The following is a 72,089-nucleotide window of genomic DNA, read 5'->3' as shown; positions in this document are numbered from 1 at the left end:
GTTTGAATACACATTAGTAAATTAGACAAAATGGATCCCTGGTCTCAAGGATTTTATTGAGACTCAGTGCAGATAGAGCACAATAAAAAGGTAAACAAACAAATGAACCATTAAATACAAATCACATATTTGGATAAGATAATGAGATAAATGACTTGGTCCTAATAATAAAGAATAGTGGGGGAGATCAGCTGAGATAAGATTCTTAGAAAAGAGTTTTCTGAAAAGGTGACACTTCATGGAATTTTTGAAGGATTAGGAGAGATCTAGCAAAGAGCAGAGGGAATGTGAATCTAGGCAGAGAAAATAACCATACGTGAAAGCCCAGAGTTAATTAAGGGAGTTTTCTGATTTGCTTTATCGCCAGACACAGCATTACAGATGAGCGAGGCAACATGCAACCACAACACTCTTCTGGTTTGTCTCTGCAACAGAGGCAGCACATGCTGAATATGTGATTTCTCAGCCTGCTGGTGCTGCTGTAGTCAACATAGAAGAAATACCTAAGTTTTCCCTTCCCACATCTATTTACTCTTTCTAAGAACAGAGAAAGAATATTAGCAGCTATTGCAACTCCTGTGATGACGAGAATTAAAAAAGGCAAATCAAAGCGATGTTAAGCTTGATGTCTTCAAATCACTGAACAATTATCAACAGTCACCTAATTATCTCTGTATTTCATTTTCCCCCAGATTTACCAATATATAATTGACCTAGCATTGTGTAAGTTTAAGGTGTACAATGTGTTGATTTGTTACATTTATAGATTGCAAAATGTCTGCTAAGTCACTTCACTCGTATCTGACTTTTTGCGACCCTATGGACTGTAGGCTGCCAGGCTTCTCTGTCCATGGGCTTCTCTAGGCAAGAATACTGGAGTGGGTTGCCCTGTACTTCTCCAGGGAATCTTCCTGACCCAGGGACTGAACCCACATCTCTTTGGTCTCCTGTATTGGCAGCAAGTTCTTTACCACTAGTACCACCTGGGAAGATTGCAAAATGATCACTACCAAAATGTTACCTTGCAATTCCAGCATGTCACACAATTATCATATTTTTTTTTTGTGATGAGTACCTTCTGTTTATTAGACCCCCAGAATTTATTTGTCTTATATTTGGAAGTCTGTACACTTTAACCAACATCATCTGATCACCCTTACTTCCACCCCTGCCCCTAATAACCACCACACTACTCTGTCTCTGTGACTTTGGCTCTTCATTCGATTCTAAGTGTAAAGTCATGTTGTACAATATTTGTATTTATCTACCTGACTTATTTAACTCAGTATATGCCCTCTGGTTTCATCCAGGCTGTTGCAAATAGCAGAATTCCCTTCTTTATCATGATTGTATAGCCCACTTTTTGGAAGATGGCTTCCCACATGGCACTAGTGGTGAATAATCCACCTGCTAATGTAGGAGATGCAAGAGTTGGGTTTGATTTCTGGGTCAGGAAGATCCCTTAGAGAAGGAAATGGCAATACACTCTAATGTCTTCGCCTGGAAAATTCCATAGACAAAGGAGCCTGGAGGGCTGAAGTCCATGGGATCGCAAAAAAATCAGACACAACTAAGTGACTGAGCATGCACACGTGCACACACACACACACACACACACACATACACACATATGTTTGTTTACTAATAGATAAAGAATGTGTGGTATATTTAATTATTAAAGTCAGCTTATTTTTAAGTCAGTGTTGCCATTTGATTAAAAAATCATGCTAATAATGGTAACGTATTCTAGGGGTTTAAAAAGGGGCAGATAATTAGGACAGAATGAGGCTATAGCCCAGCACTTACAGGCAATGATAGATTAGCACATTGTATTAAAGAGTAAATGGTTGTGCTAGTGATAAAGAACCCACCTGCCAATGGAGGACACATAAAATATGTGGGTTCGATCCCTGGGTTGGGAATATCCCCTGCAGGAGGGCATGGCAACTTATTCCAGTATTCTTGCCTGGAGAATCCCATGGACAGAGGGGCCTGGTGTTGCACAGTCCTTATGGTCACAAAGAGTCAGACATAACTGAAGTGACTTAACACACACACACACAAACAAAGAGGGAATTCCCTGGTTGTCCAGTGATTAAGAATTTGCCTTCCAATGCAGGAGACATGTATCAGAAAACTAAGATCCCACATGCCACAGGGCAACTAAGCACCATGTTGCACAACTAAAGAAGCCTGCATATCACAACTAGAGAAGCCTGCACACAATAGGGAAGAGCTTTCATGCCACAGTGAAGATCCAATACAGTCAAAATAAATAAATAAATAAAAACAGAGAGGGAGAATAAATAGAAATTACAAAGGATTTGGGACTGATTTGAAATTATATTTTTAAAATACTACTCTAGCTATTGTATTCAGAATAACTTGGGAGGAGTTAGAATCAAAATTGGGACTACATTAAGAGATGAGGATGATGTATAAAAAGATAGAGTGTGTTTCTTTTTTCGACATAGGGTTGCAGATACCTTTTTGAGAGTATAGTGATCTAGTGAGATAAAGAAGAGGTGAGGAGAACAGGTTTCGGGAAAAAATCGTAAGAGGATTCTAGGACATATCTTAAGAAAACTTGTAGACAGTTAATAAAGATGTGTAACTTAAGAGAATGAATCACAGCCCTGCGTTGAAGCAGTATATTTATTCAGATAGAAAGTGTAAAGAGTGTGTCCATGATTGTACTCTGGAAAACTGAAACATTTCCATGTCTAGAAGGAAGATCTGGTGAAGTGATTCCAAGGAGTAATTAGGTGAGAGACAGAAAAAAAAAAAAAAAAAAACACAAGAGAATGTTTGATCATATAAATTAAAATAATGGCCTTCTGAGCTGGAGGAATTGGCCAGTGATGTCAAATGCTGTTGAGATATCAAAAGCACTTGAGTGTGTGTGTGTTCATGTGTGTCTGTGTGTGGAGGAAGGGTGTTATACATCAGTAGGAACAATGATTATTAGAGCTAAGGTAATGAGGATTAAGTTCAGAGGCATATAGTGCAGTAAGCATTAGCTCAGGTGAGAGGTGATGTTGACCCTACCAAGGGAATGAATGGTGAAGATTAATGGGAAATAAAAGTCAATATTTGGAGATAAAGTTGATTTGAATCAATGACTGATTAAACATAAGGACAGGAAAGAGTAAGGAGTATGATCAAGATTCTGTTTGAGTAATGCCTACTATTGGGTTTGGGGGCAAAGAAAAAGTAGGTTTATGTGGAAACATGCTGAATTCACCTTTAGACATGTTGAGTTTGATGTAAATGTGAGGCATCTATGCAGGGACATCCACTTGACTGAGATGAAATTTCTAAGAGAGGAAATGAAGATGTAGGTTAAGATTTCATGAACCCACGAATGGGAGGGAGTGATACTACTTGGGGAGAACACATGTACTTGGAAAGTTTGTCTGTGCTTTGCCCAAGCAGTCAGCATAGGACATCCACCATTCAGGTCACTCAGACATGAGCACTAGACATCCTCAGGCTTCTGTACTATTCAAGTTCCTAGAAGGATAGGAGTTTGGGAACCTTGAAGAACGACGGGGGAGAAGTGCAGGATGGATCATTGCAGATAACAAATATCAACTGTATAAGAAGAGATGGAACTCTCAAAGACTAAAAATAAACAGTGGACAGAGATCAGGGATAAAGCAAAACCTAGAGATGCCAAGGGAGTATGGAGAAAAGAGAACCCTTCTACACTGTCTGTAGCAATGTAAATTGGTACAGCCACTGTGGAAAACAGTATGTAGGTTTTCAGAAAGCTAGAAATATCATTACTATATGACCCAGCAATCGCACACCTGGGCACATATCCAGACAAAGTTATAATTTAAAGTGATACATGCACTTCCATGTTCATAACAGCAATATTTACAATAGCCAAGACATGGAAACAACCTAAATGTCCATTGGCAGATGAATGGATAAAGAAGATGAAACCCCTGAAATTATATATATAACTCAACCAAAAAAAAAAAAAAAAAAGAATGAAATAAAGCCATCTGCAGCAACATGGACGCAACTACAGATTTTCATAGTAAGTGAAGTAAATCAGGAGACACATGTATGATATCACCACATATATGTAGAATGTAAAATATGACACATATGAACCTATATATGAAACAGAATGATGGACATATAGAAATAGAATGTAGTTGCCAATGGTGAGGGGTTTGGAGTAGGGTCAGCATGAGAATTCAGGGTTAGCAGATGTAAGCTTATATATATATAAGAAGATCCTGGAATTTCCTGGATAAGAATCCACCTCCCAGTACAAGGCAGAGGGGTTTGATTTATGGTCTAGGAAGATTCCATATGCCTCAGAGCAAACAAGCCCCTGAATCAAAACTACTGAGCTCACATTCTAGAGCCCGTGAGCCTCAACATCTGATCCCATGTGCTGCAACAACTGAAGCCTATGTACCTAGAACCTGTGCTCCACAACAAAAGAAGCCACCACAATGAGAAGCCTGTGCACCACGATAGGGAGTAGCCCCTGCTCACTGCAATTAGAGAAAGCCCACACAAAAAGCACCAAAGACCCAGCACAGCCAAAACAAACAAACAAACAAAGCACAGAGAAATATATTCAATATCCTATGATAAACCATAATGGGAAAGAATATTAAAAAAAATAATGTACACACACACATATATATATATAACTGAATCACTTTGCTGTATAGCAGAAATCAACTGTTGTAAATCAACTATTTTTCAATATTAAAAATTGAATTAAAAAAAGGAATTGAGTATGTCAGGATCAACGGCTCAAACATATTCCTCTGCTGTTGAAAAGAAACCAATGTTGATGGCGTGGTGAGATGACACCTTAAACAAAATCAGTTATCCCTTCTCTGCAGGGACAAGACAGAGTGGCAAACATGACTGATAAGTTGTATGCTTGCTTATGTATGTGACAGGAAGTTGGTGGTGCTCTACTTTCTCAAAGGAGTGGAAAGGGAAGTAAAAACTTAAGATGGAGAGGGAACTGAAAAGAGAGAAAGATAGTCCTGGACATGCCCTACAGAATGGAGAAGATTAAGATCTTTCCAGGAGCAGCTGTTCATGGTTGATTCCAGCTGCTGCCACTGCTGCTAAGTCACTTCAGTCGTGTCCGACTCTGTGCGACCCCATAGATGGCAGCCCACCAGGCTCTGCCGTCCCTGGGATCCTCCAGGCAAGAACACTGGAGTGGGTTGCCATTTCCTTCTCCAGCAGATATCAGCAAATTCAATGTATCAATATGAAACAAGAATAATAGTCCAATACCAAGTTTCTAGTTTATTCCAGGAATGCAAAGTTGCTTCAGTATTCGAAAATTGAATGTCTTGATTTATCATATTAAGTCTTAGAATAAAAATCACATTTTTGTATCAGTTCATGGAGAAACAGTATTTGACAAAATTCAACTCACATTCATGATAAAAATTTCTTAGCAAACGGTGTAGGAAAAAAATCCACATGTACACACGCATGTTGATGTATGGCAAATCCAATACAATAATGTAAAGTAAAAATAAAAAAATCCAGCTGATAAAGATCATAAAAAAAACAAACAAAAAGTCAGGCTATAGTTGCTATTACATATTATTTAATGGTGGAAGACTGAACACTGCCCTTGAAGACTGGGAACAGTAGGCTCTCTAACCACTCCTTTTCATCCTGGTAGTAAAAGTCCTGACCAGTTCAATAAAGCAAACAAAAGGAAAGGCAACAAAGGCCTACATATATAGGACATTCACACGCATACATCCTGGTTTGAGTGCTGGTAGCTCGACTTCCTAAGAAGCCCCTATGTGGAATGTGATATATCTGAGGTTTGACATGAGTGAGAAAGTGAAAATGAAAGTGACTCAGTTGTGTCCAACTCTTTGTGACCCCATGGATTATACAGTCCATGGAATTCTCCAGGCCAGAGTACTGAAGTGGATAGCTGTTTCCTTCTCCAGGAGATCTTCCCAACCCAGGGATAGAACCCAGGTCTCCCGCATTGCAGGTGGATTCTTTACCAGCTGAGCCAAAAGGGATGCCCAAGAATACAAGAGTGGGTAGCCTATTCTTTCTCCAGCAGATCTTCTCGACCCAGATATTGAACCGGGGTCTCCTATAGAAAAACTGGTGAAAAGAATGCAGAGTCACTTGGTGGCCATAAAATAGAGGCTACATGCATTTTAGTGTCAAATAGATACAGCATGTATTATCTGCTTTTCATTATTCCTGTCACTGTTTTTGTTGTTGTTTTGTTTTTCCCTGATCAGTTATACTGGTGACTATGATTTACAGTCCACAGTAATGGACCATCTATTATTGCAACACTTGAAGTGTTGTGATTTAAATGTACTTCATGCTGGAAGCAAGCTGGAATCATGAGTTTTAGTTCATATTTTACTTTGCCTGTGGATTAATGGTTTTACTTCGTATCCATTTAGTGCTTGTACAATGTTTACCTTTATGAATAGTGTGACCATATTTTCTAGGAATTCACATATCAAAAATGAGAACAATTGCAATACTCAAGCTAGCATGTCCCAGCACCTTCACTGGAAAGGCTAAATGACTGTGTTGTTTTATACACCAATGAGTTATAAAGATAAATGAACATAACAACAGATTTCACAGTATACAGAAAATAATTTGGGATTGGGTATAATAGAGAAGGTGAGATGATCTACACTAATTTCCTGGGGCTAGTGTAACAATATATTATAGAGTTAGTGGTGTAAACAACAGAAATCTATTTTCTCATAGCTCTGGAGCTTGGAAATCTGAGATCAAGGAGTCAGCAGGGTGGGTTCCTTCTGAGCACTGGAAAATGAAAACATTTCCCAGTCTTTGTAGATGGCTATCTTTCCTGTGTCTTCACATTGCCTTCCCTTTGTGTGGAAACTGAATTCACAATTTTGGGCTACCCATTAAAGGAGTGAAGGCTTCTCCATTTCTTTATAAATGTATTTTTAATAGGAGGATAGGTGCTTTAAAATGTACTGTTGGTTTCAACCAAACAACAACGTCAATTAGCCATAGGTATACATATATCCCCTCTCTCTTGAACCTCACTCCCACCCCCTCCCAAATCATATCCCTGTAGGTCTTCAAACACCACTAGGCTGAACTTCTTGTGTTATACAGCAACTTCCCATTTACTCTCTATTTTTCATATGGTAGTGTATATATGCCCATACTACTCTCTCAACTTTTTCCATCCTCTACGTCCCCCATGGTGTCCACAAGTTTATTCTCCACATCTGCCTCTCTATCCCTGCCTTGAAATAGGTTCATCATACCATTTTTTCTAGATTCTGTATATATGGGTTAATATACTATATTTGCTTATCTCTTTATGACTTACTTTACTCTGTATAACAGGCTCTAGGTTCATCCACATCACTTCAATTGACTCAACATCATTATGTTTTATGGATGAGCAATGTTCCATTATTTATATGTACCACAACTTCTTTATCCATTCATCTGTCACTGGGCATCTATGCTGGAAAATTTCTCTCCATTTTTGTTCTCCTAACAATACTTAAGTGCTCAGCTGAAAATAGCAGCCATTGAATTGGTATGGATATACTGCACAAATACATGTCATCATTTCATTTCCTTTCCATCATTTTCATTACTCTTTGAAACTAAGGAAAGTTTGTGACTTGCAATTAAAATGTCCTTTGGGCAAACAAAAGAGGATATTCTGATTAGGAATATAACAGCCACTTACCTTGTAGAGCTGATTCCACCAGGTCTAACCACTATCATACTTTCTACAGTATATCAAGTTATGTGTCAAATCAAAGCAACAACAAAAATGTACCCTCAGATTTTAAGCATTTTGATTTGAAAATGAAGTTTGAAAATATCTACAGAAAACATAAAACAGAAGATTATTGATATCTCGTCCAAACCCAAACTAGACTTTGGTCATATCAGAGCATCCATTGCTAACATAAATTTGGGAAACTTCATTCATCTATGAACTCCTTGCCAAAGAAAATGAAATGAAAAAATCTTACTTGCTAAATGTCCCATGTATCTTTTACATAGCACTGTTAAAATAGGGCATGATATGCTTACCTGTGATTTTGAGTCTTTCACGATGTTTTTGGTCACTTTTCAGTTTTTGGAAAACCTGCAGAAACACTAATGATAGTGGTAACTGTATAGTAACAGGAGATAGCCTCCATGGGCACCTGCCTACAAGATGGCTCTCATTGTTTCAAGCCATAAAAAGGATTATCAAAATGTTGGCTTGCCTTTAAATTATATTTTCAATATGTGGGAGAAGAAGTCCTTGTCTAATTTGGAAATACATTGAGGATAAGAAAAGAGAACACTAAAACAGAAATGTATATGCTTTTTCCCCCACATAAACTGTTTATGGGCCACAAATAATCTAGTAAAAGACAAACTGACTGCACCTGAGTTTCCTGATACTATGTTTGATTGCAACTAAAACTGACACAGAAAAGAAAAAAAAACAATTTGTGGGGGCGGGGTCTAATAAATAACTCAGACCTCATAAATATCAAAATGCACTGTTCTTTGAAAGATACTCCGAACAGAATGAAAACAAGAAGCCACAGACTGGAGAAGATTATTTATGAAACACATACTCCAAAAGGGATTTATGTCTAGAAAATACAGAGAACCCTTTAAACTCAGCATTATGAAAACAAACAAGCTGGATAGAAAATGGTCAGAGATAGAAACAAACACTTAACCAAATGGGATATCTGGATGGCAAATTAGCACCAGAGGAGATGATCAATACCATTAGCTACTAGAACAATGCAAATTAAAGCCACAAATAGATACCACTTCATGCAAATCAGTATACAAGGGAGGCTGTGCCAAAACTCAACCTCTCACGCAGCTGATGGAGATATGAATTTCTACAGTGATTCTGTAATTACAGAAAACTAACCAAATTAATCACTTAGGTCACAGCCTTGTCTAACTCAATGAAACTATGAGCCATGCTGTGTAGAGCCACTGAAGACAGATGGGTCATGGTGGAGAGTTCTGACAAACAGTGCTCCACTGGAGAAGAAAATGAGAAACCACTTCAGCATTCTTGCTTTGAGAACCCCATGAACAGTTCAGTTCAGTCACTCTGTCATGTCCAACTCTGCAACCCCATGAATTGCAGCATGCCAGGCCTCCCTGTCCATCACCAACTCACGGAGTTCACTCAGACTCACATCCATCGAGTCAGTGATGCCATCCAGCCATCTCATCCTCTGTCTTCCCCTTCTCCTCCTGCCCTCAATCTTTCCCAACATCAGGATCTTTTCAAATGAGTCAGCACTTTGCATCAGGTGGCCAAAGTATTGGAGTTTCAGCTTCAACATCAGTGCTTCCAATGAACACCCAGGACTGATCTCCTTTAGGATGGACTGGTTGGATATCCTTGAAGTCTAAGGGACTCTCAAGAGTTCTCCAACACCACAGTTCAAAATCAGCAATACTTCAGCACTCAGCTTTCTTCACAGTCCAACTCTTACACCCGTACATGACCACTGGAAAAACCATAGCCTTGACTAGATGGACCTTTTTTGGCAAAGTAATGTATCTGCTTTTGAATATGCTGTCTAGGTTGGTCATAACTTTCCTTCCAAGGAGTAAGCGTCTTTTAATTTCATGGCTGCAGTCACCATCTGCAGTGATTTTGGAGCCCCAAAAATAGAGTCAGCCACTGTTTCCACTGTTTCTCCATCGATTTGCCATGAAGTGATGGGACCAGATGCCATGATCTTAGTTTCCTGAATGTTGAACTTTAAGCCGACTTTTTCACTCTCCTCTTTCACTTTCATCAAGAGGCTCTTTAGTTCTTCACTTTCTGCCATAAGGGTGGTGTCATCTGCATAGCTGAGGTTATTGATATTTCTCCCGGCAATCTTGATTCCAGCTTGTGTTTCTTCCAGTCCAGCATTTCTCATGATGTACTCTGCATATAAGTTAAATAAGCAGGGTGACAATATACAGCCTTGATGAACTCCTTTTCCTATTTGGAGCCAGTCTTTTGTTCCATGTCCAGTTCTAACTGTTGCTTCCTGGCCTGCATACAAGTTTCTCAAGAGGTAGGTCAGGTGGTCTGGTATTTCCATCTCCAAGATACAAAAATATATGACACTGAAAGATGAACTCTCCAGGTTGGTAGATGTCTAATATGCAACTGGAGAAGAGTGGAGAAATAGATACAGAATGAATGAAGAGGCTGAGCCAAAGCAAAAATAATGGCTAGTTGTGAATGTGACTGGGCATGGAAGTAAAGTCTGATGCTATAAAGAATCCATGAATCAAAGTAAATCAGAAGGGGTCAAATAGGAGATGGCAAGAGTAAACATTAGCATTTTAGGAATCAGTGAACTAAAATGGACCAGAATGGGCAAATTGAATTCAGACAACCATTATATCTACTACTGTGGACAAGAATCCCTTAGAAGAAATGGAGTAGCCATGATGGTCAACAAAAGAGGCCAAAATGCAGTACTTGGGTGTAATCTAAAAAACAACAGAAGGATTTCTGTTTGTCTCCAAGGCAAACCATTCAATATCACAGTAATCTAAGTCTATGCCCCAATCACTAATGCCACAGAAGCTGAAGTTGAAAGGTTCTATGAAGACCTAAAGGACCTTATAGAAGATGGCAATTTTAATCATAAAAGATGTCCCCCGCCCTTTTTTTTTCATCAAGAACAGATGTCCTTTTCATAATAAGGGACTGGAATGCAAAAGTAGGAAGTCAAGTGATAGCTGGAGTGACAGGCAAGTTTGGCCTTGGAGTACAAAATGAAGCAGGGCAAAGGATGACAGAGTTTTGCCAAGAGAATGCACTGGTCATAGCAAACACCCACTTCCAACAACACAAGAGACGACTCTACCCATGGCTATAACCAAATGCTGCTGCTGCTGCTTCTGCTAAGTCGATTCATTCATTTCTGATTCTGCACGACCCTATAGACAGCAGCCCACCAGGCTCCTCCATCCCTGGGATTCTCCAGGCAAGAATACTGGAGTGGCTTTCCATTTCCTTCTCCAAGGCATGCATGCATGCTAAGTTGCTTCAGTTGTGTATGACTCTGTGCGACCCTGTGGACAGCAGCCCACCAGGCTCCTCTGTCCACAGGATTCTCTAGACAAGAATACTGGAGTGGATTTTCATGTCCTTCTCCACATAACCAGATGGTCAGTACCTAAATCACATGAAAAATGCTGGACTGGATGAAGCACAAGCTGGACTCAAGATTGCAGGCAGAAATATCTATCAGATCAGATCAGATCAGTTGCTCAGTCATGTCCGACTCTTTGTGACCCTGTGAATTGCAGCACCCCAGGCCTCCCTGTCTATCATCAACTCCCAGAGTTCACTGAGACTCACGTCCACAGAGTCAGTGATGCCATCCAGCCATCTCATCCTCTGTCATCCCCTTCTCCTCCTGCCCCCAATACCTCCCAGCATCAGAGTCTTTTCCAATGAGTCAACTCTTCACATGAGGTGGCCAAAGTACTGAAGTTTCAGCTTTAGCATCATTCCTTCCAAAGAAATCCCAGGGCTGATCTCCTTCAGAATGGACTGGTTGGATCTCCTTGCAGTCCAAGGGAATCTCAAGAGTCTTCTCCAACACCACAGTTCAAAACCATCAATTCTTCGGCACTCAGCCTTCTTCACAGTCCAACTCTCACATCCATACATGACCACAGGAAAAACCATAGCCTTGACTAGACGAACCTTTGTTGGCAAAGTAATGTCTCTGAATTTGAATATGCTATCTAGGTTGGTCATAACTTTCCTTCCAAGGAGTAAGCGTCTTTTATTTTCATGGCTGCAGTCACCATCTGCAGTGATTTTGGAGCCCAGAAAAATAAAGTCTGGCACTGTTTCCACTGTTTCCCCATCTATTTCCCATGAAGTGGTGGGACCGGATACTATGATCTTCATTTTCTGAATGTTGAGCTTTAAGCCAACTTTTTCACTCTCCACTTTCACTTTCATCAAGAGGCTTTTGAGTTCCTCTTCACTTTCTGCCATAAGGGTGGTGTCATCTGCATATCTGAGGTTATTGATATTTCTCCCAGCAATCTTGATTCCAGCTTGTGTTTCTTCCAGTCCAGCATTTCTCATGATGTACTCTGCATATAAGTTAAATAAACAGGGTGACAATATACAGCCTTGACGAACTCCTTTTCCTATTTGGAACCAGTCTCTTGTTCCATGTCCAGTTCTAACGGTTGCTTCCTGACCTTCATACAAATTTCTCAAGAGACAGATCAGGTGTTCTGGTATTCCCATCTCTTTCAGAATTTTCCACAGTTTATTGTGGTCCACACAGTCAAAGGCTTTGGCAGAGTCAATAAAGCAGAAATAGATGTTTTTCTGGAACTCTTGCTTTTTCCATGATCCAGTGGATGTTGGCAATTTGATCTCTGGTTCCTCTGCCTTTTCTAAAACCAGCTTGAACATCAGGAAGTTCATGGTTCATGTATTGCTGAAGCCTGGCTTGGAGAATTTTGAGCATTACTTTACTAGCATGTGAGATGAGTGCAATTGTGCGGTAGTTTGAGCATTCTAGATGACACAACTCTTATGGTGGAAAATGAGGAGGAACTAAAGAGCCTCTTGATGAAAGTGAAAGAGGAAGAGTGGAAAAGCTCACTTAAATGTCAACATTCAAAAAACAAAGATCATGGGATCTGTTCCCATCACTTCATGGCAATTAGATGGGGAAACAATGGCAACAGTGACAGACTTTATTTTCTTGAGCTCCAAAATCTCTGCATATGCTGACGGCAGCCATGAAATTAAAAAAAAAAAAACAACACAAAAAAAGCAAAAAACTTGCTCCTTGGAAGAGAAGCTATGACAACCAAGAAAGAATATTAAAAAACAGAGGCATTACTTTGCTGACAAAGTGTGTATAGTCAAACATAGGTTTTTCCAATAGTTATGTATGGCTGTGAGAGTTGGACCATAAAGAAAGCTGAGTAATGAAGAAATGATGCTTTTTAAGTGTGGTGTCGGAGAAGACTCTTGAGAGTTACTTGGACTTCAGGGAGATCAAGCCAGCCAATCCTAAAGAAATAAGTCCTGAATATTTATTGGAAGGACTAATGCTGAAGCTCTAATTTTTTGACCATCTGATGAGAAGAACTGACTCACTGGAAAAGACCCTGATGCTGGGAAAGATTGAAGGCAAGAGGAGAAGGGAATGGCAGAGGACGAGATGGTTAGATGGCATCACCAACTTGACGGAAATGAGAACTGAGCAACTTCAGGCATTGGTGATGGACAGGGAGGCCTGGTGAGCTGCATTGTATGGGGTTACAAAGAGTCGGACATGATTGAGCAACTGAACTGACTGACAGCCATTCTGCCAGATGGTTTGGCAGTTTCTTATGAAATTAAACACACACTTATGATAAGACCTAATCTTTCCTCTCCTGAGTAATTACAGAAATGAGTGCTAGATGCATTAAAACATGGATTCACTAATTCTTACACCAGCTTGATTTTCAATAGCCCACAACTGGAAACAATCCACATGTTCTTTAAAAGTGAATGTATAAATCATGGTGAAAGTGAAAAGAAAGTGAAGTCACTCAGTCGTGTCCAACTCTTTGCAACCCCATAGACTGTAGCCTACCAGGCTCCTCCATCCATGGGATTTCCAGGCAAGAGTACTGGAGTGGGTTGCTATTTCTTTCTCCAATAAATCATGGCATATTTATACAAATAAATCATGGTATATTAATACAAATAAATATCACACAACAATAAAAGGAAACTGAATGTTGTTACATACACCAACTTGGATGGACTATAAGGGGGTTATAGTCATACTTATGCAAAAAACCTAAGTGCAAAAAGCCAGCCTCAGAGCATTATATACTGTATGATTCCAAATTTATAACATGAAAAAACAACAAAATTATAGATGAATATTAGATAAGTAGTCACCAGGGTTAGTGGGATGGTGTGATTATAAAGGGGTAACAAGTGAGAATTTATTTGTGGTGATGAAACAATTCTGTATCTGATTGTATTGATGGCTACACAAACCTTTGTAATACAATTTCACAGAACTATACACATTTTCAAAAAAATGAATGCATTTCAGGGTTAATGAAACCCAAATAAAGTTTGTAGCTTATTTCTACCAATGTTAATTTCACAATTTTGATCATTCTACTTTGGTTGTATAAATTGATATCATTGGGAGAAGATGGATGAAGGGGATACTGAAATTTTCTGTATTCTTTTTATAACTTCTATGTAAGCTTAAAATTATTTCAAAATGAATAGTTAAATATGTGAATGCTAATAATAGTACAGAGACAGGAAATTTTTATACTTAAGAAAAATATGGCAGGGATTTCCCTGGTGGTACAGTGGTTAAGACTCCATAGTCCCAGTGCAGAGAGCCTGGGTTCAATCCCTGGTCAGGGAATTAGATCCTTCATGCTGCAACTAAGATCCCATGCAGCCAAATAAACAAATTAATAGGTAGATTAAACAAACAAAGAAAGTATGGCATGTATTCTTTAGACTACCCAGTGTGCCTCATAATGTGAGTAAACTAAAAATGCAACATTTTAACAAAAATCAGATTAGAAGGATAAAAGAATTTCTATAAAGGCTGTGTAGTTATTAGTGCTAACATGATATAACATAGGAATGATGATATTAGCATAATGGCTAATGTTTACAAAGCTCTTGATATGAAATTTTTTGAACAAATTGAGAGTATGTGTCTACCATCATTTTGCAGATGAGGAAACTTAGATGCATGGACATTAATTCATATACCCTTGACTTCATGACCTCAGTGGGACTTTCACTCAAGGTGGTCTGCACCTAGAATCTGCAGAGAGTAGATTAAAATGTACATTATATTCTGAAATTCTGAAAGGTAAAAAGAACATAATCACAATATATGAAAATACTGTCAACATTTTGATGTAGTTTATTTTTGATATGTGTCCTTTAATTTATTCATTTATTGATTTTTCAGTAATTGAAATATTAACTGAACATGTAAGATGTGTCAGTTTTTGTACTGGTGACATGGACTATGGTGAATACAGCATATTCTTGTTACATGGACCACTTAGTCTAATGGGAGATAGACAATACACATGAAAAACATAAGAAAATTTCAGGTGATAAGTCCTAACTTAGAATAAGAGATTCAGATAACAGGAGGTTGGCAGTAAAAGCCTCTCTGAGATTACTGGAGCAAAGATCTGAAGGAAGTGAGGGAGTGAGCCATGGGAATTTCTTGGAGAAGCAGTAGAACATCCTGAGAAGAGGGCACTTGCAAACTCTCAGGTGCTGGAATTGAATCCAAGGTCTCCAGGGAGGTCCTGTGGATGGAATTGGACTAATGAAATGGAATAAGGAAGAGATGTGACCAGGATCATGTCCTGCTCCCCAGATTGCACAGCTCATTCAAAAGCCTCTTTAAACAACCACTGCCTAACATTTTTATTTTCTTTAATTGTTGTTCATTGTCTGTTTTAAAATATGTAGTATTTTTCAATCCAGACAGAAGATGATGTAGAGGTGATATGCTCTGCCTACTCCTTTCCCATTTTTTCATGGGAAACTCCTTTAGGAGTGTGAAGAATATGTATCCTCAAGGGCACTTCCAATGGGCTTCCTCTTAACCTGGCCTTGAGGGATACAGTGGAGGTAGAGTCAATCCTGAGGTCCCCTTCTCAGAAGTCCCAGCAGATCAAATAGAACTTCAACCCCCAAACTCTCCCACCAGTTCAAGAGAAATAGGCCTCTTAAGATGCTTTCTAAAGGGTGTGGCTGAACTCTTCTGCCACCTTGTGACTGATTCCATTTATCCTTTCCCATTAGATGAATGCATCTCTAGAAACTCCTCAAGTGGAACTTTAATTTTCAGGAAAGGCTCTTGACAAATCTAAGGACACAGGGACCAGAATCTACAAAGGATTTTTTCAACACAGAGCTAGGCCTAAATCAAAGGTTATACTTGCTAATGAAATGGACAATGGACTAGAAAGAAAAGGCCTTGGAGATCATGTATTTTATGGGCACCTGAGAAGTAGAGAAAGCAAAGATGCAAACTTAGGTGTGGGAAAGAAGAATGAAGGGACTGAATGGCAGGTATCTCCTTGGAACTCCATTTAATTGTCTACCTCTTCTTTATGACAGATACTCAGGTTCCAATGAATCAAATATCTCCTTTCTCTACATGCCCACCTGAAATTGAATCCTCTGTTGTTAGGAGAGGTATCTACCTGTCCATAGGCAAATGTCTCTCCCTTTCCCAATAAAGAGACCCTACCAACTAGCCTCACTCTCCTCAAGCCCACTCTGTCCTCTTATGGTGAGGAAATCTAGGCTGTCATTCAAGAACTCAATTAATAATTGGACTTTGTTCTGTTTAAGATGGATGCCTAGGTCCAGCCTCTCTGTTCTTTGTTTGTTTTTTTGTTTTGTTTTGTTTTGTTTAGTAAATATTACATTCCACCTACAACATCATATCTCTCATTGTTGTTCAGTTGCTCAGACATGTCTGACTATGCAACACCAAGGATGGCAGGATACCAGGCTTCCCTGTCTTTCACCATTCCCTGGAGCTTGCTCAAACTCATGTTCATTGAGTTGTGATGCCACCCAACTATCTCAACCTCTGTCATTCCCTTCTCCTATGACTTCTATATTTCCCAGCATCAGGGTCTTTTCCAATGAGCTGGCATTTAATATCAGGTAGCCAAAGTATTGGAGTTTCAGCTTCAGCATCAGTCTTTCCAGTGGATATTCAGGGTTGATGTCCTTTAGGATTGATTGGCTTGATCACCTTGCAGTCCAAAGGACTCTCAAGAGTCTTCTCCAACACCACAGTTCAAAAGCATGAATTCTTTAGTGCTCAGCCTTCATTAAGGTCCAACTCTCACATCCATACATGAAAACTGGAAAAACCATACCTTTGACTATACAGACCTTTGTTTGCAAAGTAATATTTCTGATTTTTAATACACTCTCTAGGTTATCATAGCTTTTCTTCTAAGGAGCAAGGTTTTTTTTTCTTTCTTTCTTTCTTTTTTTTTTTTTTAATTTCATGGCTGTAGTCACCATCTGCAGTGATTTTAGAGCCCAAGAAAATAAAGTCTGTCACTGTTGCCATCGTTTCCCCATCTATTTGCCAAGAAATGATGAGACCAGATGCCATGATCTTATTTTTATGAATGTTGAGCTTTAGCCAACTTTTTCACTCCCCTCTTTCACTTTCATCAAGAGGCTCTTTAGTTCTTCTTCCCTTTCTGCCATAAGGGTGGTGTCATCTGCATATCTGAGGTTATTGATATTTCTCCCAGCAGTCTTGATTCCAGCTTTTGCTTCATCCAGCTCAGCATTTCTCATGATGTACTCTGCATATAAGTTAAATAAGCAGGGTGACAGAATACAGCCTTGACGTACTCCTTTCCCGATTTGGAAACAGTCTGTTGTTCTGTGTCCAATTCTAACTGTTGCTTCTTGACCTGCATACAGATTTCTCAGGAGGCAGGTAAGGTGCTCTGGTATTCCTATCTCTTAATTATTTTCCACAGTTTGTTGTAACCAACACTGTCAAAGACTTTAGTGTAGTCAACGAAGCAGAAGTAGATCCGTCTCTTCAGTTCAGTTCAGTTCGGTCACTCAGTCGTGTCCAACTCTTTGAGACCCCATGAATCGCAGCACGCCAGGCCTCCCTGTCCATCACCAACTCCCGGAGTTCACTCAAACTCACGTCCATCGAGTCGGTGATGTCATCCAGCCATCTCATCCTCTGTCGTCCCCTTCTTCTCCTGCCCCCAATCCCTCCCAGCATCAGAGTCTTTTCCAATGAGTCAACTCTTCACATGAGGTGGCCAAAGTACTGGAGTTTCAGCTTTAGCATCATTCCTTCCAAAGAACACCCGGGACTGATCTCCTTTAGAATGGGCTGGTTAGATATCCTTGCAGTCCATGGGATGCTCAAGAGTCTTCTCCGACACCACAGTTCAAAAGCATCAATTCTTCGGCGCTCACCTTTCTTCACAGTCCAACTCTCACATCCATACATGACTACTGGAAAAACCATAGCCTTGAATAGACGGACCTTTGTTGGCAAAGTAATGTCTCTGCTTTTCAATATGCTATCTATGTTGGTCATAACTTTCCTTCCAAGGAGTAAGTGTCTTTTAATTTCAATTTAATTGGCTGCAATCACCATCTGCTGTGATTTTGAGGCCCCCAAAATAAAGTCTGACACTCTTTCCACTCTTCCCCATCTATTTCCCATTAAGTGATGGGACCAGATGCCATGATCTTCGTTTTCTGAATGTTGAGCTTTAAGCCAACTTTTTCACTCTCCTCTTTCACTTTCATCAAGAGGCTTTTGAGTTCCTCTTCACTTTCTGCCATAAGGGTGGTGTCATCTGCATATCTGAGGTTATTTATATTTCTCCTGGCAATCTTTATTCCAACTTGTGCTTCTTCCAGCCAAGGCTTTCTCATGATGTACTCTGCATATAAGTTAAATAAGCAGGGTGACAATATATAACCTTGACATACTCCTTTTCCTATTTGGAACCTGTCTGTTGTTCCATGTCCAGTTCTAATGGTTGCTTCCTGACCTGCATATAGATTTCTCAAGAAGCAGGTCAGGTGTTCTGGTATTCCCATCTCTTTCAGAATTGTCCACAGTTTATTGTGATCCACACAGTCAAAGGCTTTGGCAGAGTCAATAAAGCAGAAATAGATGTTTTTCTGGAAGTCTCTTGCTTTTTCCATGATCCAACGGATGTTGGCAATTTAATCTCTGGTTCCTCTGCCTTTTCTAAAACCAGTTGAACATCAGGAAGTTCATGGTTCATGTATTGCTGAAGCCTGGCTTGGAGAATTTTGAGCATTACTTTACTAGCATGTGAGATGAGTGCAATTGTGCGGTAGTTTGAGTATTCTTTGGCATTGCCTTTCTTTGGGATTGGAATGAAAACTGTCCTTTTCCAGTCCTGTGGCAACTGCTGAGTTTTCCAAATTTGCTGGCATATTGAGTACAGCACTTCCACAGCATCATCTTTCAGGATTTGAAATAGCTCAACTGGAATTCCATCACCTCCACTAGCCTTGTTCATAGTGATGCTTTCTAAGGCCCACTTGACCTCACATTCCAGGATGTCTTGCTCTAGGTGAGTGATCACACCATCATGATTATCTTGGTCATGAAGATCCTTTTTGTACAGTTCTTCTGTGATCCATCTCTTATGAGACACCAATTCTCCTTCAGTTTACCTTGGTGTATTTTCAACCTCTACCCTCTACTTCATAGATGCATGCCCTGAACATCCTTTGTATGGCCCTGTGTTGGCAGTAAAGGCAGTGCTATTATCATACACTACTCAGTCTGTGCTGTGCTAAGTACTGCCCAACTTAAGGCACAGAAATTAATTTCTGGGCCCTTGCAAATCACAGTAGTTATTCAAAGTAACTCAAAGTAACAAAATTCAGTCATTTTAGACTGAATAAAGCAAGGAAACTTAATGACTCTTGGTCAAGTCATTGGCACTGTTATTCTTTGATCCTGTTCTACTATGAAGGTTAATGCACACTTTGGGTGAATTTTTTAATATAAATCATGATATTTCAAATAAATTTCAGGGTCAAGGAAGGCTGTTATAGTAGTATTTTCAGTTCTATCACACAGTGATGAATCAAATATTTTATAGGTATTCTTTGGCTAAAAGTTTTGGAAAGGATTTCATCTTCTGGGTTGGAAACTAAAAGTTCCACCCTAATCATGAGAGCAACATGGATAAATTACAAAACACAACAGCACACTGAAGACACAGAGAAACCTGAATGAATTAAATCTTAGAAATAACAAGGGGCCCTTTGGTACTTTCATCTCTGTGGGTAATGCAGAGCTACAGAAAAAAGTCCCCAAGGATGGGTGAAAAGAAAAACCAAACTATTAACAAATTTTTATTGACTACATATTTATGATGTGACAGATTCAAATTCTGAGGAGTCTAAAATAACTCCAAATCTGACTGTCAAATCTCCTTCAAGGCTTTCACTGGTTGCCTCTGAGTATCACACCAATGACTGAGAGCAGAGCAAGGTAGATGAGACAGAACCATGAATTCTTCCTTAAGTGTAAGATAGTGACCAAGAGGAGGATGCTAATGTGGAACAAGGAACTAAGACCCTCCAAGGTACAGATCTTTCCTGAGTATAAAGCAGTGGCATGCAAGATACTGTGGGCAGAGAAAGCGAACTGACAGCCCATACTCCCAAGGTGTACAAAGTCATTGAGTACACAGTGGCCTAATAAAGACTGAGGCAGGGAATTAAGAATAAGAAAGACTTTCTGAAGCTTGAAAATGCAGGATCAGAGCTAGATAGTAAAGAAAATTCCCTATTGAACCCCAAAACTGTCATCCAGGTTTAAAGGAAGAGAATCAGAAGAGGGAAACTTGGGTGTGGGCAAGGGGAGGGAGAGATGCAGGGCAGGCAGAAAGTAAAATAGCAATTTCTTTCCTATAGTCTTACAACAAGCAACTGGACCTAATAGATACATATTTGAATTCGCATTGATATTAGATTCAAATCTCTGCTGAAAAGAATGTCTTACTCTAACCCTCAAAATATGTAAAGCCATTGTCTCCAGAAACTGAGTCTCAGTATAGTTGAAAATTCTCTATCCAGCAGGAAAAAAAAAAAAAAAACTTTCAAGAATAAGTTGATAGAGAATATACAATGAAGAAAGGATAATCTTTTCAGTGAAAGCTTTTGGGAATATTGGACAGCTCATGCAAAACAATGAAACTGGACAGCCATACATAAAAACCAACTCAAAACAAAGATTAAAGATTTGAATGTAAAAGACCTGAAACCATAAAAATAGAAGTAAACAAAGCAATAAAGCCCCTTGACATTGATCTTAGCAATGTTTTTTTTTTTTTTTTTTGGCAGTGGTGGGGAGATTTGATTCCAAAAGCAAAGACAAAATAAACAAGTGGAACTACATGAAAGTAAAAGGCTTCTGCACGGCAAAGGAAACCATCAGCAAAATAAAAAGGACACCTGCAGAATGGTAGAAAATGTTTGCAAAGTATTTATCTAATAAGTAGTTAGCCTCCAAAATATATACAAAATGCAAACAGCTCATTAGCAAAACAAAAGCCAATTAAACAATGCTCAGAGGAATTAAACATTTTTCAAAAGAAGACATACAAATGGCCAACAGGTACATCAAAAGGTGCTCATCAACTCTAATCATTAGGGAAATGCAAGTCAAAACCACCAAGTGAGATATCACAACATATTGTTAGAATGCTGCTGCTAAGTCATTTCAGTCGTGTCTGACTCTGTGCAAACTCGTAGACGGTAGCCCACCAGGCTCTGCCATCCCTGGGATTCTCCAGGCAAGAACACTGGAGTGGGTTGCCATTTCCTTCTCCAATGCATGAAAATGAAAAGTGAAAGGGAAGTCGCTCAGTCGTGTCTGACTCTTCGCGACCCCATGGACTGAAGCCTACCAGGCTCCTCTGTCAATAGGATTTTCCAGGCAAGAGTACTGGAGTGGGTTGCCATAGCTATCATTAAAAACACAATAGATAAGAAATGTTGGCAAAAAAAATGTGGAGGAAAAAAGAACCCTTTATGAACTATTGGTAAGAATGTAAATTGATTTAACCACTATGGAAAAGAGTGTGAAGTTTCCTTTAAAAATTAAAAATAGAATTACCACGTAATCCAGAAATCCAATTTCTGGATATATATTCAAAGAAGACAAAATCACTACCTAGAAAATATATATGTGCCTCCATGTTCATTGCAGCATATTTACAGTAGTCAAGACACAAAATAAAACTGAGTGTAGATCAGTGAATCTATAAAGAACATGATATGTGAGTGGGGTGTGTGTATATATAATGGAAAACTATTCAGCCATGAAAAATATTCTACCATTTGTTATAACATGGATGGACCATAGGGCATTATGCTAAATGAGATAAGTTGGGCAGAGAAAGACAAAAAGTGTATGATCTCTCTTATAAAAGAAACTACATTCATAGTTACAGAAAAAAGACTGGGGTTGCCAGAGGTGGGGTAAGGAGTGGGCAAAATACGTAAAGTGGCTCCCCCCAAAAAAATGAAGGTAATGAGAGTAAAATAACATTTTCAGATAGGAAACAGCTGAGAAAATTTGTTTCTTCCAAATATTCACGATAAGTAATATTAAGGAAATTTTCTCAGGCTGAAGGGAATTAATACCAGAAGAAATCTTGATATGCAGGAAGGAATGACGGGAAAGAGAAAGTACATATATATTTATATGTGTGTGTATATATTTATATTTTATAAATGTAATGCAATATAAAATATAAAAGGATTTTAAAAACTATTCTGCTATATATTATATGTATAATGTTTACAACAGTTTAGCATGTAATATTTAATATAATGCATAATAATATAATAATAATTCATATATTTAAAATTGTATACACACACATATACATAGTATAGGCAGTCTATGATTTGTACAGTGTTGTGTTGAGTAAAACTTGTGTGTATCAGAACAACATTCTCATTTGTTCAGCTACCAGATATCTGAACAAAATTAGTACACTTTTCCAATGTGCACAGGATTCAGTTAATATGGTTTTGTGCATAGTAAGAACTGTAATATATATACTACATATCATATCAGATCAGATCAGTAGCTCCGTGGTGTCCGACTCTTTGTGACCCCATGAATCCCAGCATGCCAGGCCTCCCTGTCCATCACCAACTCCCAGAGTTCACTCAGACTCACGTCCATCGAGTCGGTGATGCCATCCAGCCATCTCATCCTCTGTCATCCCTTTCTCCTCCTGCCCCCAATCCCTCCCAGCATCAGAGTCTTTTCCAATGAGTCAACTCTCTGCATGAGGTGGCTAAAGTACTGGAGTTTCAGCTTTTGCATCATTCCTTCCAAAGAAATCCCAGGGCTGATCTCCTTCAGAATGGACTGGTTGGATCTCCTTGCAGTCCAAGGGACTCTGAAAAGTCTTCTCCAACACCACAGTTCAAAAGCATCAATTCTTTGGTGCTCAGCCTTCCTCACAGTCCAAGTCTCACATCCGTACATGACCACAGGAAAAACCATAGCTTTGACTAGACGAACCTTTGTTGGCAAAGTAATGTCTCTGCTTTTGAATATGCTATCTAGGTTGGTCATAACTTTTCTTCCAAGGAGTAAGCATCTTTTATTTTCATGGCTGCAGTCACCATCTGTAGTGATTTTGGAGCCCAGAAAAATAAAGTCTGACACTGTTTCCACTGTTTCCCCATCTATTTCCCATGAAGTGGCGGGACCAGATGCCATGATCTTCGTTTTCTGAATGTTGAGCTTTAAGCCAACTTTTTCACTCTCCACTTTCACTTTCATCAAGAGGCTTTTGAGTTCCTCTTCACTTTCTGCCATAAGGGTGGTGTCATCTGCATATCTGAGGTTATTGATATTTCTCCCAGAAATCTTGATTCCAGTTTGTGTTTCTTCCAGTCCAGCGTTTCTCATGATGCACTCTGCATATAAGTTAAATAAACAGGGTGACAATATACAGCCTTGACGAACTCCTTTTCCTATTTGGAACCAGTCTGTTGTTGCATGTCCAGTTCTAACAGTTGCTTCCTGACCTGCATACAAATTTCTCAAGAGGCAGATCAGGTGTTCTGGTATTCCCATCTCTTTCAGAATTGTCCACATTTTATTGTGATCCATACAGTCAAAGGCTTTGGCATAGTCAATAAGGCAGAAATAGATGTATTTCTGGAACTCTCTTGCTTTTTCTATGATCCATCGTATGTTGCCAATTTGATCTCTGGTTCCTCTGCCTTTGCTAAAACCAGCTTGAATATCAGGAAGTTCACGGTTCACATATTGCTGAAGCCTGGCTTGGAGAATTTTGAGCATTACTTTACTAGCGTGTGAGATGCGTGCAATTGTGTGGTAGTTTGAGCATTCTTTGGCATTGCCTTTCTTTGGGATTGGAATGAAAACTGGCCTTTTCCAGTCCTGTAGCCACTGCTGAGTTTTCCAAATTTGCTGGCATATTGAGTGCAGCACTTTCACAGCATCATCTTTCAGGATTTGGGATAGTTCAACTGGAATTCCATCACCTCCACTAGCTTTGTTCGTAGTGATGCTTTCTAAGGCCCACTTGACTTCACATTCCAGGATATCTGGCTCTAGGTCAGTGATCACACCATCGTGATTATCTGGGTCATGAAGATCTTTTTTGTACAGTTCTTCTGTATTCTTGCCATCTCTTCTTAATATCTTCTGCTTCTGTTAGGTCCATACCATTTCTGTCCTTTATCGAGCTCATCTTTGCATGAAATGTTCCTTTGTTATCTCTGATTTTCTTGAAGAAATCCCTAGTCTTTCCCATTCTGTTGTTTTCCTCTATTTCTTATATTTTTGGATGACCTTCATCCATTTTACCCACCCATCACTGCTATCTCTGGCAACCACCAATCTGTTTTTTGTATATATCATACATCATTTTAAAAAGGTAACTGACCATTTAAATTGAAATAAATAGCCATGTATTGTGGGGTTTGTAGCACATACAGAGGCAAAATAAATGGCAACAAGAACACAGAGGAAGAGTCTAAACAGAATTACACTGTTGACAAACTGTTATATTACACATGAAGTAAGTAAGATATTTGAATTAAATGTGGCTAAACTGAAGGTGCATATTGTAATCTGTAGAGCACTATAAGAACATGAAGGAGGTATAAATTAACATCCAATACAGGAGATCAAATTGAATGCTAAAATATTTGATTAATCCTAAATGGGAAACAAAAATTAGATGGCAGACATAGAAAATAAATGCCAATATAGTAAACATGCATCCTACTGTATCATTAATTATAGTAAATGTTAAGTGATTCCATGAAAAAGGCAGAAATTAGCAGACAGAATTAATAAATCACAACCTAAGAGTGACTGTTAATTTTATGTGTGAACTTGACTGGGGCACATGGTGGCCAGACTTGGTCAAACATTATTCTGGGTGTTTCTGTAAAGTTATTTTATATATGATTAGCATTTAGGTCAGTAGACTCAGTTCAGTCACTCAGTTGTTTTTGACTCTGCTACATCATGGACTGCAGCATGCCAGGTCTCCCTGTTCATCACCAAATCCCAGAATTTACTCAAACTCATGTCCATTGAGTTGGTGATGCCATCCAACCATCTCATCTTCTGTCATCCCCGACTCCTCCTGCCTTCACTTTTTCCCAGCATTAGGGTCTTTTCAAATGAGTCAGTTCTTTGCATCAGGTGGCCAAAGTCACCTGTACAGAATATTGTCCTTCATAATGTGGATGCTGCTGCTAAGTCGCTTCAGTCGTGTCCGACTCTGTGCGACCCCATAGACAGGAGCCCACCGGGCTCCCCCATCCCTTGGATTCTCCAGGCACGAATACTGGAGTGGGTTGCCATTTCCTTCTCCAATGCATGAAAGTGAAAAGTCAAAGTGAAGTCGCTCAGTCGTGTCTGACTCTTAGCGACCTCATGGACTGCAGCCTACCAGGCTCCTCCGTCCATGGTATTTTCCAGGCAAGAGTACTGGAGTGGGGTGCCATTGCCTTCTCCACATAATGTGGATAAGCCTTATCTAATTAGTTGAATGACTAGATAGAACAAAAAGGCTGACCCTCCCCCCACGTAAGAGAGAGTTATTTTGGTCTAATGGCCTTGAAACTGAGACACTGGGTTTTGTTTTGTTTTGGCTCTGTTTGGACTTGAGCTGCAACAATAGCTCTGACTGGGTTGCAAACCTGATGGTCCTCAGGTTGGAATTACACTATTAGTTCTGCTGGTTCTCAGTCCTTCTAATTCAGACTGGAATTAAATTATTTGCTCCTCTAGGTCTCCAGCCTGATGACTGACCCTGCAGATTTTTGGACTTGCCAGCCTCCATAATCACATGATAATAATATCTCTATAATAAACCATAAATTACCTGTGTGTGTGTGTGTATATATATATATATATATATATATATATATACACACACACTCACATACACACATTCACACACACATAAATTTCCCATGGGAGAGTAACAGAAAAGTGTCACTTTATCAAAAATACATAATCACATACATAATGTGAGTTACAAGAAAAGAACTCATAACATTAAATTTTTAAGTAAGGGAAGAAATAAACAAATTCACCATCAAACAAATCCACCAAGTGTTAGATTCTATCTAACCCTTTCTGATTAATTGATAGAACAAACAGATAAAAAAATAATCTATGATACAGAAGATGTGAACACCATGCTAAATCTAATTGACCTAAGTGACAAATACATAATTGGTCAATGGCAGAACATAGTTTCTTAATCATAGGACATTTTTCAAAGTATACCTTATGTTGAGCATTAAATTCAAGCTTTAATACATTTACAATAACTAAATATTATAGCAACATTCTCTGATCACATATTACAGTGGAATGAAATTAATGTTAAGAAAACATGCATAATATGTACAAAAGTTTGGACATTAAGTGACATATTTCCAAAAAACATATAAATCAAACAAAACAAAGAAAAGCATAAAATTTTTGAAATGAATGATAATTCATTTCAGTTCAGTTGCTCAGTCATGTCTGACTCTTTGTGACCCCATGAATCACAGCACGCCAGGCCTCCCTGTCCATCACCAACTCCCAGAGTTTATTCAAACTCACGTTCATCGAGTCGGTGATGCCACCTAGCCATCTCATCCTCTGTTGTCCTCTTCTCCTCCTGCACCCAATACCTCCCAGCATCAGAGTCTTTTCCAATGAGTCAACTCTCTGCATGAGGTGGCCAAAGTATTGGAGTTTCAGCCTCCACATCAGTCCTTCCAATGAACACCCAGGACTGGTCTCCTTTAGGATGGACTGGTTGGATCTCCTTGCAGTCCAAGGGAATCTCAAGAGTATTTCCAACACCACAGTTCAAAAGCATCAATTCTTCAGCACTTGGCTTTCTTCACAGTCCAACTCTCAGATCCATACATGACTACTGGAAAAACCACAGCCTTGACTAGACGGACCTTTGTTGGCAAAGTAATATCTCTGCCTTTTAATTAAAACATACCAAAATTTGTAATATACTTCTAAAGTAAGGCTGAAAGAGATATTTGTAGTTTTAATTACCTATGCTACAAAAGAGGGGTTTCAGAGGTGGTTCAGTGAGTTAAGTACCTGCCTTCAATGCAGGAGACACTGGAGATATGGGTTCAATTCCTAGGTTGGGGAGATCCCCTGGAGGAGGGCACAGCAACCCACTCCATTATTCTTGCCTGGAGAATCCCCATTGACAGAGGAACCTGGAAGGTTACAGTCCATGGGAGTCACAAAGAGTTGCACACGACTGAAGTGACTCAGCACAGCAGAGCACTACAAAAGAGGGGACTTCCCAGGTGGCATTAGTGGTAAAGAACCTGCCTGCCAATGCAGGAAACTTAAGAGACTTGAGTTAGATCCCTGGGTCAGGAAGATCCTCTGGAAGAGGGCATGGCAGACCACTCCAGTATTCTTGCCTGAAGAATCCCCATTGACAGAGGAGCCTGGTGGGGCCACAGTCCATAGGTTCACAAAGAGTTGGACACGATTGAAGCAACTTAGCAGGCATGGACACACTTCAAAAAATGAACGATTTAAAATAAATTACCTAAGCTTGCATGTTACCAATATAGAAAAAGAATAAATCAAAATTAAAGTAGAAGAATGAATAGAATAGAAATAAGACCTGAAATAAATGAAAAAGAAAACTGATCAACAATGGAGACCACTACACGTCAGTTATTTTGTGAAAAGAGTGTGAAAATGAGTAACCTCTAGAAATACTAATAAAAGGAGAAAGAAAGCAAAAGAGAGAGAGAACAAATCATTTATGACAGGAATGACAGACAATACTGAATATTTTACATTCATTAAAAGGATAATAAAGGGACAGTTTGTTGATTTTGATCTCCATTTAATAAAGGAAATCATTAACTTAAAACTTTAAAAATTAGCAAATTGTTAAATGTTAATAAAGGCATATTAATACCTTTAAGTCGACAACTTAGATGAAACAGAAAAAAATCCTTAGAAACTAAAATTACCCAAACTGGCAAATGAGAAAATTGAAAATCTGAACAATGTAATTTCTAAGATGATCATGCATCTGGCAGCTCAAAATCCCTGTGCTATTGTCACACCAATAAAAGACCAATATATGGTCAGGCAATAAATAAATAAAACAAAACAACAACAAAAAAAACCCAGCAGTATAGATTCAACACAACTAAAAAATTGGAAACAGAATGAAAAACACAAAGAAGATACATTGTGTTGGCCAAAAAGTCAGCTCGGGTTTTTCTGTAACATCTTTTAGAAAAATCTGAATGAAATTTTGGCCAACTCAATAGGAATAGTCTCCAAGTACAGCAACTTTGGAAGTTGGTTTTGGCAGTTTCTTATGAAATTAAATATACTGTTATACAATCCATATTTTTCTCCCTGGAATTCATGTAAATGATTTGAAATGTATGCCAGCACAGAAATCTTCATGCAAATGTTTATAACAGTTTTATTCATAATTGTCCAAACTTTGAAGCTACTAGCATGTCTACAATAAGTGAATGCTAATAAACTATGGCCCCTCCACACAGTAGAATATTATACCAAGATGAAAAGAAATGAGTCACCTACACATGGAAGTTTATGGCAGCTTTATTCATATTCATCAAAATTTGGAAACATCTGAGATGCCCTTTCATAGGTGAATAGATAAATGGTGATACATCCAGGCAATGGAATATTATTCAATGCTAAAAATGAAGCAATCTCACAAGCTATGAGATCTTGGAAGAATCTTAATTGCATATTAGTGAAATTAAAAGATGCTTACTCCTTGGAAGAAAAGTTATGACCAACCTAGATAGCATATTCAAAAGCAGAGACATTACTTTGCCAACAAAGGTCCTTCTAGTCAAGGCTATGGTTTTTCCAGTGGTCATGTATGGATATGAGAGTTGGACTGTGAAGAAAGCTGGGCACCGAAGAATTGATGCTTTTGAACTGTGGTGTTGGAGAAGACTCTTGAGAGTCCCTTGGATTGCAAGGAGATCCAACCAGTCCATTCTGAAGGAGATCAGCCCTGGTATTTCTTTGGAAGGAATGATGCTAAGGCTGAAACTCCAGTACTTTGGCCACCTCATGCAGAGAGTTGACTCATTGGAAAAGACTCTGATGCTGGGAGGGATTGGGGGCAGGAGGAGAAGGGGACGACAGAAAATGAGATGGCCAGATGGCATCACTGAATCGATGGACGTGAGTCTGAGTGAACTCCGGGAGTTGATGATGGACAGGGAGGCCTGGCGTGCTGCAATTCATGGGGTCGCAAAAAGTCAGACACGACTGAGCGACTGAACTGAACTGAATTGAGGTGAAAAAAGCCAACTTGAGAAGTTTATGTATGATTCCAAGTAAATGATATTGTGGAAAAGGCAAATCGATGGAGACATTAAAAATGTCAGTATTTTCCAGGGGATAGGGAGTAGGAAGTGTGCTTTCCAGGTGGCACAATGGGGGCGATATAGGAGATGTGGATTCCATCTATGAGTCAGGAAGATGCCTTCGAGTAGGAAATGGCAACCCACTCCTGTATTCATACCTGGAAAATCCCATGGACAGAAGAGTCTGGTGGGCAAAAGTCCATAGGCTTACAAAGAATTGGGCACAACTGAGTGACTGAATACAGACACACACACACACACACACACACACACACACTCACACACATAGTGAATATTGGAGCACAGAGGATTTTTCAGATAGTGAAATTATTCTTGTATGTTATAAACGTGGACACATGTCATTATATATTGTCAAAACCCACAGAACTCCAAGAGGGGAACTTTACATAAACTACAGACTTTGGATGACAATGATGTTTCTATGTAAAGTGAAAGTCACTCAGTTGTGTCTGACTCTTTGCAATCCCATGGACTATACAGTCCATAGAATTCTCCAGGCCAGAATACTGAAGTAGGTAGACTTTCCCTTCTCCATGGGAATCTTCCCAACCCAGGTCCTGCATTGCAGGTGGATTCTTTACCAGCTGAGCCACAAGGGAAGCCCATGTCTATATAGGTTCATGAACATAACAAATGCACCCTCTGGTACAGGATGCTGATATTGGGAGAAGTTGTTTCTGTGTGGGATGGTCAAAGATTATATGAGAACCCTAAATTTCCCCTCAATTTTGGGGGAATCTATAACTGCTCAAAAATGATCTATTAATAAACAAACATATAGACAGATAAACATTGATACACCATTTTTTACCCACTATTAATAGAATGCCTAAAACCAAAATGGCCAATCACATCCAATTTTGGCAAGGATGAGGAGCAAATGGAACACGCATACATTGCTCAGAGGAGCACACAATTATACAGTCACAGTTTCAAATCTGCTAAAATGACCAAAGGACTTCCCTGATGGCTCAGTGGGAAAATAACTCACTGGCAGTGCAGGAGACACAAGAGACACAGGTTCAATCCCTGGGTCAGGAAGGCCCCTGAAGGAGGGCATGGAAACCCACTCCAGTATTTTTGCCTGGAGAATACAATGGAGAGAGGAGCCTGATGGGCTACAGTCCACAGAACTGCAGAGTCAGACATGACTGAAGCAACTGAGCACGTTTGTAGAATGACCACAATTAATTAAAAAAAAAAAAAAAAAGACTGACAATTCAAAATCTTGAAAGGCTGCCAAGCACCTGGAATTCTCATGCATTCTGGAAGAGTGTACATAAAGTGTTCTAACCCAACTATGGATAACTGTCACAGTTCCTTATAAACACACACACACACACACACATCTGCTCTATTACCCATAGTCTGACATTTGCTAAAGATACATGAAAATGAAGAATTTTATAAGAATTTTCAAACAATATTTTTATACTATCTCCAAAATATAGATAATTGTAGTTGGCCATAGAAAGTAGTGAACTTCTAATATAAGTAACATGTTTAATTCTAAAAAAAAGTTAAATACAGACACTTTAAAAAGAATATGCACTATACTTACTGGATTTATATGAAATTCAGTAACAGGTAGAACTTATGTTTGGTGAAATAAATCAGGAAGTGGTTCCTTTGTACATGAAAAGATGTTCGACATCACTAATTCTTAGAGAAATGCAAAAGAAAACTATAGTGACATATTACCTCGCATCAGTCAGAATGAACACCATCAAAAAGTCTACAGTAACAAATGCTGGAGAGGGTGTGGAGAAAAGGGAACCCACCTACACTGTTAGTTGGTTGCTGCAGGCACTATGAAAAACTTCTGGAGATAGCTAGTGGGAACCTGCTGTTTAACATAGGAGCTCAGCTTAGTGCTCAGTGGTGAGCTAGATGGGTGTAATGTCAGGGGAGGGAGATCCAAGAGGGAAGGGTTACGTGTACACTTATACTTGAACAGTAGAAATTAACAGTATATCATGAAGCAACTATACCCCAATAAATTTTTTTAAAAAACTAAAAACAGAGTTTCATATGATCCAGTGATTCCACGCCTGGGCATATATCTGGAGAAAACTCTAATTTTAAAAGATACATGTATTTTCAAGTTTTGTTGTTGTTCAATTTCTAAATCATGTCAAACTCTTTTGCAATCCTGAGGACTATAGCCCACCAGGCTCCTCTGCTCATGGGATTTCCCGGGCAAGAATACTGGATTAGGTTGTCATTTCCTTCTCCAGGGGATATTCCTGACTCAGAGAATGAACCTCATCTCCTGCTTGGCAGTTGGATTCTTTACAATGGAACCACCAGGGAAGCCCAACCCCAATCGTTATAGCAGCACTATATACAATAGCTAGGACATAGAAACAAACCATGTGTTCATCAACAGATAAATAAAGAAGGTGTTGAACACAGTGGAATATTACTCCACCATAAAAATGAACCAAATTTGCAGCAACATGGGTGGCTTAGAGATTATTATACCAAGTAAATTAAAGTGAAGTAAAGTAAGTCAGACAAAGAAAGATATGATATAACTTTCATGTGAAATCTCAAAATATAATACAAATGATTCTATATACAAAACAGAAACAAACTCACAGATATAAAAAGCAACCTTCTGGCTCCCAAAAGGGAAGGAGTCATTGGGAGGGGATAATCAGGAGTACAGGGTTAACAGATACAGAATACTCTGTATAAAATGAGTGAGCAGGAAGAATTTACTATTTATTTCAGGGAAATATATTGAATAGCTTATAACCCATAATGGGAAATGATTTGGAAAAAATAGTGGTTGCCTTTGGAGGAGAAAGAATTGATTGGGGCTTTATTTGATAAGACCTTCATCTTGTTTTGACAGATGGCTATTTGGTAACAAAGCTCATTTAACAGAATGCTGTGTATCTATGTATCTAACTGTTTGCTGGGGCTTCCCAGGTGGTTCAGTGGTAAAGAATCTACTTGCTAATGCAGAAGAAATTGGTTTGACCTTTGGGTCAGGAAGATCACCTGGAGAAGCAAATGGAAACCCACTCCAGTATTCTTGTATGGGGAATCTCATGAACAGAGGAGCTTGATGGGCGACAGTCCATGGGGTCACAAAAGAGTTTGACACAACTTAGCAAATAAACAACAACAAGATGGTATGTGAATTATATTTCAAATTAAAAAAAAAAAAAGTTTTGGCAGCGCCAGTGTAATGGCCAAAAATGCTCCCTTTTGGCAAAAAAGAGATCAGGTTTCAGTTCCAGATTTTGCTGTAGATTGCTGGATCTTCCACAAGTTAATTATCATCTGAAGCCTCAATTTCTTGATGTGTAAAATGGGGCCAAACATTGTGGATTTTGTGAGAAATATGCAATGTGTAGAAAGCTTGTAGGATGGTATTTGGTCAAATAATAGCAATTCAATAAACAGCAGTTACACTATTTTTATGAACCTCTTGCAATTCTTCTTTCAAATGCCTGTATTTCTGACATACTCTGTTCTTTTTTTCTTTTAGTGCTCCATCTATCTGGAGAACATGTATGAATTTCCTACAGCTTTGGATTTTTTTTCTTTCTTTCTTTTTTTTTTTCTTTTCATTGCTACTGCCAGAATCACAACCCCACCACCACACTCCAAGCAGAAGTGAGTACTGTTATTTGCATCGACTACAATCAATATGAGTTTTAAACAGTGCAAACTACTTTATTGCACTAAAAATAGCATATTCATATCCCTCTGTATCTGTAAGATCTGATGTCAGATTTTTCTCTGAACACAGCACCATGTCAAGTACATACTAAATCCTTAATAAAAGACATTTCATTAATAAATAATTTTAGACTATGAAAATCATAACATTATTTTACTGACATCCATATTTACACCAAGTCTAAAGGTATCACAGAATGAAAGATGGGCACTTCTAGTACTAATCTTACACTTTCATCCACTAGCTCCTTATTGAATACTCAGAATGGGATGGGAATACAAGAGTGAACAAAAAAGACTCAAGTATGCAAGGAGATACTATGCTTGCTGTGATCCAGACAATAAAGAAATGTACAGAAACTTTATTTGTCTAGCCAGTAATTTCCCACTCCTATTTGTATCTCCTCATTTCTCCTACCCCAATCTTTTCCATTAATTTTGTTACCTTTCTGTTTTATACTTAAGAAATACTGAAAGTTCTTTCCGATTAGGAAGCAGACAGACACCTACATTCCATGAATGTTTTGTGTATATGTCTTTTCTTTCTAATGTACCTTCAATTTTTAAGCTGTTTCATGAGAAGAAAGGATGGGAATTTGACAACACTTGGGTCAGAGGTATGGAGATGGGAGAGCATATACACAAAAGGGTGGTGGGAACTTCAGGAAGCTAGAAGATTCCACAAGGAGAAGAGGGGGGTTTTGGAGACCTATTTAAGGCTTGTAGTTCACATCCATTAGACTGAGGACATTATTGGGAATGCTTTTATGAAAACAGTCAGCCCTCAAAAGGGTCAATATTTCAGTTAATTCTTCAGGTGTGACTGATACTGGAAGTAGGACATTTTGGGGTAGCTAGGTTGTCAAGTGGCCTGGGTCCGAGATCTGTGACTGTCTAAAATAGGCATATTATTTTCCAGGGAAGAAAAATCCAATTCACTCATCATTACTTGACCCACCAGAATCACTGGGTACTTACACCTTAATTTTTCTCAGATAGTTCAGTAACATTACCAAAGAGTTGCAAAGGTGCTATTTTAACTACTTTCCATTTATAATGGCAGCTACATCCCCCACATAATTCCTGATCATTTTTTAGGCTTCCATATCAGTCCCAAGTATAAAGTAGGGGTAAAGGATTTTGACATAGAGGATTTGGTGGGAGTTGACATTGTGTGGGAGTGCTATTCATTAAGCCCTAGCCTCTGTGAGAACAATTGGGCTCTGCTGGCAATCATTTACTCTGTGGGATGACCCAGAGCATGATGGACCAAAGGTTAAATCCACCATAATCCTGAAAAACAAATGGTTAGTGGGAGAACTTAATCTCTGATGAATTTATATATCAGAATTAGAGGAAGAAGAAGTGTGCTTTAGTGAGGGTAGAAATGTAACTGGCTGAAAAATAAACTGATTTTCCTAGAGCCATTCACAGCCACCAACTGGTATGTGACAGGGTTGATAATAGGGAAACATGAAGGTGAAGGTTGACAGATGGCCCCAGTGAAGTAGGCACTTCTTAACCTCATAAAACTGATAACTCTTTTATGTACTATTATCAACCCATGAGAGGGACCCAAAACCATGAGATATGGTGTGTCCATTCTTCAGAAGCATCTTTCTGTGAGTATGGCAGCATGACACATCATCAGGCACCAGGGAAGAACTACTGCTTATGAAAAGAAGATGCTCCTAGGGGATAAAAATTCTGATTTCTCATCCCTTCAACTGCCAGAGAAACTACGGAAACCTCACTCTCAAGTTATCATTTCATTATTTAAGACAATAATAAATTTGGACATGTGTTTCTGCTTTCATTGGGATTCATAAATTACTACATTTGAGGACTACTAGCTAACAGTATTCTTGCCTGGAGAATCCCAGGGACGGAGGAGCCTGGTGGGCTGCCTTCTATGGGGTCACGCAGAGTTGGCCATGACTGATGCGACTTAGCAGCAGCAGCAGCTAACAGTACTGCAGGCGGAGTGGGATTTAGCCTTCATCATTCTCATCTGCCCCCTTGTGGTATCTTTCACACTTTTTTTTTTTTTTTTTATCACTCCAGACTCCTGCCCTAGGCTGTAAATAGCCTATGCTAAACTAAACATCCTTGATATTTAATATTTTGTATATTTCCAGGAAACTATACTAAAGGAGCTGTCATTTCCTTTCCGCATGAAATAGTATACTGTTACTCAATACATTTGATACCTTCTACTTTATCTGTTAATACATTGCTTGTTTAATTTTTAAGCTAAATTTCCACACACACACACACACACACCCAGTTCTGTGTTATGCTGTTTATCTGTTTTCCCTATATATGAACTGTGGGTCTATTCATTCCCCTATTTGATTATTCTCTAGTGATTTTTTGTTGTTGTTGTCATTGTTACAATTTCTTTCTTGCTCTGCAACTGAAAAATAAGCAGCAGGAAACCTACCTTGTTCTTTCATCCAGTTACTCCACAGGAATTCCAACCCCCCTCCATACTAAAAATGTTCTCTCTCATGGATGTCTGGAACATCTCAACTTCCAGTGTCTCTTTCCTTATCTCTCTATTCTTGGATGTCCTTTTTCTGCCTGTGTCTGAAAATGTCTGCAAGCTCTAAGACATACCTCAGTAATTTCACTCTAAATCTCACTCTTCTTCTGCACCACAATCCCTGCAGCAGCTCTATTTCCATGAAGAGTATCTGGATCCCAATTCAGTTTTCTTCTGAATCCCAAGCTTTTATACGAAAGTGTCTGCGGGCTATCCTCTTTGGCAGGTCTACAGGACTGTAAATGCCTATGTCCCACCCAATAATCATCAATTTCTCTTCCTTAGGAGCCTCCAGTGTGTCCCTGTAAGAATCACCCACCCTAGCAATTTATCCACTTTCCCGGGACTTCTCCTCCTCTTTCACATTTACATTAAAATATAATAGGTGTCTACTGTGAGTCTTGAGATATATATATATATACTCGTGTGTATGTGTGTGTGTGTATTTTCTTTTCTTCCCTCTGGCTCCCGTTTTGCTGTATCTGAGCTCAGACCACACCATCTTCCCCCTCTTGGATACCTTCCATGTTCCCAGTGGTCTGTTCCCAACTCTATACTGCAGTACAGGGATTTCTAAAACATAAATCTGTCCCTGTCACTCCCCTGTGAAAACTCACCCATGGGGAATCTGACCAGGCTGCATTTGGGGACTGGTCAGAGTGAGGAGGGATCTTGTGTCGGCTAGGATTTCTGGTAGACGCCCCTCTGCACTATCCACTTGTGGTGGTCGGGGGCGGGGAAGGGGCGGGATTGAGCCCCCTTCCCCCCTCCTCCTTACTGCGGAAAGCTGCAGAGCTAAGGGCACTCACTTCCTATTCACCAGTCAGCAGGGAGGACTCCTCTCAGCAGCCACGTAGGCATTCTCTTCTCTCTGGAGGAAAAGGCCCAGCAGCTGTCGGAGGAAAAGGCTCACCAGCTGTCAGAGCAAAAGGACATGTCGCAGCTAAGTAAGAATCTGGGAGATCCGAGTCCCCCGGAGGAGGCCCCTAAGCCCGCGGTTTATAGCCGCCCTACGGTTCTGATGCGGGCCCCGCCCGCCTCCTCGCGGGCCCCTCCAGTCCCTTGGGACCCACCTCCGATTGATTTGCAGGCTTCACTGGCCGCTTGGCAGGCACCGCAGCCTGCTTGGGAGGCTCCGCAGGGCCAGCCGCCTGCCCCCGTGGCATCCATGTCCCAGCCTCCGTCCCTAGGGGGCCCGATGGTCCAGGCTCCCCCTCTGGGGGGCCCGATGGGCAAGCCTCCGACTCCCGGAGTCTTGATGATCCATCCTCCACCTCCGGGAGCCCCGCTGGCCCAGCCTCCGACTCCTGGGGTCCTGATGATGCATCCTTCGGCTCCCGGAGCCCCCATGGCACATCCTCCTCCTCCGGGGACCCCAATGGCACATCCTCCTCCTCCTGGGACCCCGATGGCCCATCCTCCTCCTCCCGGGACCCCGATGGTGCACCCTCCTCCTCCGGGGACTCCAATGACGCACCCTCCTCCTCCTGGGACCCCGATGGCACATCCTCCTCCTCCGCCGGCGACCCCAATGGCCCATCCTCCCCCTCCGGGGACCCCAATGGCACAGCCTCCAGCTCCGGGAGTCCTGATTCCCCAGCCTCTGACTCCGGGAGTCCTGATGGTTCAGCCTCCTGCTCCGGGAGCTCCGATAGCCCAGCCTCCACCTCCGGCACCCCTGATGGCCCAGCCTCCTCCTCTAGGAGCCCCGATGGCCAAGCCTCCAGGTCCTGGAGTCCTGATGATCCATCCTGCAGGCTCAAGACCTCCGATCACCCAGCCTCCAGCGACAGGAGCCCCGATAGTTCAGCCACCGGCGCCGGCCCCACCTGCGCAGCCTATGGCTTCCTGGGCTCCACAGGCTCAGCCTCTGATCCTGCAGATCCAGTCACAGGTTATAAGGGCTCCTCCGCCGGTTCCCCAGGGCCCACAGGCCCCGCCGGCGCCGCTGGCCACTCCCCCGGGCTGGCAGGCCACCTCGCCAGGATGGCAGGCCCCACCACAAGGCTGGCCAGCCACACCCCTGGGCTGGTCGACCACACAGGTCACCTGGCCTGGTCCGACAATCGCTTGGCAGGCACCTCTATCTGTGCGCCCTGGGCCACCACCCATCCGCCCTGGCCCACCGCCCATCCGCCCGGGCCCACCGCCCATTCGCCAGGCCCCACCCCCAATACGCCAGGCACCGCCACTGATCCGCCAGGCACCGCCACCCATCCGCCCTGCCCCGCAGGTCCTGGCTACCCCACCGCCTCTCTGGCAGGCCCTGCCACCCCCACCACCACTGCGGCAGGCCCCGCAAACCCGACTGCCTACCCCGCAGTTGAGGGCGGCCCCGCCAATTCGGGCGGCCCCGCAGGTGCCAACAGCCCCTCCAGCACCGCAGATGCCGACCGCACCTCCTGCTGTCCCGCAGGCACCCCCAACCGTGATGCCGGCCCCTCTACCGGTCCCACTGTCGGCCCCTCAGGCTGTGCACTGCCCACCCATCATCTGGCAGGCACCAAAAGGCCAACCTCCAGTGCCACAGGAGATGCCAACGTCCATGGAGTTCCAGGAAGTGCAGCAAGCCCAGGCCAGTCTGGCCTGGCAGGCTCCGAAGGCCCAGGGGCAATTCTGGCAGTCCCTGCCCACACAGGAGGCCCAGAGGCAGGGCCCACCACTGGTTCAGCTGGAGCAGCCCTTTCAGGGGGCCCCCGCCTCCCAAAAGGCCCTGCAAATCCAACTACCCACCCAGCAGGCCCAGCTCTCGGGCTCGCAGGCAGAGCTGCCATCCATGCAACTCCAGCCCTCCTGGCAGGGCCCCTCTGCAGCCCTGCAGGGCCAGCCTGGAGCCCCCTTAGCAGGGGCAAATTTTCCCATGGGCTCTGCTAAATCATTGATGACTCCATCAGGAGAATCTAGGGCTTCTTCTATGGACCGAAGGACCTCTTCAAAAGATCGTAGGACCTCTTCAAAGGAACGCAAGGCTCCTCTAAAGGACCGGATGATCTTCGGTGGCACTTTCTGTGCTCCCAGGGCAATCCCAACTGCTGGAGCACACCTGCCGACTCCCTGGAAAAACTTGCCTACCACATCTGAGACCTTTAATGCCACCCCAAGGGTCTTTCCATCTACCTCCCAGTTCCAGCCTGCCTCTTCTAATGCCTTCAAGGGCCCATCTGCCACCTCAGAGGCCCCAAAGTCACTGCCATTTACTCTGCAGGATCCGTTTGCCTGCATTGAGGCCCTGCCTGCAATCCCATGGGTTCCACAGCCCAATGTGAATTCCTCAAAGGCGTCCAAGGCAGGACCCAGTATCCTGATGGCGACTGCAGCTGCCCCACAAGTGATGGCCATCACTCAAGAGGCCTCAAAGACCTCGGCTGAGCCACCACGTCGCTCAGGCAAGGCCACCCGGAAGAAGAAGCATCTGAATACAGAAGAGGGGGATAGCAGTGGCAAGATGCTGAACATGTGTCGCTGGCAGGCCCCCAGGCACTGGGAAAGTCTAGACTTGAACGACTGGGAGGTGCAAACCCCTATCCAATTCCTGTGTGACTGGGAGGGCCCAAGCACCTCCCGAATCCTGAGTGGCTGGGAGGGCCTGAGTACCTCCCAGATCCTGAGTGGCTGGGAAGGGCCCAGCACTTCTTGGGCCCTGAGTGCCTGGGAGGGCCCGAGCACCTCAAGGGCCCTGGGTCTCTGGGAAAGCCCAGTTAGCCCTCCGTCCTTGATCATCTCTGAGCTCCCTACTCTTGCTCAGGGATGTGGTGCCACCCAATATGATCCCAAGCTGGAGACTCAACCACTGTCTCCCTTGGATGAGCGAGCAAATGCACTGGTGCAGTTCCTCTTGGTTAAGGACCAAGCCAAGGTGCCCATTAAGCGCTCAGAGATGGTGAAATTCATCATCCGTGAATATAAAGATGAGTGCTTAGAAATCATCAGCCGTGCTAGCCACAAGCTGGAGTGTGTTTTTGGTTATCAGTTGAAGGAAATTGATCCCCAAAACCACTCTTATATTCTCATCAACAAGGGTAGAAAGGGTGACACAGGTGCGTCCTATTTGGACAGGCCCAAGTTAGGCCTCCTGATGGTGGTTCTGAGCCTTATCTTTATGAAAGGCAATTGTGTCAGGGAGGACCTGATCTTTACTTTTCTGTGCAAATTAGGGCTGAATATCCGGGAGACACATGGTCTCTTCGGAAATACAAAGAAGCTCATCACCGAAGTGTTTGTAAGGGAGAAGTACCTGGAGTACAGGCGGATCCCCTTTACTGAGCCAGAAGAGCATGAGTTCCTCTGGGGCCCCCGAGCATTCCTTGAAACCAGCAAGATGATTGTCCTGAAGTTTTTGGCCAGGCTGTATAAGAAAGATCCACGGTGCTGGCCGTACCAGTACTATGAAGCACTGGCAGAGTGTGAGTCTGAAGATCTGGATGAGGATGAGTCTGGCCCCGATGATAAAACCGACGACCCCACCAGCAGCCCCCCTCCCCATTAATGTTGTTTAGCAGATATTTCATGGTTCCTTTGGGTCCCCGGCCTAAGGCCACTGACAGGGTGGGGTGGGGGGGACGTTTTGTTTCTGGTGTTTCTGTTCAAGTTCTGTGTGTGTAAGTTTGGATTTCAATTTGCTTTTGTATCTGCCAAAGCTTTGTACATTTTCATGTGGTGTTGATTTCAACTAGCTATCGTTCTATTTGGTATTTTGGCATCTGTATTTTTAACTGAGATCTGTGATCCTCTGTTTTGTGTTATAATTGTTATGTTTTGGTATCAGAGTTGTGCTGGCTTTGTGAAATGAATTGAGAAGCTATCCATCTCATTCTGGTACAGATTATGTAGCATCAAAATAGGCTATTCTTTGAATGTTAAAATGACTCATCAGTAAAAGCTGTCTGCAGAAAAGGAAATATCTATATCTATATATAAATATAATTTCAGCATAATATGGAAGTGTTTGTCTTTATTCTAATTTTTATTCCAGGTACTGGGAGCCAAGTTTTACCATCCTCTCCAAATACAGCTGAACATCAAGACAATTTCCAGTAATAGTAGATACCACGGTGACAGAACTGTTTTTCAAAACAGTGCTACATATGTTGTAATTATGCAGTAATTGCAGTGGGAGTTGGAATGTAAGATGAAAGCAAGAGTAAAGCTTCACACATCAATGAAGGTGAATCAAGAGGAGGTTTTTAATCCTTCTGATTCATCACAATAGTCTTTCAAAGTAGGCATTATTCCCATTTTGTAGGTGAGTGTCTGAGGCTAAAGTCGATCAACTAAGTGGGACATGTCAGTACCAAGACAAGGTTGTAATTTGAAGCAGAAAATTTTCTTAAGGTTATGTGGAAAGCCACGACCATCTATCTGCCTGTAGATCAAAGTACCAGGTTTGTTAGCCATGGGGAGAACAAAGGGGTCTTGGTCAGTTCTGGTGGGTGGCGGGTGTCCAGTACCTCAGGGAACCATGAGTTTAATCAACACATTGACATGGGCATTGAAAGATGCTCCCTGCAAAATATAACAGGGAAAAGGAAATACCAGGCTTCATTGAACTGAGATCATGCAGGTCGCAGTGGGTCAGGGGGAAGACGGGGGATAACACAGGGGTCTAACATACAAGGGAAGTCAGTTGGAAACTGGCTGATGTACTAAATAACCGGCAGTCAGTCCTTGGGTGCAGGATCTGGTGTGGGAGGTGGGGACCAAAGAGTTTTGGAAGAAGATATTCATGAGCACCTGACCCGCTGGAGTGCGCAAAAGGACGTTCCTGAAGGTATCGCTATCTTCTCAGGGATGGGGACCATCAGCGTTGTTGCATCTCTACTGTTCTGGAAGGATCCAGGGCCCCCAAATCCCGCCCTCCTTCTCTTGGTGGGTAAAGCACCTCAGTGGGGGTACAAGGCAAAAGTGGTATTCATCTGCCACCTAGCGGCCCGTTACGGTTCTGTCGCTCCTGCAATGGCTCAGCCCCAACCGCGGTCAAGAATCTCACACCCCAAATACTTGGATTTAGACTGGAACTTGCTTCACAACCCTTGCCCTTAATTTTACCTGCATTTAGGCTCAAATGCTCCTTCTTTTCTTTTACATCATAGGGCAAGGTGAAACTTCCTCCCGAGGTCCAATTCAGTCTCATTTGAGAAGCTGAAATTCTAGAAGAGGAGATGAACTCATAAATCCATTCCCCGCCCCCAGCACAGAGCTGTATTTTCTGGGATGACAGCCCCCACCCCAGGATTGTCCTGTCTACAGAGTATTTTTGGCACATTATCCACGTGGCTAGGTTTTCCAGAGATTCGGAAGGAGTTTCTTGTAAACTCCTTAGGTCAGTGTACTGGGCTTCCTTGCCAATCTTCACTTATTTAGATGACAACAGCAAATGCCCTTTGAATGTAATAGCACCGTTGCAGCTGAGAACTGTCCCCCAAAGAGGCTTTGCTGAGCCTCAAAATTGGCACATTGGGTCTAGGATTTTTAATTTCTTTATAGCTCATTTACTATTTTTATAGTTTTTTTTCTCCAAATTATCCACTCATGGGTGACTTGAGCAACTTCATCTCATTTATCCTATCATCTGGTGCAAAGCAAATGATCTCATTTAAGCAGTGCCAAAGGCTTAAGACCTGAACAGAATTAAAATGTAATGAGATATAAGTGGCAATAACATTACAGTTTTTTAATTACATTCAAAATAAATTGGAAAAATATTCAACTGAAATGTTTAAGAAAGAACAGTTGACATTATAAAATCAGAGAGATGAAAACAAAATCCAGGAAAATGGGAAGCTACAGGGTAGGATGCAATGAGAGAAAATTCAAAGCTGTTTCAGAGTTCTAAAATGTAGCTAAATTTAGTAGGAAGATTTTTAGTATGAGGATTTTTATTACAAAATGAAGAAAAACTAAAACTTCTGTAAACTAAATGGGCAAAAGCTATCAGATGACAAACACAAAAAGAAACACAAATGGAAAATGACATTGGAAATGTTTCACCTCACTAATAGATAAGGATGTTACCCATTATAAGTATTAGACCAGTATTCCACCTTTCATTTATTAAAGTGGCACAGAATAAAATGAAAGCTCATAGAATATCCAGTGAAAATAGAGTTATTGTAAAACTGGTATCCTTATAAACTGGTGATAAAAGTATAAATTATTGCAAATTACCCTGAAATAAATTCAGTCAACTGCATCTCCAAGAGATTTAAAAATAATAACACTAGCTAGAAATTCATCGAATGGGAATGTATTGAATGGAAATAACTTGCATGGGGCAAAAGCTTTTCCACAAAGAGAGCTGCTTAGGGAAGTGGAGGAGACTGATGATATGCACGCACGCCTCATACAAGCCTACTAGCAGCAAGGTGGTCCTGCTGCCAAAGGCGTCCTCAGAAACCACTTTCAATTTGCTACAGCACAAAATTATGTGCAACAGAACAGAGACATAACAATCTTTGCCTGAAAATTTTGAAAGTGGGTGCTAGCAGTCTTATATGAAAGCCATGGAATTATCTCAACCTTTTAGATTAAGCTGTAGACTCCTTGAGAAGAGAAATTTAAAGTTTTTTGCAAAGTGGGACTTCCTTCATGCACAGTGGATAGGAATCTGCCTGCCAGAGCAGGGAACATGGGTTTTATCCCTGTTCCAGGAAGATCCCAAATGAGGTGGAGCAACTAAGCCTGAGTGCTGCAACTGCTGAGCCTATGCTTTAGAGCTCGCAAGCTGAAACTTCTGAGCCAGCCTGCATGCCACAACTACTGAAGCCCATGCCTAGAGCCTGTACTCCACAACAAGAGAAGCCACTGCAATAAGAAGCCCGTGCACCATGAAGAAGAGTAGCCCTCTTCTTGCTGAAACTAGAGAAAGCCCACACAAAACAGCAAAGACCCAGTGCAGACAAAAATATAATAAATAATTATAAATGTTTCCCAGAGGGATGGAATCAAGTGCATTGTTGTACAGGATGTTAAGTTGTATAAGCAAGGTAATATCTTAGGATGTTGACCTAGAAATGATCTGAAATTCACAGTACTATTACTGCAAGTCATTCTTCTTGAGAGACTTAGAGGCAAAGATCAATTGCCTGTCAAAGCAGTACATAAAGCAACATTGTCAGCAACCACAATGTGCAGCATCATCTCATCTAAAAGACAGAGGCTCAGCCCCAACATGTCTATATCTAACCAGAGCCTAACATGTGTGCAGCTCCCCCCCCCCCCCGCCCCCATTTGGTCACTAGGCTGTTGCCTTTGACATTACCTCCTATCTTCAATATTACCTCACACAAACTGCTGTGTTTGCTGTATGGAGCACAATGTTTCACTCTGTGTAAAGCCTGTGATGGCTTTTAGTTTATCTTAGAGTTAGCCACTGCTCACTTTCCTCATCCTGAGTGTCAAGGGGCATCAGGTTAGAGTTGGGTAGCCTAAATTGGATTTACAAATGAGACCAGGGGTCCCTCTGCTGGAGAGTTGGAGGAACTCCTAGGATTCTATAGGAAACACCCAGGAGTGACAAAAAGGATGGGTCTTAAAGAGAATTCCTACTGTATAGCACAGGGAACTCTGCTCAATACTCTCTAACAACCTAAAATGGAAAATAATTTGAAAAAGGATAGATACATGTATATATATAACTGAATCATTTTGCTATACACCCTAATGGCAGAAAGCAAAGAGGAACTAGAGTCTCTTGATGATGGTGAAAGAGGAGAGTAAAAAAGCTGACTTAAAACTGAACACTCAAAAACTGGGATCATGGCATATGGCCCCATGGCAAATAGATGAGGAAAAAATAGCAACAGTGACCTGATGTAAAGAGCTAACTCATTGGAAAAGATCCTGATATTGGGAAAGATTGAGGGCAGGAGAAGGAAGTGACAGAGGATGAGATGGTTGGATAGCATAATAGACTCAATGAACATGAGTTTGAGAAAACTCCAGGAGATGGTGAGGGACAGGGAAGCCTGGAGTCCTCGGGGTCCATGGGGTCCACAAAGAGTCAAACATGACGTAGCAACTACTGAACAACAACAATACACCTGAAACTAACACAACATTGTTAATCAACTATCAGATCAGATCAGAGCAGTCACTCAGTCGTGTCCGACTCTTTGCGACCCCATGAATCGCAGCACGCCAGGCCTCCCTGTCCATCACCAACTCCCAGAATTCACCCAGACTCACGCCCATCGAATCAGTGATGCCATCCAGCCATCTCATCCTCTGTCGTCTCCTTCTCCTCCTGCCTCCAATCCCTCCCAGCATCAGAGTCTTTTCCAATGAGTCAACTCTTAGCATGAGGTGGCAATACAAAATAAAATTTTTAAAAGAGAGAGACTGTCATTTAGATTACACACTCCCTGTTTTCTTTTATCTCCAACCCCAAAAGTCCTGTGAGCACAAGAAAGACATGCAAGATAGCAGGTCTGGCTTCTCTGAAGAGAATCTCTGGGAAAGGAAACCTAGCAATCCATTGTGGTTTGTACTATAAAGATAGATTGTTAGGTTTCCTTTCCTGCAGTGCCACCAAGCTAAATAGGAGAAAACTGATAATGAAGGAGTCTCCCCATATGGGCAATGTCCTTCTTTTAAATTGTTCAAAGAACCTTGCTGTGAACACCATGGAGAGATTTATAACACTGCTATCCCACTGGGTCAATCCCCTAATCCTTTTAGATTCTGAAACCTATACTGGTTCCTTTCTGTTTTAAGAGACAAAGCCTATATGGGGAGACTCCTTCATTCTCAGTTTTCTCCTATTTAGCTCAGTGGCACGACAGGAATTCTCCTGGGGTCTCAGAGAGATACGTTCTCAGTGCAAATGACTTCATTCTGCAAGCTGTCAGTCTCCCAGTTAGACTGGCTTTCTCTGCCCTCACTTCTTCAGAGTAACTTCAGCTTGTTTGTCTTAGAGGGCTACCAGAGGGATTCAGGTTGTCCCATCAACCAGCAATAATCACAGAAATATTTCCTATACCTGTAGTCTTCCTGGAGTGTGCTCTCTAGTGATGCAGACCCTTCCCTGAAACAGAGCTAGCTGGGGTCACAAAGCTGTGGGAATTGATTTCTGACTTTCTTGACTTCTTCAAGGTATGCTTAAAAACATTTTGCTTAGAATTTTAAAAAAAATTTTTGCTTATTAAAATTTTTAAATAAATTTAAATTAGAGATACAAAGGGAATATTTCATGTAAAGATGCACACAATAAAGGACATAAATGGTATGGACCTAAGAGAAGCTGAAGATATTAAGAAAAAGTGGCAAAAATATACAGAATAACTATGCAAAAAAAGATCTTAATGACTCAGGTAACCGTGATCACTCATCTAGAGCCAGATATCCTGGAGTGTAAAGTTGAGTGGGCCTTCGGAGGCATCTCTACCAACAAATCTAGTGGAGGTGATGGAATTCCCATTGAGCTATTTCAATAATCAAAGATGATGGTGTTAAAGTGCTGTATTCAATATGCCAGAAAATTTGGAAAAGTCAGCTATGGCCACAGGAATTGAAAGGTCAGTTTTCATTCCAATCCAAAATAAAGTCAATGCCAAAGAAAGTTCAAACTACCACAGAATTTCACTCACCTCACACACTAGCAAAGCAATGCTCAAAATTCTCCAAGGCAGGCTTCAACAGTACGTGAACTGTGAAATTCCAGATATTCAAGCTGGATTTAGAAAAGGCAGAGAAACCAGAGATCCACTTGCTGACATCATTGGATCATCAAAAAAGCAAGAGAGTTCCAGAAGAACACCTACTTCTGCTTTATTGACTATGCCAAAGCCTTTGACTGTGTGGATCACAACAAACTGTGGAAAATTCTTAAAGAGATGTGAATACCAGACCACCTGACCTGCCCCCTGAGATATCTGTATGCAGGTCAAGTAGAAACAGAACCGGACATGGAAGAACAGACTGGTTCAACATCAGGAAAGGAGTATGTCAAGGCTGTATATTGTGACCCTCCTTATTTAACTTCTATGCAGAGTACATTATGTGAAATACCGGGCTGGATAAAGCACAAGCTGGAATCAAGACTGCAGGGAGATATGCAATAACCTCAGATATGCAAATGATACCACCCTATAGCAGAAAACAAAGCAGAACTAAAGAGTCTCTTGATGAAAGTGAAAGAGGAGAGTGAAAAAGTTGGCTTAAAACTCAACATCAGTAAACTAAGGTCATGGCATCCAGTCCCATCACTTCATGGGAAATAGATAGGGAAACAGTGGAAAAAATGAGAGATTTTAATTTTAGGGGTCCCAAATCACTGCAGATGGTAACTGTAGCCATTAAATTAAAAGATGCTTATTCCTTGGAAGGAAAGTTATAACCAACCTAGACAGCATATTAAAAAGCAGAGACATTACTTTGCCAAAAAAGGTCTATCTAGTCAACGCTATGTCTTTTCCAGTAGTCATGTATGGATGTGAGAGCTGGAATATAAAGAAAGCTGAGCACTGACGAATTGATGCTTTTGAACTGTGGTGTTGGAAAAGACTCTTGAGAGTTCCTTGGACTGCAAGGAGATCAAACCAGCCAATCCTAGTGGAAATCAGTCCTGAATATTCGTTGGAAGGACTGATGCTGAGGCTGAAACTTCAATACTTTGGCCTCCTGATGTGAAGAGTTGACTCACTGGAAAAGACCTTGATGCTGGGAAAGACTGAAGGCAGGAGAAGAAGGGAACAACAGAGGATGGGATGGTTGGATGGTATCACCGACTCGATGGACATGAGTTTGAGCAAGCCCCAGGAGTTGGTAATGGACAAGGAAGCCTGGCGTGCTGCAGTTCATGGGGTCACAAAGAGTCAGACATGAGTGACTTACAGAACTGAGCTGATTTTTCATTTTTTGCTTTATTTAATTTTTTACAGTGTTTTGTTTGTTTCTGCCACACAACAATGGGAATTAGCCATAATGATACATTTAACTCCTCTTTCATGAGCTTCCTTTCTTCCATCCTCCCTACCCTCATCCCCCTTGGTCATCACGGAGTGCCAGACTGGGCTCCTTGTGTTATACAGCAAGTTCTAACCACCTATCTATTTTACACATAGTAGTATGTACATGTTGATGCTACTTTCTCCATTTGTCCCACTTTCTCCCTCCCTGACTATGTCCACAAATCCATTTTCCACACCAGCATCTCCATTCCTTCCCTGCAAATAGGTTCATCAATTTCTAGATTCCATACATATATGCATTAGTATCTGATATTTGTTTTTCTCTTTTTGACTTACTTCACTCTCTATAATAGGCTCTAGGCTCATCCACCTTACTAAAACTGGCTCAAATTTTTTTTTTATATAGTTAAGTGATATTCCATTGTATATATGTCCCACAGTTTCTTTATTCATTCATCTGCTGATAGACATCTAGGTCACTTCCATGCCCTGGCTGTTGTAAATAGTGCTGCAAGTGGCAAAGGTTTTACTGGACAGTCTTCTGCATCCTTCATCTGATCCCCCCTCCATGTTTACATTGTATATATCAATAGTATAGTTTCAAAGATGCTGACAGCACTACTAAGTACATATTAAGTTCAATTAAATTTTATCACAAAAATGTGGACTCTGTAAATATCATCTCAGTCAACATCTAGAATTATTTCACCACCATGAAGATTTCTCTCATGCTGTCTCATTATAGTCATGTGTAAACCTTCTCCCTGGCAATCACTAAACCCTGACAATCACTGCTATGTCCTTCATCACATTAATTTTCTAAGTTTGAGAATGCTATATAAATGGAATCATGCCCTTGGAGTGGCATTTTTCCACTCACTATAATACCCTTGATATTTATCCAAGTTGCTGTGTGTATCAGTATGGAGTTCATTCCTTTTCAGTGCTGCCAAATCATTTACCTATGAAGGACATTTTGGTTGTTTCAAACTTTGATCTCCTGTAAATCTGCTATGGAGATTCCTGTGCAAACATTTGTATGCACACAAATATTTATGTATCTGAGATAAAAACGCCTGGATATAATTGCTGGGTTGGCAATTGAATATGGCAAATGAATAGTTAGTTTTAAAATGAAGCTACCAAACTGCTTTCCAGAATGATTGTAACATTTTACATTCCCATAAACCATGCATGAGAGATCCAGTTACTTCATATCCTCACAAACAGTTGGTATAATCACTTAAAAAATGTAGCCATACTAGTCGATGTGAAAAGAAGAGAAGTGAAAAGCAAAAGAGAAAAGGAAAAATACACCCATTTGAATTCAGAATTCCAAAGAATAGCAAGGAGAGATAAGAAAGCCTTCCTCAGTGATTAGTGCAAAGACAGAGTAAAACAATAGAATGAGAAAGACTAGAGATTGCTTTAAGAAAATTAGAGATAGCAAGGATACATTTCATGCAAAGATGGGCTCAAAAAAGACAGAAATGGTGTGGACCTAACAGAAGCAGAAGATATTAAGAAGAGGTGGCAAGAAGACACAGAAAAACTATACACAAAAGATCTTCATGACCCAGATAATCACGATGGTGTGATCACTCACCTAGAACCAGACATCCTGGAATGTGAAGTCAAGTGGACCTTAGGAAGCATCACTACAAACAAAGAGAGTGGAGGTGATAGAATTCCAGTTGAGCTATTTTAAATCCTAAAAGATGATGCTGTGAAAGTGCTGCAATCAATATGCAGCAAATTTGGAAAACTCAGCTGTGGCTACAGAACTGGAAAAGGTCAGTTTTCATTCAAATCTCAAAGAAAAGCAATGCCAAAAGAACGCTCAAACTACAGCACAATTGCAATCATCTTATGTGCTAGTAAAGTAATGCTCAAAATTCTCCAAGGCAGGCTTCAACAATACATTAACTGTGAACTTCTTGATGTTCAAGCTGGTTTTTCTTTGAAAAGGCAGAGGAACCAGAGATCAAATTGCCAACATCTGCTGGATCATCGAAAAAGCAAGACAGTTCCAGAAAAAAAAAAAAATATATATATATATATATATATATATATATATATATATATATGCCAAAGCCTTTGACTGTGTGGAACATAATAAACTGTGGAAAATTCTGAAAGAGATGGGAATAACAAACCAACTGACCTGCCTCTTCAGAAACCTATATGCAGGTCAGGAAGCAACAGTTAGAACTGGACATGGAACAACAGACTGGTTCCAAATAGGAAAAGGAGTACATCCAGTCTGGATATTGTCACCCTGTTTCTTTAATTTATATACAGAGTACATCATGAAAAATGCCAGGCTGTATGAAGCACAAGCTGGAATCAAGATTGCTGGGAGAAATATCAATAACCTTAGATATGCAGATGACACCACCTTTATGGCAGAAAGGGAAGAAGAACTAAAGAGCCTCTTGATGGTGAAAGAGGGGAGTGAAAAAGTTGGCTTAAAGCTCAACATTCAGAAAAGTAAGATCATGGCATCTGGTCCCATCACTTCATGTCAAATGGATGGGGAAACAGTGGAAACAGTGGCAAACTTTATTTTTTGGGGCTTCAAAATCTCTGCAGATGGTGACTGCAGACAGGAAATTAAAAGATGCTTGCTCCTTGGAAGAAAAGTTATGACCAACCAGGACAGCATATTAAAAAGCAGAGACATTACTTTGTAACAAAGTTCTGTTTAGTCAAAGCTATGGCTTTTTCAGTAGTCATGTATGGATGTGACAGTTGGACTATAAAGAAAGCTGAGCACCAAAGAATTGATGCTTTTGAACTATGGTGTTGGGGAAGACTCTTGAGAGTCCCCTGGACTGCAAGGAGATCCAGCCAGTCCATCCTAAAGGAGATTAGTTTCTGTTTCTTAAAATAGGCTCCCTGCCTTCGGTTTTTGTGTGGTATCCCCTCTACCTAGAATGATTGATTCTCAGGTATTCACATGGATTGCATTTCTCTGAAACCAGGCATGATTTCAGAATCAAATACCAGGTCCTCACAGGTATACCTTTTGGGTTGCTCAGATAAATTATAACTAGGCTCAATCTAGAGGCTTGGTTGTATTATACTGTGTTATATTAGGTGATGTCATCCCTTGTCATGTTATGTGATATCACATTATTCTTTTTTTTTTTTTTTTCCTTTTTGGCCTTGCCATGCATTATTTGGGATCTTAGCTACCCAATCAGGGATGAAACTTGTCCCTGCTTCACTGGGGGCATGGAGTCCTAACCATCCAACTGCCAGGGAGGTCTTAATATCACATTATTCTTGATAATGTAAATGTCAGTATGGATTAAAGAGAGTGGAGATTGAGAAGCTCTGTTCCCTGTAATTACTCAGGAACTGGGCATTTGCTCACTTAATGACCATATGTTTCACCTGGTTCTTAGAATCTACGTCATTCATTTATCAGAAGAAGTAAGAGCATGGAGGATTCTGTCAGAGGGTTTCATAGGCCGGATACTGGACTGGAGTGTTTTATTTCTGCATAAATCCCATCAGTTGGATTTCAACCATGTGGCATCAACTCACTGTGACTATGGATGGTAAATGTAGACTATCTGTGCATCCCAGGGAAAGAAGGATTGGATGAAAAATGCCAAGGTGGTCATTTTGTTCATTGAATATTCACTTCACTATTTCCTAAGTTGTTGAGCAAACTCCTTTCCTAAAGGGAGACAACCCAAAATTCATCTATGTATCAAATACAGTTCAAAATTTGGAATTTCAGAATTACACTGAAGTCCTGATGTGGTTTTTCATAGTCAAGGGCTTGGATAAGTTATTTTCTCTTGACATCAAATAGTCAACCAGAGAAAGGGAAAGGCTGGCCATAATGAAAATCCTTATTTGGAAAAGCAAATGAGACCCAGAGGTGTATAGAAATTATGGGTGCTACTGACACAAGTGATGCCTATCTACTGACACAAGTGATGCCTATGAGGCAGGGAGGAGTAATATTCTGGAAGGACATAGATGTGGGATGAAATCCTCATTCCTATTTTGTTAGTAAAAGGAATAAAGATGGAAGGCCTGGTAATACGGTTCTTTACATTTGAATGCTGAGCAGAGAAAAGACATATGTCTTGATTCTATGTTGAAGTCTTGTCTAAGTACTTCATAAGTTTAATCCCACACCCTCACATTTGTACCTAGAAGGTCAGGCCACTTGCAGGCATGAGGGAACTTCTCTGAAGGAGAAACCAAAACTCTGTCTTCAAAGAACAAAACTCAAAGTCTGAAAAGAAAGTAAAAAGACATATGCAGTTGTGTGTTTGTAGAGCTATTTTTTTCAGTTCTTAATAGCTCAAAGAGGAATTAAGGGATGGAAAGAGTGTGTGAATAGGAGATACATATAAATGGGTTATATGTGACCTTGAGAAGTGAAGAGAAAGATGAGGTTGATGCTTCAATAAAAAGGATGTTTGTGTTTATAACAGGGATCCTTTTGCAGCATAGGTCCCAAATCAATGCTGGGATTTCATGTGTCTCCTGAGACACTCTATAGCGAGATGTCAGTCCTTAAGACATTGAGTATGTAGTCTGAGATAATGCTTGTAGGCACTTTGCTCTTTGTGTCCAAAGAACCTAGAAACTTGTAATTCTAGGACAGAGGGTGAGTTGTTTGGACACACTGCGCAATGGCAGAGCAATAAGAAATCTTAAACACACAATCATGCTCAGTTCAGAAAGATCCATATAGAATTTACTCTCTGATATAGAAAAGGGCCCTTGTTCTGTAGGATACCCCATAGTTGTTGGCAATCTATGATAATTGATTGTCTTCCTTACTAGGCTGTAAGCTCTACGATGGCCAGAGCACTGTTTCTTTTTCTTACTATTAGTCTCTCAGCTTTTGTCAAAATGCCTGTTATATAGCAAATTTTCAGTAAATATGAGCTGAATAAATGAGCAACTTTCCTATCGTCATCATTGATGAACTGAATGAGAATCAGGCAATGATGCTTGTGTATTCTCTCTCAGTGTATACACTGCAGCTCAGGGTTAAATGCCTATGGTACATGTTTGAACTCGTAGTACCTTGTTTAAAAAGAATTGGCTGTGTTGAATGTTGTATGCCTGGAATCTTTAAGGTTAACCATATGGGAACCACTGCATCTAACAATAAACTTAACTTCATTATCTAGAAGAGATTCCTGGGTTTGAAGATGGTTATTGATTGTTGGAAAAAAAACTGAAGACGTGTATCACAACTGAGTTCTGGGAGAACAAATGACAAAGCCTAGACTTATGTGCTCTGACCACCTCTTTGTATTGTAGCAATTATTAGATGGGAGATGGTTTATGGGTGGAGAGATCACCTATGGCATGCATAATTCAGGGTATACCTTGAACAAAACAGATACAAACCATGTCTTGGAGCTCCCAGACTAGTGGGGGGCTATTTAGTTCAACAATGGTAAAGGTACAGTGGATTATGCATCACAAATCAGGAAGATTTACCAACTTTAAGGAGGTTAAAGAAAGCTGTCAGCAGAAGTGTCACATAAACTGAAATTGAAGGCTGAGTAAATGGTAGAACACTCAGGAATCAGCTATTACAAACAGAAGAAAAACATGAATGAAAGCCTGAGAAAGGAATCACAGTGCATTGAGAGAGTGAAAGAGAAAGAAAGAAATTGATGTATTCATGAGAAAGTATTCTGCATTCAAAGAACTGAGACCAGAGCATTGTTTCTTAAACTTCAAGTGTGTGTGTGTGTGTGTGTGTGCATGTGTGAAGAAGTTGGGAAGGGAGAATGTTGAAAGCAGAAACACAATGAAAAGGAATACGATGAAAGATCTTGTACATTATAATGGTAGGTTTGGTGTTTAACAATAGTAAGAGACCTCTGAAGGCATTTAATCACGAGAACGGTGTAATCAGATTTACATTTTGAGAGAGATGAAATGATATCTGTCTTCCCATACTCCCTGGTCCCCTACCTCCTAGAGCTCCTTTTGCTGCTTCTGCTGCTAAGTCACTTCAGTCGTGTCCAACTCTGTGCGACCCCAGAGACGGAAGCCCACCAGGCTCCCCCGTCCCTGGGATTCTCCAGGCAAGAACACTGGAGTGGGTTGCCATTTCCTTCTCCAGTGAATGAAAATGAAAAGTGAAAGGGAAGTCGCTCAGTCGTGTCCGACTCTTAGCGATTCCATGGACTGGAGCCCACCAGGCTCCTCCATCCATGGGATTTTCCAGGCAAGAGTACTGGAGTGGGGTGCCATTGCCTTCTCTGAGAGCTCCTTTTACTTTACTGAAAATCCTGGGGCTTAAAGGCAGTTGATTTGGGTAGGTCATGCATCACTGTTAACATTGTAGAGAGGCTTTAAAATAACCAAGGGTTCAGAAGGTGTGAAGGCACCGTTTGCATAATGAGACCATTACAATCATCTGAGGTGGCTTTGTTTCCTTTGTGTAGATTCAGATTCTCATGGAGAAAACTAGCTATAGCTCAGAAAGGAGACCCTTTCCTATAACACCCCTGGAATGAGAGTATAAGGTTTCCTTCCCCTACAGGGCCACTAGGCAGTGGGAAAACAACAACAACAACAACAACAATTCTCCACTCCACCAACTACTGACTGAGTATAAACTGAGCTGAAGAAAAAATGACTAAGAGGCAATGGAGGTGAAGTGAGATGAAAATGGTCTTGGTGGCCAGGATCCCATAATGTGAAAAGGAGAGGAAGTGGCAGGGGAGGAGAGGGTAGACAGCCTGGATGGGGAAGAGTTTCAAGGGAGATGACTGCGGCAAGGGACATGGAGAGAGCAGGAGTTAGGAGATGATAGAAGCTTCTTCACATGAGACCTCCTTTCAGATCTGGGACATAAGACATTGCCCTGAGCACTGAGGTGTCAAAGTGCAGCAAAACTCAAAATTTTCTATCACAGACTCAAAATTCTAGATCAGCTTAAAGTATTGGCAGAACTCTGAAGGAAAGAAAAGATTGAACATTCTTTGTGAATTAGCAGTCATTTGGTTTGAAGAAGGAATGTGAGAAACCACGTGTCCCTAATTGGGAGAACAGATCCTGCTCCGAGGCCATCATGTGGTACTAGACCCACTATGCCCTTCTGGACAGTATGAAGTATTAACCTGTTAGTTTTCCAGTTGGAAAATTGTAAGGCTACCCACCCTTCCCACCCATGTCCTTCTATTCTGAGACTGAAATTTGTGACATGCACTGTAGAAAGGAACAGAGGATCTTTAAGGTTAGAAAACTCATTCTGACTAGGGTGAAGAGAATGGATTGAGTGGGAATAATTAAGAAAGCAGGAGAGATAGATGGAAACTGTTCCAATAACTCAGCAAAGAGTAAAAGCTCACTAAGGTTACATAGCAGCAATGAGATGGAGAGAACCAGAAGATTTGGAGACTAAGAGCAGCCATCACTTGCCAACTACCTTACACTGAAGATAAAGAGAGATTCAGAGACATATGGAATTAAATATGAATGTAAGCTTTCTGGCTTGAGTGACTGGATGCATACTGGTGTCCTTACTAGAACAGAAACACAGAAAGGTTGCTACTGAAATGGGAATTCAGTTTCTGATATCTGTGTCACATATCTAGAAAATAATGCCACAAAGGCAGATGCATTTATTTGTTTGTTGGTTTATTGCTTGATTCTGGAAAGCATTTGGAGTGATCTAGAAGGTGTTCATATATTCAACTGTAATTTTAGTTCCGTATGTGGGAAAAAAAAAATGTGAGTCAGAATTAAGACAATGATTGAAACCCTGGATGGAATTGAGATAGTGACTGATTATACAAAATGCTATTGAGAGCCAGGGATGGGAAGCTCCGAAAGCAGATGTGGAATATGCAAGTAGTAGAAGGGTTCAGTTCAATTCAGTTCAGTGTCTCAGTCGTGTCTTACTCTTTGTGACCCCATGGACTGTAGCATGCCAGGCCTCCCTGCCCATCACCATCTCACAGAGCTTACTTAAAGTCATGTCCATCGATCTAGTGATACCATTCAACCATCTCATCCTCTGTCCTTCCCTTCTCCTCTTGCCTTCAATCTTTCCCATCTTCAGGGTCTTTTTCAATGAGTCAGTTCTTCGCATCAGGAGGCCAAAGTATTGGAGTTTTCGCTTAAGCATCCAATGAATATTCAGGACTGATTTTCTTTAGGATTGACTGGTTTGATCTCCTTGCAGTCCAAGGGACTCTCAAGAGTCTTCTCCAACACCACAGTTCAAAAGCATCAATTCTTCGGTGCTCAGCTTTCTTTATATTCCAACTCTCACATCCATACATGACTACTGGTAAACCATAGCTTTACAGAACATGGTTGCCAAAGTAATGTCTCTGCTTTTTAATATGCTAAGTTTGTCATAGCTTTCCTTCCAAGGAGCAAGCATCTTTTAATTTCATGGCTGCAGGTACCATCTGCAGTGATTTTGGAGCCTCAAAAAATAAAGTCTGTCACTATTTCCATTGTTTCCCCATCTATTTGCCATGAAGTGATGGGACTGGATGGCATGATCTAAGTTCTCTGAATGTTGAGTTTTAAGTAAACATTTTCACTCTTCTCCTTCACTTTCATCAAAAGTGTCTCTTCAAGTTCTTCCCTTTCTGCCGTAAGGTTGATGTCATCTGCATATCTGAGGTTATTGATATTTCTCCCAGCAGTCTTGACTCCAGCTTGCACTTCATCCAGCCCAGCATTTCCCATGATGTACTCTGCATATAAGAAAATAAGCAGGGTGACAATATACAGACTTGACACACTCCTTTCCTAATTTGGAACCAGTCTTTTGTTCCATGTCCAGTTCTAATTGTTGCTTCTTGATTTGCATACAGATTTTTCAGGAGGCAGATAAAGTGGTCTGGTATTCCCATCTCTTTAAAAATTTTCCACAGTTTGTTGTGATTCTCATAGTCAAAGGCTTTGGTATAGTCAATAAAGCAGAAGTACATGTTTTTCTGGAACTCTTTTGCTTTTCTGATGATCCAAAGGATGTTGGCAATTTGATCTCTGTCTCCTCTGCCTGTTCTAAATCCAGCTTGAACATCTGGAAGTTTTTGGTTCACATACTGTTGAAGCCTGGCTTGGAGAATTTTGAGCATTACTTTGCTAGTGTGTGAGATGAGTGCAATTGTGTGGTAGTTTGAACATTCTTTAGCATTGTCTTCCTTTAGGATTGGAATGAAAATTGACCATTTCCAGTCCTGTGGCCACAACTGAGTTTTCCAAATTTGCTAACATATCGAAGGCAGCTTTTTAGCCGTTTCATCCTTGAGGATTTGAAATAGCTCTACTGCAATTTTATCACCTTCTGTAGCTTTCTTCTTGGTGATGTTTCCTTAGGCCCACTTGACTTTGCATTCTAAGAAGTCTGGCTCTAGGTGAGTGATCACACCACCGTGATTATCTGGATCATGAAGATTTTTTTTGTATAGTTCTTCTGTGTATTCTTGCCACCTCTTCTTAATATCTTCAGCTTCTGTTAGGTCCATACCATTTCTGTCCTTTATTGTGCTCATCTTTCCATGAAATGTTCTCTTAGTATCACTAATTTTCTAGAAGAGATTTCTAGGCCTTCCCATTATATTGCTTAGAATGGAGGGTATTGTCATACTCTTCTGTTTATAAGAAGGGTATCACAGACAAATAAGAAAAATAATGATAAAATCTATTGACAGAGGCACTAGGAAACTGCAATGTTCAGTGAACCAAGAAGGGGGAGAATTAGGCACTGCTCACAGATTTAGATTGTGACAGGAAAGTATTCATTGGATTTAGCAGTAGCAAGGTAATAGGAAGGGAGACTCTGATAACAATGGTATGTAAGAATGCATGTTAAGACTCTTTAGGGCTGTTTTACTTTTTGCAACCCTATGGACTGTAGCCCACCAGACTTCTCTTTCCATGGGATTCTCCAGGCAAGGATACTGGAATAGGTTGCCATGTACTTCGACAGAGGATCTTCTGACCCAGGGATCAAACTCACGTCTCTTATGTCTCCTGCTTTGGCAGGTGTGATCTTTACCACACACGACACCTGAGAAGCCCCAACAATGGTATAAAAATAAGAAAAAATGAATAAGTAGAAGGAATGAGGTTATACAAATAAATTATAAATGAAGTAACCTGCATGTGTACATTTACACAGAAATTTGCAATAAATGTAAAGGAGTCATATGCCAGAATCTGATCTTGACACTCTTCAGTGATATCATAGCAGTAGCAATTTCACTTACACTCTCTTATTTGCAGTATTATCATAAGTAAAATCAACATGATAATAGTTATTTTACTAAGTTGATCTTAATAGTTCTAGCTTACATTTCTCAAATCCTGCAGCATTCTGGATTCATACTGTTACACCTGGGGGTTACCTGCCATTTCTTGGTCAGTTCTGTTAAGATTCCTTTTCAATCACTGAACAAAATTTTCTGGAAAATAAGGGTTAGGTGCCACACAATGGTACATTAGTCTCCTTGATTTTCCTCAAAGTGCAGTATCAAGCAACTCATTTACTCTTTATTTACTCAAAAAATGTATTAATTTTCTACTATGTTCTGGGACTTCTGAATCCTTGTACCCTTTCTTCTAACCAGTTTGTTGATTATTTAGTTATAAATAATCCTGTATAAAGTTCATGAAAGTTATTTATTGTTATTGGAGTTCTTTCAGTTCTATTTGTTCTGTCTCTATATTGTACTTATATATAAACCCGAGCCTGTCTCTTGCAAAGGCTTCATTTCACTAGAAGACACTTATGAGGATTTCCATGTGCTTTGTTGGACTGTGAAGAAATCTGAGCACCGAAGAATTGATGCTTTTGAACTGTGGTGTTGGAGAAGACTCTTGAGAGTCCCTTGGACTGCAAGATCCAACCAGTCCATTCTGAAGGAGATCAGCCCTGGGATTTCTTTGGAAAGAATGATGCTAAAGCTGAAACTCCAGTACTTTGGCCACCTCATGCAAAGAGTTGACTCATTGGAAAAGACTCTGATGCTGGGAGGGATTGCGGGCAGGAGGAGAAGGGGATGACAGAGGATGAGATGGCTGGATGGCATCACTGACTCGATGGACGTGAGTCTGAGTGAACTCCGGGAGTTGGTGATGGACAGGGAGGCCTGGCATGCTGTGATTCATGGGGTCGCAAAGAGTCGGACACAACTTAGCGACTGAACTAAACTGAACTAAACTAACCCATGACATTATAGGAACTTGGGTATATAGTCATACCACATAGGGGTGGTTGTTCCCTGGTTTCTTAAAAAGCCCAGTAAGGTGAAAAGTTGGTGCCCAAGGAAAGCATATAGGCCTGCTTCTGGGACTTAGTCTAAAATGCCATGGGGAGCCATATAAGCACATGTTTGTATCACCCATACCTGCCTGGATTTATCTCTACATTTAACACCTAGTATTTGACAGAGATGTTTTGTAGCTGTGATTTAAGAGATATACAAGTGCCTTAAACTGCCTTAAACAGCTCTGACTTGACCACAGGAAAGCATCTGCACAGATGAGAACTGGAGGTGTCTGAGAGTTCCCTTTGCTTCATTACCAGGCTAAAGTCTCTACCCTGGGCAGGATTTGTAATCTGCTAGGCACAACTCATGATATTTCAAAGATGTGCGGGAAACTGGGTGTGCCCCAGCTGCCCCGAGAAAAACCCCATTCCTTCCCTAGATCCCTGGTGACACACCTGCCTCCTATCCTTAAATTTCTTTACTCCCTGGGAACACTCCTGGGAAGGAGGTGTTCTTAAAGAACAAGCTCTCTTTTCCCTATTCCTTGGTCAATGAATAAACTTTCTGCTCTGGTATCCAGAACCTGGTTTCATTTAATTGGTGTTTGCAACTCAGTGCAAAGGATCCACTGGAACCCAGTAACGCTTGGTCCAGAGACCCCAGGAGTCATGGTCGGGGGGGCCAAGGACCCGATTTGGAATGTGGAGTCAAGTGGAACTACAGGTAAAGCTTGGGAGCCTTCCTGTTGGCTGATTTACAAATCACACTGTTAGGGCTTTGCCCAAGGTTCAGGTGGAAGGCTCATATATCTACAGTGTGAAATTAGTGACAGTAATGGATGTGTTGCCTCTAGAACATGAAATTACCTGGGATGTGCTGTCCTGTTCCTGTATGTAACTTGTTTAATGGTGAGTCACAGGTTTTTGACTGGGAAATTTTCCAGCTCACAGAGAACAAAATCATGGACAGAACCTTGACAATGCTGCTGAACCCTGGATATTGTGAGGGATGGATTGTCCAGCTGTACTAGTGTAGGTAATATGTGAGGTTATACACATCCATCCATACTGCTTCCTCATAGGGACCCTCAGTATCAACATGATACCAAAAATGACATTTCCCACTTGTAAGGGATTTAAATACTGGCATAAGAGTTCTGCAATTACAGAACTGTTTAAATACCCACCAGGAGCTGTGTATATGTATATTAAGCTTTGTCCAGAGTGAAAGAAAAGTGGACTTGGATTTTCCCCATAATGGAAACAGAACAGAACATGCTAACTAGGTTAAGGTCATTTCTTGAACCACCGTTATGGCCTCAAACAATTCTGCAGTATCAGGAATTAGAGTCTTAATCAGGGGGAATCACAGTATTGAGTTTCTGATAGTCAGGGGTGAGGTGCCATTCATTAGTCGTTGGCTTAGGTTTTGACCTAAAGGGGCTTTTGAAAGGGAAGGTTTTGGCTTAATATCTCCAGTCTCAAGCACATTGTTAATGACAGAGTGTTGACCTTCGGTGCCTTATTTAACTTGGTACTAGAGGACATTTACCATCTTTCCTGAGGACGAAGAGTTACTGGTGTCTATCAGGAAGGCTAAGAATTTGTTCCACATGGCATGGAGCCATGTCACCACAGCCATGAAAGAAAAAGTCCAGGGGCCATGAGGAGGAGAATCAGTTTGAGATAAATGTCCCATTGATTACATCCAAAAGGATTTGTACACTTTTGATTATTTTACCTGCACGCCCTGTAGGCAAATACGTTTCCCTTTTATGAATTTAGAGGCACTGTCTGGAATGGCAATGACTTGGGTCAAGGTGTCTAAAAGGTGTCAAAAGGCTGTAATTGAAATGGAAGAAAACTTTCTATTATTATTTGTATTAACTTAAATACATGTAAATTGAAGTGTCCAAAATTTTAAACCATATAAATGTAATGACTTGTGGCAAATATACAGATCTGTACAGCAATGTGGTGGTTAACTAGCTCTCTAGACAAATAATAGCTGATGTGCTGTTTGTCAATGTTTATGGTATAAATTTGTTGCTGCTCAGTTGCTCAGATCAGATCAGTCGCTCAGTCGTGTCTGACTCTTTGCCACCCCATGAATTGTAGCATGCCAGGCCTCCCTGTCCATCACCAACTCCCAGAGTTCACTGAGACTCGCGTCCATCGAGTCAGTGATGCCATCCAGCCATCTCATCCTCTGTCGTCCCCTTCTCCTCCTGCCCCCAATCCCTCCCAGCATCAGAGTCTTTTCCAATGAATCAACTCTTCGCATGAGGTGGCCAAAGTAATGGAGTTTCAGCTTTAGCATCATTCCTTCCAAAGAAATCCCAGGGCTGATCCTTCAGAATGCACTGGTTGGATCTCCTTGTAGTCCAAGGGACTCTCAAGAGTCTTCTCCAACAGCACAGTTCAAAAGCATCAATTCTTCGGTGCTCAGCCTTCTTCACAGCCCAACTCTCACAGCCATACATGACCACAGGAAAAACCATAGCCTTGACTAGACGAACCTTTGTTGGCAAAGTAATGTCTCTGCTTTTGAATATGCTATCTAGGTGGGTCATAACTTTCCTTCCAAGGAGTAAGCATATTCTAATTTCATGGCTGCAGTCACCATCTGCAGTGATTTTGGAGCCCAGAAAAATAAAGTCTGACACTGTTTCCATTGTTTCCCCATCTATTTCCCATGAAGTGGTGGGACCGGATGCCATGATCTTCGTTTTCTGAATGTTGAGCTTTAAGCCAACTTTTCACTCTCCACTTTCACTTTCATCAAGAGGCTTTTGAGTTCCTCTTCACTTTCTGCCATAAGGATGGTGTCATCTGCATATCTGAAGTTATTGATATTTCTCCCGGCAATCTTGATTCCAGTTTGTGTTTCTTCCAGTGCAGCATTTCTCATGATGTACTCTGAATATAAGTTAAATAAACAGGGTGACAATATACAGCCTTGACGTACTCCTTTTCCTATTTGGAACCAGTCTGTTGTTCCATGTCTAGTTCTAACTGTTGCTTCCTGACCTGCATAGAAATTTCTCAAGAGGCAGATCAGGTGGTCTGGTATTCCCATCTCTTTCAGAATTTTCCACAGTTTATTGTGATCCACACAGTCAAAGGCTTTGGCATAGTCAATAAAGCAGAAATAGATGTTTTTCTGGAACTCTCTTGCTTTTTCTATGATCCAGCAGATGTTGGCAATTTGATCTCTGGTTCCTCTGCCTTTTCTAAAACCAGCTTGAACATCAGGAAGTTCACGGTTCACATATTGCTGAAGCCTGGGTTGGAGAATTTTGAGCATTACTTTACTAGCGTGTGAGATGAGTGCAATTGTTTGGTAGTTTGAGCATTCTTTGGCATTGCCTTTAGGTCAGTCATGTCCAAATCTTTACAACCACATGGACTGTAGCATACCAGACTTCCCTGTCCTTCACCATCTCCCAGAGTTTGCCCAAGCTCATGTCCATTGAATTGATGATACCATATAACCTCTGTTATCCTCTTCTTCTCCTGCCTTCAATCTTTCCTAGCATCAGGGTCTTTTCCAGTGTGTCAGTTCTTTCATCTCATGGCCAAAGTATTGGAGCTTCAGCCCCAGAATTAGTCTTTCCAATGAATATTCTGGATTGATATCCTTTAGGATTGACTGGTTTGATCTCCTTGCTGACCAAAGGACTCTCAAGAGTTCAAAAGTATCAATTCCTCAGGGCTCAGCCTTCTTTATGGTCCAACTTTAACATCCATACATGAAAACTGGAAAAAAAAAAAAAAACAACCTATAGCTTTTACTATATGAACCTTTCTCAGCAAAGTAATGTCTCTGCATTTTAATATGTTGTCTAGGTTTGTCATAGCTTTTCTTTCAAGGAGCAAGGGTCTTTTAACTTCATAGATGTATTCACCATCTGCAGTGATTTTGCAGTCCAAGAAAATAAAGTCTATCACTGTTTCCATTGTTTCCCCATCTATTTGCCAGGGAGTGATGATACTGGATGCCATTATCTTAGTTTTTGAATGTTGAGTTTTAAGCCAGCTTTTCCATTCTCCTCTCTCACCTTCATTAAGAGGCTCTTTAGTTCCTCTTTGCTTTCTGCCATAAGGGTGGTGTCATCTCCTCTCACCTTTTCCAATTTCAAGCCAAAAATTTCACAATACTGAATGTGGAATTGAAAGGGTATGTGCACTTGCCTCTTTGGGGCCATTAGTGCCACTCCAACATGTGGTTAGACCTGTGCAGCCAAAGACCATATGAGATACAGAACATTTCCATCATTTAATCATGTTTTCCAAGACCCTTTTCAGACAATCTCTATCCTCATAAGTCACTAACTTTCTTTTTTTTAAATTTTTTTAAATTTTATTTTATTTTTAAACTTTACAAGATTGTATTAGTTTTGCCAAATATCAAAATGAATGCGCCACAGGTATACATGTGTTTCCCATCCTGAACCCTCCTCCCTCCTCCCTCCCCATACTATCCCTCTGGGTCACTAACTTTCTGATTTACATCATAATGAGTTATTTTAATTTTCTTTAAATTTTTGTAAATAAAGTATTAATAACCAATATGTTTTCTTAAATATCTGGATGAAAATATTGAAATATTACTTCATCATTTATTAATTTTGCTGTTTTCTTAAATAGTTATGTGCCTCCAAATGTATACTTAGGTGTTTTGTTTTTTTTTCTGTTTGTTAGAAAATAAAAAGTAACATTACAAGATTTTCAATATCAGAGTTTTAACGTTTTTGCTCTTATAAAAATACATTACAAAATATTCCACTATCTTTAAAGGGTGAGGGGACTGGGTTAATACGCCTCCTGTCTAAATCATTATTTATGTGTGAATAATAAACTCTATAGATCCTGCCTTAAAAATATTGGTAGAGCCCAGATCCTTGAGTACAATCATCATGCACATCTTAGGTTCCAAGATACCCAAAAGTTCCTTATTTATAGTATCTAGATTCCATTTGATTCTTTTCACCCAGATTTCATATAAACACTGCAAATGAGATACTGTTATTACCATTCTCTCTCAGACGAGTAAACTGAGGAATAGGACACTTTATTAACTTGCCCAAGCTACTAAAACAAATAGATGGTGTTAACTTCCAACCTGGCACGTATCTAGTCCTCAAAAACCTTGCCCATTCTATAAGCATAGTCTAGTGTTTCCTCTTCCTCTTATGTGACAGTCTGGATAATGGCACCACTGTATAATATATATTGAGATAGCAGAGAGGAGAAAGAGGGAGAATTAGGGGGGGAAAAAATATGACACCTTTGTAATGAGAAAAGTAGCTTAGGAGAAAATCTGCAAAGTGCCCAGGGCCAGACTCAATGCCTTTTGTTTAGATCTACTTCAACTGCCTTAGTTGGCTATTCTGCCTTTATGTTTTGTAGCACCTGCTTTCTTTATTACAAAGTCCCAGATTCTCTAGTCGTTTGGTTCTTTGACTGATTGGAGCCCTCAAAAAGGAAACTCTATTAAGAATGAGTGTCTTGCCATATATCAACATGAACCCGCCACAGGTATACAGGTGTTCCCCATCCTGAACCCTCCTCCCTCTCCATCCCTGTACCATCCCTGTGGGTCATCCCAGTGCACCAGCCCCAAGCATCCAGTATCATGCATTGAACCTGGACTTTGTAAAGTTAAATAGTAAAATAAAATTAAAAAAAAAAATAGAAGCATAAAAAAAGAATGAGTGTCTTCCACCAGATAATTACTAGAGCTAATCAATTAATAGAGTAAAGTTGCAGGATATGAAATTAACACACAGAAATCACTTGCTTCCCTATGCACTAACAATGAGAGAACAGAAAGAAAAATTAAGGAAATAATTTCATTCACCATTGTGACAAAGAGAATAAAATACTTAGGAATAAATCTACCTAAAGAAACAAAAGACCCATATATAGAAAACTATAAAACACTGATAAAAGAAATCAAAGATGATAGAAACAGATGGAGAAATATACCATGTTCACGGATCAGAAGAATCAATATAGTGAAATGAGTATACTGTGCAAAGCAATCTATATATTCAAGCTACCAACGGTATTTTTCATAGAACTAGAACAAATAATTTCACAATTTGTATGGAAACACCAAAAACCTCGAATAGCCAAAGCAATCCTAAGAAAGAAGAATGGAACTGGAGGAGTCAACCTGCCTGACTTCAGACTATACTACAAAGCTGCATTCATCAAGACAGTATGGTACTGGCACGAAGACAGAAATATAGATCAATAGAACAAAACAGAAAGCCAGAGATAAATCCACACACCTATGGACGACTTATCTTTGACAAAGGAGGCAAGAATATACAATGGAGAAAAGACAATCTCTTTAACAAGTGGTGCTGGGATAACTGGTCAACTACTTGTGAAAGAATGAAACTAGAACACTTTCTAACACCTACACAATGATAAACTCAAAATAGATTAAATATCTAAATATAAGACCAGGAACTATAAAACTCCTAGTGGAAAACATAGGCAAAACACTCTCCGACATAAATCACAGCAGATCCTCTATGACCCACCTCACAGAGTTGTGGAAATAAAAGTAAAAATAAACAAATGGGACCTAATTGAACTTAAAAGCTTTTGCACAATGAAGGAAACTATAAGCAAGGTGAAAAGACCTCCTTCAGAATGGGAGAAGATAATAGCAAGCGAAGCAATTGACAAATATTTTAAATTTAGTTGTTCAGTCATGTCTGACTCTGTGACACCATGGGCTATAGCCTACCAGGCTCCTTTGTTCACGGGATTTTCCAGGCAAGGGTACTGGAGTGGGTTGCCATTTCCTTCTCCAGAGGATCTTCCTGACCCAGGAATCTATCCCAGGTATCTCACATTGACAAAGAATTAATCTCAAAAATCTACAAGCAGCTCACACAGCTCAATACCAGAAAAATAAACCACCCAATCAAAAAATGGGCCAAATAACTAAACAGAATAAACAGACACTTCTCCAAAGAAGACATACAGATGGCTAACAAACACATGAAAAGATGTTCAATATCACTTACTATCAGAGAAATGCAAATCAAAACCACGATGAGGTACCATCTCACGCCGGTCAGAATGGCTGCTATCAAAAAGTCTACAAACAATAAATGCTGGGGAGGGTGTGGAGAAAAAGGAGCCCTCTTGCACTGTTGGTGGGAATGCAAACTAGTACAGTAGTCACTATGAAGAACAGTGTGGAGGTGCCTTAAAAAACTGGAAATAGAACTGCCATATGACCCAGCAATCCCACTGCTGGGCATACACACTGAGGAAACCAGAGTTTAAAGAGACACATGTACCACAATGTTCATCGCAGCACTGTTTACAATAGCCAGGACATGGAAGTAACCTAGATGTCCATCGGCAGACGAATGGATAAGAAAGCTGTGATATATATACACAATGGAATGTTACCCAGCTATTAAAAATGAAACATTTAAATCAGCTCTAATGAGGTGGATGAAACTAGAGTCTATTATACAGAGTGAAGTAAGCCAGAAAGAAAAACACCAATACAGTGTACCAATGCATATATATGGAATTTAGAAAGATGGTAATGATGACCCTATATATGAGACAGCAAAAGAGACACAGATGTATAGAATAGTCTTTTGGACTCTGTGGGAGAAGGCGAGGGTGGGATGATTTGAAAGAATAGCATTGAAAAACGTATATTCGGTTCAGTTCAGTACAGTTCAGTCACTCAGTCGTGTCCGACTCTTTGCGACCCCATGAATTGCAGCATGCCAGGCCTCCCTGTCCATCACCAACTCCTGGAGTTCACTCAAACTCATGTCCATCAAGTCGGTGATGCCATCCAGCCATCTCATCCACTGTCATCCCCTTCTCCTCCTGCCCCAATCCTTCCCAGCATCAGAGTCTTTTCCAATGAGTCAGCTCTTCATATCAGATGGCCAACGTATTGGAGTTTCAGCTTTAGCATCAGTCTTTCCAAACAACACCCAGGACTGATCTCCTTTAGAACGGACTGGTTGGATCTCCTTGCAATCCAAGGGACTCTGAAGAGTCTTCTCCAACACCACAGTTCAAAAGCATCAATTCTTCGGCACTCAGCTTTCTTCACTGTCCAACTCTCACATCCATACATGACCACTGAAAAAACCATAGCCTTGACTAGAAGGACCTTTGTTGGCAAAGTAATGTCTCTGCTTTTTAAATAAGCTATCTAGATTGGTCATAACTTTCCTTCCAAGGAGTAAGCATATTCTAATTTCATGGCTGCAATCACCATCTGCAGTGATTTTTCAGCCCCCCAAAATAAAGTCTGACACTGTTTTCACTGTTTCCCCATCTACTTCCCATGAAGTGATGGGACCAAATGCCATGATCTTAGTTTTCTGAATGTTGAGCTTTACATTACTGTATATGAAATAGACCTGCAGTCAAAGTTCAATGTAAGAAACAGGGCACTCAAAGCCAATGCACTGGGATGACCCTGAGGGATGGGATGGGGAGGGAGGTGGGTGGGGTTTCAGGATGGGGGACACATATACACTCATGGCTGATTCAATGTATGGTAAAAACCACTACAATATTGTACAGTAATTAGCCTCTACCAAAATAAATAAATTAATTTTAAAATATGCAAAAATGAAAAAAAAAAAGTGCCTTTTGCAGACACAAGAAACAAAGTTACAGTTACCACAGGGGTAAGTGGGGGTGGGGAGGGATGGGGTAAAAATTAGGAGTTGGAGTTAACATATATACATTGGTATATATAAAATAGGTAAACAACAAGGAAATACACAATGAACTATACTCAATATCTCTTAACAACCTACAATAGAAAGGATAATGAAAAGTATAAGTGAATCATGTTCCTATACACCTGAAACTAACATAACATTGTAAACCAACAGCACTTCAATTAAAAAAAAAATATTTATGGATATAACAATAATGAGCACCTCATAGGATTGAATGTCCATCATCAGGTATTGCAGCACAGGTGGACAGTTAAAGATCTGGCTCCTTCAACAGGTACTTGGAAATCCTTCCAACTACAGGGATTTTAACCAACCAAGGGCCCCAAAAGCTGTGCTCTGAAATCCATGACTGTGTTTATGTCAAAACCATGCTTCCCATGTGCTGCTCCCAGCTAGTAAGGGAATGTGACAAGGACAATTTCTGAGAGATAGGGGAAACTGGTGATGGCTGGCTGTGGCTTGAGGATTCCTGGATGGACATATTGAGACTCCACTAGAGTGCAGAACAGGTCAGGATGCTTCCACTCTACCATCCTCCTCTCTCTCTGTCACCTGCAGCCAGACTTGGTATGAAATGTTTTCCCACTTTCCTCTCCCTAACTTTTCTCATGAGAATTTACCCCCAATAAAATCTGTGCACACTTAATTTTGGTTTGGTGCCTGCTTCTCAAAGGACCAAGATTACCATCCCTTGTTAACTATTTGGGCGATATCATTTTGGAAGGTGTGATATGGAAGAAATACGGAAAGCCATAGGTAAGGAGTCTGAATCACTGCTGCAGGAAACAAAGAAGCACAGCAAAGAGAACATAAAATCCAAGAAACTAGACAGAACCCAGACAGTGGAAGAACTAGTCCCTTGTTCAGAGGCAGAAAAGATGGACAGATAAGATCTGGATTCAGGGATGCTTTTCCTTGCCTTTGAGGTTTGTCCATTTACAGTGAAAGGGTGTGTGCTTTTCTCCAATTAGTTTTATGTAGGAGCCACTCCCACCCGCACACACACACACACTCATTCCAGATCAATACGTAGACAGAATGGGAGAGGCCAATTGGAATCAGATAATCCAAGTTCAAATCCTTTCTCCACAACTTTATGGATGTGGTCCTGACAGCGGGCAAACTATTTAACTTACCCATAATTAGCATTATATTCTCTAGATATCAGAAAGATTATTAGCATACTACTCTGGGTGTTGTCATAAGAATTAGATCACACTTACAGACACCATTTTCACTTTGCCTACTACATGGTAAAAACTTTTTCGTGGTATATATTTTTGTAAGAAAGATCATGCAAAGTTTTCTGCATCAAGGCATCTGGCCAGGCATCTTCCTTTTTTTATCTGCTATCCATACCACAAGAAATTTTTATGACTGCAGGATCCTAAACCTGAGAAGTTAAGTATACAGTGTTCATAGTGTTATGTAAATCTAGTTTATCCTTATTTCTTTTAAAATAAGGACTGATTAGGATGTATTAAAAATTCTACTAAGCTTGTGGATTCCTGGGTTTCCCCTATTCGTTCTTTTGTCTTTTCATTTTCTGAGGCTATGTAATCACACAAATATAAATTTTATCTGCTTTTAACTTCATGATGCACTGAAATTTTATCACCTATTCTACTAACACTTTTGCCTTAAAATTAATTTTTATATAAATCTAGAAAATCTTTCTTTTGGATTATTTGTTAATTTCCAATATTTCTGTTTACTTTCTATTTTTTGCTTATTCTATGCCAATTTTCTCTTTTTTTCTTATTTTCTTATATTATTTGTATTCTTCTTTTTCCATGCCAATTTTGCTTTCTCATATGGCTCATTAGGTTTTCAAGGCAAGAATGCTGAAGTGGTTAGCCATTCCCTTCTTCAGTGGACCACTGAACTCTCCACCATGAGCCATCCATCTTGGGTGGCTCTACACGGGATGGCTCATAGTTTCATTGAGTTACACAAAGTTGTAATCCATGTGATCATTTTGGTTAGTTTTCTGGAGTGTGAAGTCAAGTGGGCCTTAGGAAACATTACTACGAACAAAGCTAGTGAAGGTGATGGAACTCCAGCTGAGCTATTTCTAACCCTAAAAGATGATACTGTTAAAGTGCTGCACTCAATATGCCAGCAAATTTGGAAAACTCAGCAGTGGCCACAGGAGTGGAAAAGGTAAGTTTTCATCCCCAAGAAGGGCAATGACAAAGAAAGTTCAAACTACCACACAATTGCCCTCTTTTCACATGCTAGCAAGATAATGCTCAAAATCCTTCAAGTTAGGTTCAACAATATGTGAATGGAGAGATGTACAAGCTGGATTTAGAAAAGGCAAATAAACCAGAAATCAAATTACCAATATCCACTGGATGATAAAAAATGCAAAAGGATTCCAGAAAAAAACCCATCTATTTCTGCTTCACTGACTACACTAAAGCCATTGACGGTGTGGAGCACAACAAACTGTGGAAAATTCTTCAAGAGATAGGAATACAAGATCACCTTACCTGCCTCCTGAGAAACCTGTATATAGGTCAAGAAGCAACAGTTAGAACCAGACATGGAACAGCAGACTGGTTCCAAATTGGAAAAGGAGTACATCAAGACTGTATGTGGCCACCCTACTTATTTAACTTATACACAAAGCACATCTTGCAAAATGCTGGGCTGGATGAGGAACAAGCTGGAATCAAGATTGCCGGGAGAAATATCAATAACCTCAGAGATGCAGATGACACCACCCTAGTGGCAGAAAGTGAAGAGAAACTAAAAAAGCCTCTCGATGAAAAACTTGCTTAAAACTCAACATTAAAAAAACTAAGATCATGGCATCCAGTCCCATCACTTCATGGCAAGTAGATGGGGAAAAAATGAAAATAATGGCATACTTCTTTTCTTGGGCTCCCAAATCACTGTGAATGATGACTGCAGCCATCGGTAAACAATGTTTACTACTTGCAAGAAAAGCTATGACAAACCTTGATAGCATATTAAAAAGCAGAGACATCACTCTGCTATGGTTTTCCAGTAACCATCTACGGATGTGACAGTTGGACCATAATGAAGGCTGAGAGCCAAAGAATTGATTCTTTCAAACTGTGGTGCTAGAGAAGACTCTTAAGACTCCCTTGGACAGCAAGGAGATCAAAGCAGTCAAACATAAAAGAAATTAACCCCAAATATTCATTGGAAGGACTGATGCTGAAGCTGAAGCTCCAATACATTGGCTACCTGATGTGAAGAATGGACTCACTGGAAAAGACCCTGATGCTAGGAAAAATTGAGGGCAAGAGGAGAATGGAGTGACAGAGGATGAGATGGTTGGATGGCATCATTGACTCAATTGACATGAATTTGACCAAGCTCAGGGAGATAGTGAAGTGCAGAGAAGCCTGGCATGCTGCAGTTCATGGGATCTTAAAGAGTCAGTCGGACATGACTTAGTGACTGAACAACAGGAGAATATTGAGTATAAAGACCTGTGCATCTGGGTCACAATTTGAATTGTCACATGACAAAAGCACCACTACCAAGCCCTACCATGAATGTGTATCTACATCTGTGGGATCTCAGGAGTCATCTCTATTGCCACAGTGACTAATGATAATAGCGACTCATGGGTCCTTACAGTGACAGTGTGCTGTATTTGGCTGAAGCTTTTTAAATGATTTTTCTCATGGAGTCTAATCAATCTTTATATATTTGCAGCTTTTATTCACACAACCCACAATCATAAGTGAACCAAATGTACTAACCACTGATTCAATTTTCAGATCTACATTTATTATATATATATATATATATATATATATATATATACACATACAAACACATGTACATATTTTCTCCTGTATGTGTATTTACTAATATTGAACATGCATGCATGTATATGTATGTACATCTACAGATACAATCTTTTTCTTTAATAAAAAAGACATATATTCTTTTATTAAAAAAATGACTTGTCAGGAGGTTTTTATGCACATAAGCACACACACCAAATATAACTATATATATAGACAAAGACAGTTTATATAATTATTACTGACCTGCCTCTTGAAAAATCTGTATGCAGGTCAGGAAGCAACAGTTAGAACTGGACATGGAACAACAAACTGGTTCCAAATAGGAAAAGGAGTACGTCAAGGCTGTATATTGTCACCCTGTTTATTTAACTTTTATGCAGAGTACATCATGAGAAACGCTGGACTGGAAGAAACACAAGCTGGAATCAAGATTGCCGGGAGAAATATCAAGGACCTTACATATGCAGATGACACCACCCTTGTGGCAGAAAGTGAAGAAGAACTAAAGAGTCTCTTGATGAAAGTGGAAGAGGAGAGTGAAAAAGTTAGCTTAAAGC

At 40.6% G+C, this 72,089-nt stretch overlaps 1 protein-coding gene across 1 annotated transcript; it reads left to right on the top strand.

Annotated features, from left to right (window-relative positions):
• The first annotated feature begins 36,582 nt into the window (after positions 1-36,582).
• On the top strand, positions 36,583-40,326 carry MAGEL2 (MAGE family member L2). Its single transcript, XM_055555415.1, has one exon. It carries the CDS (start codon positions 36,775-36,777, stop codon positions 40,324-40,326), a length of 3,552 nt encoding a protein of 1,183 aa, XP_055411390.1. The 5' UTR covers positions 36,583-36,774.
• The last annotated feature ends 31,763 nt before the right edge of the window (positions 40,327-72,089 follow it).

The sequence above is a fragment of the Bubalus kerabau genome, chromosome 19, assembly GCF_029407905.1.
Source record: "Bubalus kerabau isolate K-KA32 ecotype Philippines breed swamp buffalo chromosome 19, PCC_UOA_SB_1v2, whole genome shotgun sequence".
Classification (NCBI taxonomy): domain Eukaryota; kingdom Metazoa; phylum Chordata; class Mammalia; order Artiodactyla; family Bovidae; genus Bubalus; species Bubalus kerabau.
This window is presented reverse-complemented; position numbering and strand designations above follow the sequence as displayed.

Coding starts and splice junctions, on each gene's coding strand:
- MAGEL2 (XM_055555415.1), top strand. CDS start 36,775: ATGTCGCAGCTAAGTAAGAATCTGGGAGATCCGAGTCCCCCGGAGGAG.